Here is a 72,089-nt window from a genome sequence, read left to right on the forward strand (position 1 = left end):
AGCATCAATTTGTCTCTTCTACTCAAGCATGAACAAGTCTCTTCCATTCAAGCATCAATTTGTCTCTTCTACTCAAGCATGAATAAGTCTCTTCCATTCAAGCATTAATATGTCTGTTCTAATCAAGCATCAACAAGTCTCTTCTCTCTTCCAAGTCTCTTTCATTCAAGCATCAATAAGTCTGTTCTACTCAAGCATCAATAGGTCTCTTCTACTCAATCATCAATAAGTTTTTCTTCTCAAGCATGAACACGTATCTGCTACCCAAGCATCCCGATAGACGATAGAACTATAATTGAAACAAATAAACAAAATATGTAGTTAATCATAATTTAATCTAGGTATGTTGATGAGCAGAAAATAACATATCATTGGCAAGTCCTCTAAGACTGATATCTATCATTAACATTTCACCTATTTATTTACAGCCAAACCGCAGAAATCATTTTGTTTCGGTTTATTTGCATATATATGTCGCTGTGTTGGTATATTCTTATATTCTCATTTACAGGAAAAATACAAAAGCTGAAGTTTATACACCGACAGATCCACCTGGCCAAACTACGTTATAGAACTATTGTACAGCTGCACGGATCACCATCACGTCACACAGGAAAGACCATTTGCTTTACACGATCCAGAATATCCTACCGATAAAGCATGGTCTAGACCTTCACGAAACATTTGGAAACAGCTAGCTTCACAATAACTGTCAGCACTTTTATGAGTTTGTGTCTGATATTGGGATCAGAAAACGTTTTGTGAATGTTGACATCTTTGGATTAACACTTGCATGGAATGGCAAGTTAAAATAGTAGATCTTTGCGCACAAAAACTTAAAAGCTCAAACGATCCCTTTCTTCATAAACTTGTTGAGCAAAATGTTCTCGATACCCAAAACAGCTAGCAATGCAGTGTCATCTATTGATAACAAATATGTGAAACAAAAATGCATGAACATTTCTGGATATTTGTGAAGCATTGATCGCCTTTTTGTCGCTCATATCGGGAAACGTTGTTGTGTTGACAGAAAAAAAAATATATTACTGAGCGAGACTTTCAGCTATCATCCCAAGTCATTTAGTTTCTCGTAAAGTCTACAGTGATGCTATCTATCGCCTTCGCTATCCCACCAATTTATTTCCGTTGTTCCAAAGCAGTGAATCAACATTATTCATGCGTTCGTGGTACGATAATGCGATAAAGGGCAAAGCGAAGGTAAAGTTCATTGTTCTCTGGGAGATTTCGGAGTGATTTATTCAGTAATGTTAAGAGATCAAGTGATTGTAGTTCACCTCCGAAGCTCTACGTTTGCTCATGCAACTATTATCTTTGTTCCTTCATCACTGTCTGGTTAACGCTTAATTTGCTCCGGCGGTCTTACATGCCTGGTAAACGTTTGACAGATCTATCTTAACCCCGCTTTTATCTCTGTCATGTAAAAGCTCTATTGATCTCTATTAAGACGGTCCGTGATTGACTGTTTAAGAAAACAAATCGGTATTTAATCGGTGTTTTTCAGTAGGATAACGTTCACGGTATGCTACGGCCGAGAGTAACTTAAAAAGGAATTTGATGACAACCAAGTACAAAATGTAAGATATTACTTTCAATTTCCGTGCTTTGTTTTGTTTTTACCTCAGCAATGACGACATGTAGGTATCATTTATCCCCAACATTCGGAGAGGTTTCCGTGTGAGTGATAAAACTTTTTTTTCGTAAAAACGATCAAGCCTTAAAAGTCCATTTCCTTTTTCTGTACCGTAGCACGGCCTTTACATTGTTTTTGTGGTCAGAAAGTCATCCGTTGGCCATGCAAGCTTACGCGTCACGCACACCTTTGCAAAACGCGATTAGTTGGGAATACTTGTTAAAGGTCAAAACATTTTGATTTTATATTAAATAGAAATATTATTTTCCGTTGAATATCTCATATTGTAGACGACAAATCTGCTTTCGTGGATTTTCTCATATAAATCCAAGAGAAAGGTAAAATTTTCTATCAAGAAACACATGACATACGCAGTCAGTGCTAGCAATCATTGTCATTCAAAAGTTTAGTTTATACTCAGAACAATATAGAATGTTTGGTCTAACACTTGTGGAAAGAAATGCAATAACCGTAACCTGGTGTCTTATTCATTTGAGAAATACAATATCAATGAAATACAATGTATTGAAATAAATATTGTGTTCTACAGTGTCTGTATAGCCTGGCATTGACATACCCATGCTTATCTACATATAGATCAATTTGATTAAAATACATATTATTATTATCAATCATCAAATCGTTCCATTGAGGATGGGGTGAGAATAAGGATATATATGTTAATCAGATTGGACATAGTTTTATATGACGAGTGTCATCGATGGAACAGACACCGCTTATTCATTTGGGACTCATGGTTCTGTTATCGTAGGTTTTATTTGTTGTCTTGAATTATCACTTTCGTTTTCTTTATTATTTGTCTATTCCTTGTGTAATGAGCAATATGTGATGATGGCTCAGGAGAAAAATAACGATTAAGCAGTTACTATTGTTTTACATAAAATAAACAAAGTAACAAATGTTTATCAAGACCCTCATTTTTTTCGGAACATGTGACGTTTATGAAGACAACATTTTGTTTGATTTGTAAATAATCATTATGAAATTGATACTGTATTGTTGTCTTTTTACGGGGATTCAGTTTTGCTGTATTCGCGGTAAAGTTAGCTTCCGCAAAATTAAATATCTGTGAATAAATCGGTCACAACGACGAGGAAAGATCTGTGAATAAAATGGGAACAATGACAAGTAAATATCTGCTAATAAAAAGGGAACAATGACAAGTAATGATCTGCTAATAAAATGGGAACAATGACAAGTAAATATCTGCTAATAAAAAGGGAACAATGACAAGTAATAATCTGCTGATAAAATGGGAATAATGACATGTAAAGTTCTGTGAATAAAATGGAAACAATGACAAGTAATGATCTGTGAATAAAATGGGAACAATGACAAGTAAAGATCTACTTATAAAATGGGAACAATGACAAAGTAAATTTGGATTTGCTAAAATGGGACAATGATAAATAAAATCTGCTAATAAAACGGAACAATGGCAAGTAAAAATCTGCTAATAAAATGGGAACACTGACAAAAAATGATCTACTAATAAAATGGGAACAATGACAAGTAAATATCTGCTAATAAAATGGGAACAATGACAAGTAAATATCCGCTAATAAAATGGAAACAATGACAAGTAAAGATCTGATAATAAAATGGGAACAATGACATGTAAGATAAAAACAATGACAAGTAAATATCCGCTAATAAAATGGAAACAATGACAAGTAAAGATCTCGATAATAAAATGGGAACAATGACATGTAAGATAACTTGTATAGCGTATTGCTATTAGAAATTGACAAAAACTCGAATATTCCTTCCCGCGAATATGATTCAAACGGGTAATGATGAAACTAGCAGCTGTGCAGTATCATTATTTAACATATAAACTTGCTTGATGAGGACAGCGGATAATCATCGTCGTATCTACGTATATGTTTAGAATCAAGATTATAATTCCCAATTCATACAATATTTGTCGATGTCGAAAACGAGCCTGATTAATTAATGCATTTTGTCGTATCTTTTCTATTTTGTTATGGACAACGTTGATAAAATTATGTTTTAATAAAGCTTTTGAATAACAAAATACAACAGCTTTATTTGTTTTGTGTAATGCGTTCGGTGGGGCAAGTTAGGATCGCAGCCATCAATACTACACAGCAGTGATTAACGATATGAATAATTGATAGTTAATAGGGACAGAACCATAACACAGAGAATTGGTGCTACATCCCTTTTACACTAGGTTAGTGTGTTGTGTTTTGTGAAGAGAACATAAATATTGCGTGGACGCTTTTACAATCCGGCGCCTAGCCTGATGATTGGGTGTGTATAGCAATAAGTCCGCACTGCATCAATAGCCATCGGCAATAACCATAAATAAGAAAACGCTGAAGTACCTTGTTGCACCTCAGCAAATTTCAAAACTACATTGAAATGTTTGATGACTTGACATGACAGCTGCTGACAAATGACAAAAAAAACATATCTATAATAGGGTTATGGATAAAGAGTGATAACATTCCCAGTTTGAGAAGGGGTTTGTCGTAAGCAGCTTCGTCGTATCGGGAAATTCATCTCCGTCTTAAATGAAGTCCATCGTTTTCTTTGTTCGTTGATGTTCTTTGTGGTTTCGTTTCATAGTCATTTACAAGATTAAGTTACTCGAGATGATGCCTAACTGCATTTGACTAGGATTTGTGAGATCGCTGACACAGAGCACCTGGTCCGATACACTTTGTACATACTTTTTTTCTTATTATAAGATTGGTTGTTTCTTTATGGGGTCGATATTATTAATTATTTTCTACTGTTAACTTTAATGTGTCGAAACAACTAAAGGTTCTCTAGATTAAAGTTTTATTTATACATACACTGGTTAATCAGTAGATTATAATTCTTTACACACTATGGGTTACTATCACTACATAGTTATATCAATAACTGGAATACTTCATAGAAAAACTGAAGGCAGATCAGGTTCAGGAGAAAAAAAAACCCTGACCAATAACAGACCTGCAGAGATTTCCTTTGAAGAATGCAGATATAGAATTGCCCGACTTAAAAGCAACACAGTCAACTTCAGTTTACCATTATTCGATCATTTTGATGTAAATCAAAGGATCAGACGAAACGTCTCATCTGGTGTCGCCCCCAGAGTCGCTTCAGTTTAGCTGACATAATCCATGGGCTAATATAACGACAGTGATAGTAACCCCTGGAGTATTGAGGATGTGAAGTATACTTCTGGGATAGATGCTGAGTGTTTTGCACATGTGTAGTCTTAAATTGATAATCATATTAAAACAAGTATTATCTGTATATAATGTAAAGGCTTTATTGAACTATATAGATATCAGCAGTATGAAATCTCTAAGCACCGTTTTCATACACAAGCATCTTATAATACTACTCAAGAACCGGAAACTAATACTGGTTAACATTCCAAAATCAAAACCAGTTCCAGAATTATCGAATTCCCTCCACGCATAACATGCTGTGGCAGGGATTTTCAAAGAGCTGGAACTGTCATTCAGCATTCATTGAAATCAATGTTAGCCAGACAACAAAACGTCTGTTTTAAATTCAAATTAACAAAGCTCCTGGTAATGGTTTCCTGCTAAGCGCTAAACCGTTCTTGAAAGCACATTGTAATACTGCATACAAAATACTAAGCGGTATAGGATAAATAGTAATGCTGATAGTATGTGATACGGAGATCATGAAAGAAAATATGGAATCTCAAATTTTAGTTTTAAAAGACACAATTGGTTAAATACTTTGATGAAATGTGAAAATAACTGAGATTCATAAGTGTCGCTCTTTGCTGGAAACGCATGACCATAAACCAAAATGTGAAACGTCAGTTTTGATTTCAAAGCCGTGATATATACTAGGGTAAATAAATAATATGTGATAAAAACGGCACTCTCAGTGTGCGAAGTGCTAAAATCTAACACCGAACAACTATAAATAGACGTCCACTAATGACACATTTAAGCAAGCATCACAATTGTTAATGTAGCCTGTCCCATGACAAATACCTTATATGGTTGTGCAATCCAGTTACACCGAGTAGACTTATAGACCTATTAACCTAGAAAGGACACAGTCCTGAGTATCCATTTGCTGTTACCTGTGACTAGAGAATTACAAAAACCTTTAGGGACTAATTTAGCAGACTCGCGGATGAATTTCCTGTGACAAGTTTGATTTGATACGGTCACCACAACCACATATCGCGGTTACTTGGTGATTGGATTTGATATGCTGCCAGAGTGTGCATTATGGCTGTTTTTATGCTAACCCATCATGTAAGCTTCTTTCCAAATTATAACAAATCGTAATCTACTAGGCACGTTTTGTCTTTTGCTATGATTTTTCAAGAGGTCTAGCCACACATAAATATTAATTTAAGCTGAATTTTGTTATAGTCGAAAAGCAGACTAGCTCTTTGAAGCAAAAGCAAAATCTATATTATATGGCATGATTTCAATATCTCGAAAAAAAACAGTAAATCGAGACCCAACCGGCTAAGGAAAAAAAATGATCGACCAGCTGCAATACTCGAATTAATATGAAGCATAATCATTTTTCTTGTAATTTACCGTACGTATTGAGGTCCTACATCGCTACCAATCATGCAATCTTTGAACTTTTATAAGTTGTTGTATCAAAAAATTGAGAACTCTCCAAAATTAATGTCGTATTCCTCTCCCTTGATATTTGGGTAATGTCTAGGTTCATTCATATTGCGAAAAGCATTCACGACTCTCTCCCGCTGAACCCTGGCGCTGGACCAGTTTCTACCCCCTGATACCGGGGTCTTAGACGAGGTTGAACTGGAGTCACAGTGAAACGAATTCGCTCGTTGTAGACTTTCCTTGAACAACAAAGACTTAAAATCGTCACATATATGCAAACTCACTTCACTTCGTCCTCTCTCTTCGATTTCGTACTTTTTCTTCTTTGTCACATCACTCATGTGTATCGGTTTGAACAATACCGGTCGCTCTGTCTTACTTGGGTCGTCCATTAATACTTTATCGACTACATCATTAGGAAGGTCCACATCACGTACCTTCACCTTTAACCTCCGCGTTTTCGTATTCTCGTCTGTGACATATATACTAGGCGCATGCTTTCCCGTATAGTACATTGGCGCCGATTTCAGTTTCGGCATTCGCGTGAACGGATCTCTAGGATAATCGTCCTTTAAGTTCTCAATATATGCCTTCTTTGGAACTTTTAGAGGTACTTTCCATTTTTCAGGGTTTACATAAGGTGGCGATTTCATTCTAACCGCCTTTGGCTGGGCATTTTCATTTCGTTCATGAACATTTCCATCGTCGTATTGCGAAAAGGTAGTAGGGCGTCGTTCTACAGGGCTTGGCGTTCTCTGGGTACGGAAGGCCACGTGTACATTGGTTGTTGTAGATGACCCAGGGTGTTTGATAGATGATTTTACTGACTTCCCTGATGAAGCATTATCTGGCCTTTGGACCTTACTGTTGGCTTTGTGGAGGGATTCCCCTACTGGCTTTGTCGGCTTTTCCGTCCTGTCTCGTCCCCTGGGACCTGTGTTTTGTGGTGGAAGTTTCTGTTTGTGTAACCATTCCTGATAAGCCTTCTCCCCATAGAATTCTTGCGCCGCGCGTTTCTCTTCCTCATCTTCCATCTCCTTCATGACCTGTTGCATTTTCAGTTTCTTCAGATAGTCCATTTCCTTAGCGACGTGGTCTTTTCCTTGGTGCCAACTCTCTGCTGCCAATATTCTGTAATTGAATGGAAAATCTAGTAATAAACTCGTTAACAATTACCAACACATTTTGTGAATCCTATATACATAATTTGAATGAAGAAAATAGCTACATAATTCTAAACTTTAATCCCACCACAAACGTTGTAACAGCATATATACCAAAGGTAAACAGTATGACAAAGTTGGCTGAGCCTCAGTTACGATTTTCTACTAACCTTGCACATTTCTTGTGTCCCCAAAGTTTCGCCAGGTCAAGAGGAGTGTGACCTCTGCAGTCCTTCCCTGTAATGGCGGCCCCTATATCAATCAGCTCCTTAAGGCACTGCACGTGACCCTCAGACGCCGCCTGGTGGACAGGTGTAATACCATCATTGTTGGCCCTTCACGTGAGAAAACAAATTATACCTTTATTTAGAGCATGGTGTATCGACGGATTTGGGGAAAATAGTGTTATCGCATTATTGTATCTTATATACCTGCTTATGTATTTTGAGTCAACAGTGATGGCTTTAGCAGGCTTTATCCTCAATGTGTATTAAAAGAAATTTTAATCGTTTTAAGCATTGAACGTGTGTGCATTTGATCCCTGTCACCTAGAAGTGATAAAGCTATGACAACGCATTGTATGGTCCCTTTGAAGAGATCGTTATGCGGAAGAGTTGAAAATTCCAATGGATTCTCAAACATCAATTCTGATAGGGTGTCAAATCATCTGTTTTATTTTAGGCCAATTTCGGATATGTCTAAAGACCAATTAGATAAAGTCTAAAACGGAATGCCCTTCTTAAGCATGTGGTCAATCGGAAAATAGAATTATTTTAAAAACTTGATTAAACTTTAACAACTACTTGAAGAAACGTCAACACGTCAGGGAATTTCTACCATCAACCTAGAATACTATAATAATACATTTAATGCCTTGCTAGGGAGAGTACCATAGTTATTGTATATGCAACCACACTATGTACATATAATTAACCATTAATGAAAATATTACCATACATCGTAACAAGCCACTTTCTTCTTTCATAATGGAGTGGTGATATACTGGTCGGAAAATTAAAACGAATGAATTAAAACTTACACAGAAGCATCCGCCTTCTTGCTTAGGAGATAGGAGAGGCACTGTAGTGCCCTCTTACCCGTCTGGTTACTGATGCAGAGATGAGCAGCCCGCCAGCCCGTCGTACTCGGCATATTTATATCGAATTTATATTTCTCAATAAGTAGTTTGAGGCATTCCAGACGTCCATGAATGGCTGCAAGATGTAGCGACGACAACCCCTGAAATGGATACATCGTATAAAGTAAAATCAATACCGCTAATGTCATAACAAAACAACAAATCAAATGTCTCCGTCTTTTACTGCTACCCGTACATGCAACACCATTCAATACTATTGGTGGTGTCTAAATACAGAGTTTTCTTATAATACATGTAATGATTTGCGGTGAAGGCGGTATATCACTTTTCCATGTGAGTCCGGAGTTCTACATGGATATTATGACTGGGAGTAATTAAATTTAGTCGGTGTGGGACATATTGTTTGTAATTGAACACTTTCTCCATAAAAATGAATATACAGGTCAATTACTGTGAGGGTAAGTATCCCAGTATTTGACGTTTGACATTTGTTTGGCAAACATAACGACATCGTTAACGCCAATTCCTTCTGACATCAACTACAAAGCATTAAGTAATGGTGACAGAAACTGGCATAAGATCAAAAGGAACTGTTACATTTATCTCTCTTTAGTGCATTATGGTCAATTTGAGCACCATTTGTTTGTATTGGCGACTATAAAATAAACTAACTGGAAGAGACATTCTGAAGGTCGCCAGCAATACAGGTTGTCTGTTTGGTTGGTAGGGTTAACATTGTATAAACAAGGACGGCCTCCCATGGGTGTACTGTGTAGCATGTTTTGGCAGACTGCAGTATGTTGTTGTTGCGACCCGTTGTATAATAGAACTCTTGTATATAGGTCAAACTGTATGTTATTATCGTGGTGAAGAGTATTCCTGAATTCAAAATATAGTACAACTGAGGCAATACAAATCCTTGTACACAATCATCAGCTTGCAATATTGTAACTATAAAAAGACTTTTCGACAGATAGCAGCGTAGTAGGCCGGGCACGTATATTCGTTCTATGGCTATACCAACTATATGAACGCTGTGGTTGTTTGCAAATGGCATTAATTCGATTAATTGATAATAATCATCAAGTTGCATCATACAGCTTATATAGTGTTATACCACTACTGTCGACCTAAAATACGTATAAAACTAAATTGAGTTGTTTGAGTCAGATTGTAAACTAAATACAATTTGTACACAGTAAAATTTCCTAACTTGAATATCAGGTCAAGAAATCTTGATTAATTATTGGTCAATTTCAGGCCATAATTTTCTTTACCTGAAATTCAGATCAAATTTCATGTGAAATACGTTTTATTCCATGTTAGTTCATTAACCTTAAATTATATTCTGTTCGTTTCAGGTCAACTTCAGGTAAGCTTTCTAACCAGAAATTCATTCTGGTCAATTTCAGGTTAGGAAATGTTGCTGGTGTACAGTGAGCAGCAACAGTTTTCCACATTAAAGAAATCCACAACATTCACTTACAATCGTCTTCATTGTTTAATCAGCGAGAGAATCAATCTAGTCATCTTGTAAGTGTATTCAGTATTTGTGTTGTGTTTGAAGTATTAAATAGAGTGTATCTCTCCAATCTAAACATCTAATACTGTCTTCTAAGTGTACTCTATCGGTCCTAAGGGGAAGCAATACAATACACTAATACTTTTAAATGGTTATTTTGGGAGATGTGATTTGTCTGTTTACACATACCAGTACATCTAGTCATGATAAGAACAATCCTGAATATATACTGGTACAGTAAAACTAGTAAAGAAAATAGCTAAACTAGACTTAATGTTTCCGCTCAGCTTTTTTTTTCTTCTTCGTAATTATAGTTCCGAATTTGTTTTTGTCGCCTTGTTTCAAGCATATCTTATTACTTTCTTGCTATAGGGAATGTACTCAATGTTTTTTTTTTTAGATTTCTGTCATCATATAAAAATATAAGATGCTCCACCGCTGACAAATGGTATTTTTTTCACTATCAAAACAGGAGCAGACGATTTAGTATTTTTCTTCAGTTACAAAAGTTGCTTACTTTACACCATTACCGCCATTGAAAAGTTTGAGCTTCTAATTTTGCTTCAAGTAAAAAATATGAAAAATAATTAATTGCATCCCGAAAAAATTCCGTGGCGCTATATCCTATATAGAATAAGTACTGATTGCGCATGTGCCAAAGGCAAGACAAATTATTTTATATTATTTTTTGTGTTAATTAGACATATATATACGCGATTAAACACCAATTATTGTTCAAATGATGAATGTCATTTGTGCACTGTCGGCGGTGGAGCATCTTTAACTAACAATAAATAGTGGTCAAACTCAAGATAATAAAATACATTAATTGGCCACCATGTATACATTTACCTCTATACCCAGTATAACAAATAAATCTTGGTTTGGCTTGTGCTAACAGTAAGAGAGTCTTGTTTTAAGCCATATAGTCTATCCAGTACATTAAACATTATATTGTCAAGGGGTTAATTGACTTTGTAACCAATCCTTCCGATCGAACTGAACAAAACCTCCGCGAGTCCATATTAATCTGGAGAGCAGCAGTTATAACACAGGCTTTTGATTCTCTAGTCATATAGACTTCTATATAGCATGTATAATACTGGGTCTTACCAGTATTATACATAAAGTTGTCTGAATATTTATAGAATCAACAGCCTGTCGTTAAAGTAACAGAAAGAATTCTTCCACTCAAAAGAAACCTGGGTTGAGCTGAACCTACAATGTACATAAATCTAAATTAGACCTTATAAAATTTATAGGTATGTCAATTATACAAAACACTTCTTCAATGCATAACGATACTTACGGATGTGTCTAGAAGATTGGGTTCATTTTCATAAATAAACCTATTAAGATTGCCATCTCGTAAAAGTATGTAGTCTTTAATACATAAGTACTCTGGATTTTAAATAAGGCTAAGCCTGTATATCTAAGCGTATGTAATTAGCATCTATACGTATTAAATTATTCCTATATATCCCTAGGGAAAAACACAGCAATTCATTAAATGAATTTAAAAACGTTAATTTGGGGGATAAAAAGTGTTAGCCCGAGATACTCTGCCCTGACACTAGACTTAGACATTATAACAGATAGATGTCTGGCGTAGGGCCAGAGCGCAGTAGTACTCGAAAACCTGGAATAAGCCGACACCGTTTGGTATCGGGCCAGGTCATCTCCGATTGAGACTACTTACAGAATATTACCACCGAGAAGCCCCACTTACCTTGGTCTTTTCAACAAATGAATAATTTATCTACTCATAGTCATCAATTTCATCACACATGCACGTTCTATAGTGTCAACATAGTAGTTTCTTATCCGCAACTTTAAATTTCCCTCGTCGTCGTCGCCATTTTTCTCGTAGTATGCAAATCACCTTTAATCTCGACGGATTGCTATATTTGGGTAGATATAATATTCATTTGTTTAATAGACTAAGGTTAGTGATGCTTCTCGGTGGTCAGTCTGAATCGGAGATGACCTGGCCCGATACCAAACGGTGTCGGCTTATAAAAAGTGTGTACCCATATAGAGCTGTCACCATCGTATTAATTCCGAAGTGTAACTAGATTTTCACGGGATCCTTTGAAACATGTACGGGTGATGGCACATACATGTATAGTACATAAAAACCGATTGTGTACAAAGTCATATTGTATGTGCTATGTTGAATTAATAGAGTAAGCTAACATCGTAACTAAAGTAAATATTCACGATTTATACGTGTACAAAGTAAATAAATTGAATATTCAAATTTGACGTACATGTAAATAAACACAAATCTAAATAATCATAAAATATAAATACATGGTATTCCAGGAAATGTTATAAACTGGAGATTTTTTGTGGATTTTTCACTCGACTCACACCAAATATACAGTACAGAATGTATATATCTTTCTCTTATCGTAGAAAGTATCAGGTATTTGCAATGGCAATTAAAAAGTTCATACTTAACTGTCGCGTTTAATGCTCGACCGCCGACACAGCATAAATGATCTTCATCATTTGAACAATAATTGGTGTTAATCGTGTATATATATGTCAAATTAACACAAAATATAACATAAAATAATTTATATTGCTTTTTGAGCATGCGCAATCAGTACTTCATTCCATGTAGGATACAGTGCCACAGATTTTTTTTGGGATGCAATTAATTATTTTTTTTATATTTTTTACATGAAAAAATGGAAGCTCAAACTTTCCAATGGTGGTAATGGTGTAAGGTAAGTAACTTTTGTAACTGAAGAAAAATATATTTGTCAGCGGTGGAGCATCTTACACTCAGCCATAAAATTATTCCTTTACAATTACCTATAAGATGGTCAATTAGTCCTTATAACCACACATTTGAATATAAAATACACAACTAGAAGATCGTCTAATAAGATATATGTATATGTTTAAGCTTCTCATATTTCAGACAACGGACTGTTTAGATTATAGAGACACACATGTATCCAGTTACATTCCAATAATGTACAGGATTTCCGATACCCAAACAGATGTGGTTTTGAATTTCGATATTTTAATATTACAGGTTTCGAATACGATCTAAATGGAGGTGGTCTGACAGGTGGGTATTGTTTGAGTACATGCACAGGGATCTGAGAATTAGTTACTGATGATATAATCACGGACCCGCCAGAGTGACTATAAGACCATTTTTAGACGTTAAAAATCGATATTCTACATGGTAATATATACTCGTATTTAGTACCATGTAGAATTTGATTTTTATCGTTTTTTGATCTACACCTCTAAAACGTCTAAAAATGGTCTTAGGGCACTCTGGTGGGTCCATGGTTATATCATCTGTAACTAATTCTCAGATCCCTGTGAGTACATGTACAAAGTATGAAGTTTCTTAGTGTTGTCAGATGGTATCCAAAAAAACAATTATAATGTGTTTCTTTGTCAATATCTACATGATAATTTAATTTGGAATAACTTAATTCAGTTTTCTGTTATTGATTTTGAAACAATCAAAAATGCTTTCACTTTCATAGACTTATAGATTACACTGTATATAAACATATTAACAGCAAAACATGAACATTCAGTCCAGCCGAAGTTCATTTGATCACTAAATGTTTTCAGTTTTTGTCTGTGTTGCATTGGTTAATATAGATACATGTTATAATGTACATATAAACACCGACGTTCGTGCTGTTACACCTCGACCGATCATTATCTAGACACTCGAAAGTATTTCCGGTTGAATGACTCTTTCTTTCACATGATAATATCATAGCAACGGCTGTAAACAAATGAACTTCGTTTTAAAATTAAACAAATAAACGAAAGACAGTTTATACATTACAAATATATCTATGAAAATCATATAGACCTACATTTTTGTCGAAGTTGATTTGTCCCCTAGCGTCACGTAGACTTTGTTTTAGCCATTCAACATCTCCTATAGCAGCCGCCATAAATTCGTCGTCGGCGATTTTTTTGTCATTTCCCCCAGCTCTTGGTCTGCGTTTCCTCTGATACCGGTCAGTTTCCGTCCCCGGACTCGCCATAGAGGACTTTCCAACGTCCGGCATCCTGATAGTGGGTTGGATTTTAACCGACAGACCACATGGACCTAATTACCTCCCTAGCTACCGAGTTATAATGGGCACCTGTTAGCGGACTACGCCATGTTGTTGACATAGGCTAATTTATTTTACGGATTTCTCCGGGGATTTAAAACGAAACGACACATGCGCATACGGGGTCCACGTACGGTACTTACAGTCGACTTCACAAAATGTATACAACATTCACAAATGATGCTGTAGATATTAGACCTCTAAAATATGGATAGTTATTATTGTTTATGAAAGACATATATAATTACAAAAATGTACTTTAATAATGCTATATACATGCATACAATACAATGTGTATAAATTATAAAATATAAGTCGCATATAATGTAATATAAATATGTGTTCGCTTTCGTAGGCCTACATTTGTCTTTGTGCATTCAAGAGCCATGTGTAAAAACGATTTAAATAGACATTTAAAAAACAACCAATGCATGACAACTGCCGGACTAAATGAAATGATACAGATATAACTTATTCATTCACGAACTCGTGAACATGATCATGATGTGACTAAACAGGGATTTAAACGCCTATGTTAAACTACATACAATGTATTGTATGACAAGTAATTGAGCGTTTGTAACAGCACGGGTCTTCACAATGTAATACTAGATTATGGTGATTTAATCTTCATTTGTTCTATTTTCTTCAAATGTAATCAAGTTTGTCCTTGCATTTCTATTCCATGTAAAACAAGAACTAAGAAAAAGTCGTTTATACAATTAAACTTCCGTACAGTTATGTACCTTTGTTGGAAAATAATATAAAATATCGATACATATACACATATATATAGACACTATTGGAAACATAATGGCATGGTTAAACGTTACTTAGTGAAAGAAATAAGATCATGAATTGTTGTCTTTTTCCCCGCATGTTTTGCAAAAAAAAAAAAAAAAACCAAAACAAACAACAGCAGACAAATAAACTATTTACACATCTACAGCAAGGCCTTTATAATAAGTTATTAATCGTGATGCATTCTGTATTTGCATATTACAGAGTTATCTGGCCTTGCGGGTAGGTATTAATTGTGACGTCATGTGTTTGCGAGCGTAACGGGGAAAACGACGTGAATTGCGCTCAAAAATAAAGACTAGGCTAACAATCGATACCTATCCGCAAGGAAGGTAACTCTGTAATATGCAAAAACGGAATACACCCGTTCGGTTAACTTAGTTGTGTTCAACGGAACCATAGAAGTAATTCTAAAATATCAGTACATTTTACGGAGGTCAAAACTTCAATAGCAAAATAACGATTCCGAGGGAGGCACACACAGGGATATGAGAATTAGTTACATTTTGTATCAATATGGACCACGCAGTTTAGGGGTCTTGATAAAAAAAGCCTGGTGGGTCCATATATATTGATATATACTGTACATAACTAATTTTCAGGTCCAAATGGAGACACAGGGTAATGGTGAAATCGAGCACCGATGTGTTTTGTTTTCTTTGATTTTGTGAAACCTAGCTACCAGCCAGCAAGTCGAAAAAAACAAGATGTTGACGGAGGACGATAGACACCGTGGCATGACATAGATACAGATGTATAGACTCAACGACTTTAAGAGCCTTAGAATGAAGATATGTATCTCTAGTAACCTTGACTGTAGGCAAAGGCCATTCATTTTAACACAATTGATGCATGTTATAAATCGAATATCAGAAACCTGGACCTCATTCTGATTAAGAAATCATTCAAAAATGTTAGTATATTTGAAATTCAGTGAAGGTCATTATTCCAGCATGCTACAGAACCAAAACAAATAGAAATTGAATTGTCGTAAATAAACTTGAATAGAGGCAAAAGTCATTTGTTGGTAATCCTTATTACTTCTTGATATTTGATACATTATTACAAGGACATACACTTGCAAAAAAAATTGTACTTTTCATCTCAGCTTGTTACAGGTCCAGTAGAAAGTGTCTGCGCCACACGGTTATTAAGAATTTGAAAATTGTTTGTATATGTTTTTGTTTGATTTATTAACGTCCTATTAACACCCAGCGTCACGTAAGGACGGCCACTCATGTATGCGGTGTGTATCAGGTGCAAGGTGCGTGGTTTTGGGAGACTGCGGTATGTTCGTGTTGTGTCTTCTTGTATAGTGGAACTATTGCCCTTTTTATAGTGCTATATCACTGAAGCCTGCTGCCGAAGACACTAAGCAACCCATCCACCCGGTCACATTATACTGACAACGGGAGAACTAGTCGTTCCACTCCCGGTATGCCGCGCGCTAAGCAGGAGCAGAAACTACCATTTTTATACTCTGGTGTGTCACGGCAAGGGGATAGAACCCAGGTCCTACCTCACAGGGGCGTGCGCTCGACAAAAGGCTAAAACTGAGGAGGTGTCAAGGGAGGCATTAGGAAAGATAAAGTCAGTTAGGAAGAAGAGAAAAGATAAGATCCTAAATTAAATCGCCTCTTACGATCATGCAATAGGGGCAGCAGGTACAATTCTAACGCCCTACCTGCATGGTAGCATATTGCACGACACAAACGGACGACTCTGGACAAACGATGATCTAATGTGTCGGTTGAGACTTGGTCTACATTACATTCTCTTTTGTCTGTAGCAATTAAACATTGGGACTACGCAGGGGAACAATTAGTGTTATATTTGTGGACAAAGACTTGTGGAAGGAGTTTAGCGGGATTAGTCTGGTTCAACGGGATTAGTCTGGTTCAACAGTCCTGTCTTTTATTCTGATTTTGAACTTTTCCTTTCATACAGATTAAGATTGTTCAGTTTTGCCTGTCTGCATGTGGTTGAAAAATATCACAATCTGCGCTGTACATGGCATAATTATGAGATGACACAACTCTGGTCTTCTTCGATATTCCAGGGGTTACTAACATTGACATTATGTCCACCCTCTGGACTATCTCAGAGTAAAATTCGTGACTCTGGTATGCAACACACTACTCCACCCATGAGATGGAACAGAGATCGGTGGATGGAACCATCAGAAAGTACAGGAGATACAGTCTGGACAATTTAGAAAGAAAAAAAAATTAAGGTCAAAGGTCAAAATATGGTCAAAACATAGTGACCAGGTTTTGATACACAATATATTTATATCTTCATTGCCAGATGTAACTTTGCTAATAGTAAGATGTAAGACACGATATATTGTTTCAAAATTGTCTGATCATGTTTAACTAACCTCTAACATAATTAGAATATGTCTTGTCTGCATGAACTAACACAACAACTATAAAATTTAAATCATTTGTAATTTTTTTCAATTTTAACAAAATTTTATTTCAATAATAAATTGAAATAGGATTGAACAACAGGCAATGTCTATGTAATCTCTCCTACATATATAGTTATATAGTACAGGGGCTAGAATCTGGACAAAATATTTTGAGGAAGGGCAAACAGACTGACGGACGAATGGACACCACACAAACCTATGGCATGCTTGTTTCCCCAGTAGGGGACTAATAATTAACTCGTTATGACTGACTCATTCTGAGCACACAATCTCTGGTCATCTTTTATTGAAATGTATGAACACAAGAATTAAATAATCAACACCAATTTTAAAAGTATTTAATAAATTAATTAAATTATTGCGTTACATCTTCAACAAAACATTAACAAAGATACTATAAAAATGTATGAATTCTTACGAAAATCAGACTATTGAATTAAAAGACTTGGCAGTTAGCTGAAGTAAACTCTCATTGTTGATTTTGAATAACAAACTGACGGACCATGTTCATTCTTATTTGTATAAAATCAAAGACCTGTTTACAAGCTGATAATTAGAAGTATTTTGCTGATCCTGATCAACCATTTAATTATATCATCTCAAGTGCACTGACGTTTGGTACTTAAACATCCACTATGAACGTTTAATTTTATTTAACTAGGGCCCTATACTGATGTTGAGAAAGATAGGTATTTTGACTGGAATAAAACATACGTTGAAAAATGAAATAAAAAAGCTAGATGATTGCATTAAAAGTACATGTAACAATATTTCAATTAACAATATGGTTTTTAAATTAAGCACAAATAATCTTTACATTACTGTGTATATTTTAAATCCTTATAATTATATTGTTGGATTTATGGTAATTATACGATATTACAAAATCATTTATATAATGTACTAAGACTCATTAGATCCTTGCATGTCTTTATCACTGTTGTCGTCTTTACTTGATGGCTGATCCTCTCTTCCATCTGTAACAGATTTGCCGACAGAGTTGTAAGGCACCAGTTTACACTTTGATAACACTTTATCCAATCTAGATATAAATGTATCTACGTCTTCTTTTGTCATTCCAATGCCAGCTGCTGCAGTTAGGTAGGAGCAGGGGTAAGCATCCGAATGGGCACCAAAGTTCGAGAATTTCTGTCCGTTTATGTCACTTATCTTCCCTGTTGGAGCTATAACCCTGAAGAAGGAGAGAAGCATATCACAGGATGTTAATTTTCTAATTTTGTGTATGAAACCAAATGCTTATCTATTCTATCTTTACATATTATAGTTAGCGCTCTTGAAGGTTGGTAACAATGGTTACCGTATTTCACCGCAAATAAGACCCCTTCCGCAAATAAGACCCCCCCACCTATTTTGACACTTTTCCAGACTTAGGGGGGATGTCTGCAAATAAGACCCCCCCCCCACCTATTTTTCAGTTTACTGGATGATGGATTTGAGCAATGGAGTAATTAAAGATATCACCAAAATGACTTTGTATCGGAACTTCTTTTTGTTTGTTTTTTCGGCATAGAAAAATCACGTAGTAAACAACTGTTTGTGTGTTTGTTATTTTTGTCATTATTTTGCGGGCACAATTCACATTATTTTCCGCAAACAGTATGATGTTACGCTACCAAATACAAGATGTCAGAATCAATACTGACCCGCAAGGGCAGATAACTCTGTAATACGCAAATACAAAATACATATATAAAATTGAAAGTTTGATATGTAAAACATAATGACTCAGCCTTTAGCAACCATCTCTGAATAATGCTAATCACATGTACTGATATTAACACAAATTTCGGAAAAAAAACCATGAATCCATTTTCTGACTAAACATTTTCCTTATAAGACATTAAATTGAGTGAATTTCTCCTTAGAAAAACTTATGATATACTCAAGATTTAACAGGTAAGGTATACTAGCATAAAAGTGTAACTTTCCACATTGATTTCTGTAGAATTCAATAAGTTACCTTGTTCCTGAGACACAGCGTGTAAACAGCTTGGAGCCTATATCAGTAGCACTGGTTCCTTCTACCATTAGAGTCATGGCTGTAAACAAGACAGGGGAACATCACACATATCATATAACCTTATTTTAACATCTTACATACCATATCATACTAAACTTATGTTAAAACAAGACAGGGGAACATCACACATACCATATCATACTAAACTTATGTTAAAACAAGACAGGGAACATCACACATACCATATCATACTAAACTTATGTTAAAACAAGACAGGGGAACATCACACATACCATATCATACTAAACTTATGTTAAAACAAGACAGGGGAACATCACACATACCATATCATACTAAACTTATGTTAAAACAAGACAGGGGAACATCACACATACCATATCATACTAAACTTATGTTAAAACAAGATGGGGAACATCACACATAGTCACATATGAACCTGTGTAAGTTGTATTCAATGTTTGTGATTACATTTCCATCATATACAAATTTAACTCATAGATATTATTATTCACAGGGGATTGATCGATCCATGCAATGATTTTGTTTTTTTGTTAACCATGCTTATTGAGAAATTCCTCTAATTATATATTCAATATGGGGCGCTATGATTGTGAGGTACTAAACCAAAGATATAAGGTTGTGTGGTAATTACACATAGGTAGATGGTTGTGTGGTACTTACCCATAGATATATGGTTGTGGGGTACTTACCCATAGATATATGGTTGTGGGGTACTTACCCATAGATATATGGTTGTGGGGTACTTACCCATAGACATATGGATGTGGGGTACTTACCCATAGATATATGGTTGTGGGGTACTTACCCATAGATATATGGTTGTGGGGTACTTACCCATAGATATATGGTTGTGGGGTACTTACCCATAGATATATGGTTGTGGGGTACTTACCCATAGATATATGGTTGTGGGGTACTTACCCATAGATATATGGTTGTGGGGTACTTACCCATAGATATATGGTTGTGGGGTACTTACCCATAGATATATGGTTTGTGGGGTACTTACCCATAGATATATGGTTGTGGGGTACTTACCCATAGACATATGGATGTGGGGTACTTACCCATAGATATATGGTTGTGGGGTTCTTACCCATAGATATATGGTTGTGGGGTACTTACCCATAGATATATGGTTGTGGGGTACTTACCCATAGATATATGGATGTGGGGTACTTACCCATAGATATATGGTTGTGGGGTACTTACCCATAGATATATGGTTGTAGGGTACTTACCCATAGATATATGGTTGTGGGGTACTTACCCATAGACATATGGATGTGGGGTTCTTACCCATAGATATATGGTTGTGGGGTACTTACCCATAGATATATGGTTGTGGGGTACTTACCCATAGATATATGGTTGTGGGGTACTTACCCATAGATATATGGTTGTGGGGTACTTACCCATAGATATATGGTTGTGGGGTACTTACCCATAGATATATGGTTGTGGGGTACTTACCCATAGATATATGGTTGTGGGGTACTTACCCATAGATATATGGTTGTGGGGTTCTTACCCATAGATATATGGTTGTGGGGTACTTACCCATAGATATATGGTTGTGGGGTACTTACCCATAGATATATGGATGTGGGGTACTTACCCATAGATATATGGTTGTGGGGTACTTACCCATAGATATATGGTTGTGGGGTACTTACCCATAGATATATGGTTGTGGGGTACTTACCCATAGATATATGGTTGTGGGGTACTTACCCATAGATATATGGTTGTGGGGTACTTACCCATAGATATATGGTTGTGGGGTACTTACCCATAGATATATGGTTGTGGGGTACTTACCAATAGATATATGGATGTGGGGTACTTACCCATAGATATATGGTTGTGGGGTACTTACCCATAGATATATGGATGTGGGGTACTTACCCATAGATATATGGTTGTGGGGTACTTACCAATAGATATATGGTTGTGGGGTACTTACCCATAGATATATGGTTGTGGGGTACTTACCCATAGATATATGGTTGTGGGGTACTTACCCATAGATATATGGATGTGGGGTACTTACCCATATACATATGGATGTGGGGTACTTACCCATAGATATATGGTTGTGGGGTACTTACCCATAGATATATGGTTGTGGGGTACTTACCCATAGATATATGGTTGTGGGGTACTTACCCATAGATATATGGTTATGGAGTACTTACCCATAGATATATGGTTGTGGGGTACTTACCCATAGATATATGGATGTGGGGTACTTACCCATAGATATATGGTTGTGGGGTACTTACCCATAGATATATGGTTGTGGGGTACTTACCCATAGATATATGGTTGTGGGGTACTTACCAATAGATATATGGTTGTGTGGAACTTACCAATAGATATATGGTTGTGGGGTACTTACCTATAGATATAAGGTTGTGGGGTACTTACCCATAGATATATGGTTGTGGGGTACTTACCCATAGATATATGGTTGTGGGGTACTTACCCATAGATATATGGTTGTGGGATACTTTACCCATAGATATATGGTTATGGAGTACTTACCCATAGATATGTGAATGCACAGTACTTACCAATAGATATATGGATGTGGGGTACTTACCCATAGACATATGGTTATGGAGTACTTACCCTGAGATATATGGTTGTGGGTTACTTACCCATAGATATGTGAATGCACAGTACTTACCAAAAGATATATGGGTGTGGGGTACTTACCCATAGATATATGGTTGTGGGGTACTTACCCATAGATATATGGTTGTGGGACACTTTACCCATAGATATATGGTTATGGAGTACTTACCTATAGATATATGGATGTGTGGTACTTACCCATAGATATATGGTTGTGGGGTACTTACCCATAGATATATGGTTGTGGGGTACTTACCCATAGATATATGGTTGTGGAGAACTTATCCTTAGATATGTGGACATAGGGTACTTACCCACAGATATATGGTTGTGGGGTACTAATACCCATAAATATGGATGTGTGGTACTTACCCATAGATATATGGTTGTGGTTTATATTGAGGAGTTTCTGCCCGTGTTTGGCTGCACACTTTGATAGAGATGTGTGTAGATAGCTATACATCTCCTTCCTCTGTTTAACCAGAGCCTTGTAGCCTTGAGACCCCATACTGAGTAAGGTAATAAACAGGTCCATGGTCGGTGACATTGACGCTCGCCCTGTCAAAATACATATTAACCAATCTCAAGTGATGAATGTTTTTGCTTATTTGCCACCAAAATGAGAGAAAGCAATGCACATTCCATCACATCATCTACTTTCTTCATAAATCAAAACTTTTCTGGAGATATATTTTTCTTCCCTTTCCACCAACCCCTCCTCCATCTTTTTTTAAAGCTGATCAGTTTAAGTAATGCATATTAACAAGAATACCACACAAGTGGATGTTTCGCCTGTACAGTAGTTAAAACCATTACAACAAATAGTTATTGTACATAATTTGGTTGAAATCAGATAATAAATACTAAAGTTATTGAGCAGAAACCAAGAAATTGTCTGTTTTGACAAGTTTAAAGTGCCATAACTCTTACAAATATTGACGGATTTTGACAGTATCAATCACATCCTAGATCTCATTGCAATAAAGAAATATACAATATTTGGTTAAAATCAGATAATAAATATTAAACATATCACACGGACACCAAGAAATTGTCTGTTTTGACAAGTTTAAAGTGCCATAACTCTTACAAATATTGACGAATTTTGACTAGTATCAAACCAATCCGATCATCTTATTAATATAAAGCGATATAACAAATTTGGTTAAAATTGGACAAAGAAACCTTTTCTCGGATGCCGCCAACGCTGACACCGATGCCAACATATAGTGATACCTATATGTCGCCTTTGGGTTGCATTACAGGTGACACAAAAATACCTGGGTTAATGTATATAGAGGTTACACAACGAGTGGCTGTTGGATATGGAATTTATTCCACATGAGCGAGTTATTTTTTAAAAGTTACAAAAGACACTAGCTTTAGCGAGTGTCTTTTAAAAAATAACTTACTAGTGTGGAATAAATTCCATATCCAACAACCACGAGTCGTGTGACCTGTTTCTACCACAATTACATCCGCTTTTAGCCGATAGATATACGGCGAGGATAAGTACGCTATCCAACAGCAGTTTTGGCGTCAAGCGGCAATCACAGCATAGCGTGACGTCACTCGATTATTGATGACGTTGACAAATGATGACACGACACTCAGAAAGACGTAGTTCGGTCAAAGTTCATCGTGTCAGCCAATCAGAATGCGTACAGAGTTTATACCACGTGTGGTATAAACAAATTGTTAATCAACAGCTGCATCGTTTATTTGATACCCTGAGAGTTGAATAACACTGACTATTGTGGTAGAAAACAGAATAAGACATATTCAACGGAGAGAAATTGGCCAAATAGTATAACGCTACTGTTTGACTAATGTGCAGCTGCAAATTAAACTTATCTAAATTAAAGTAAACTTATCTAAATTAAAAGTCTATGTGTTTGATAAAGAAATAACTGCTTCATAATACAATAATTGTAATCAAACATACATTATATCCTTGTGTATTTTTCGTTAAAACTTGAATATAATAATACAGCAAGCATATTATAAATACAGGATATGGATTACTTTATACACCATACATACCAGGGTAGGTTTTGCTGATCTGTTCCAGTAGTTTAACATCAAGTCCAGCTATAATGGAGCCTCCGACAGGTACCATAAAGTTTTTGTCTGTACTCTGGACAAAAACATCTACTCTCCCTGTCCTAGCAGCCTATCAGTAGAGAAAATAACCGTCAACAAAACTTTACTTCAAGCCATCTACCATAAATTGTACAAACACAATTATTTGTAAATTATCTCCCCTTATACTCTTAATGTCAAAGTTTTATTTGTAGTTTTTCTCAATCTAAAAATAGTCTTTGTAAGTTCATGAACTTCATGGTATATGTTGATTTGAAAGACATGTCCTATTACTTTATTGTTTGACAAAGGATTATCTCCCATTAGTTCTATGTTAATTTCCCCCCAAATTATTTAGATTATGTAATATCTAACTCATATTCGAATGTTGGTGGAGTTATCTCCCTTATAGTTCTGATTTTTGTGGTTACCCCATCTAGTAAACACTGAGCACTAAATAGCTATATTAGCTCCTCTAGCATTTAAGTTTAAATGATGAGTTATCTCCCTCTACCTCTACTTACCTGCTGTATAAGGTGCGTACACTTGGTACATTGCAGACCATAGGCGTTGTTTATAAGATGTGGAATGTCGTTAACTTTACATATCTGTCCTATCTCCTCTAGTCTACAACACAAATATATTGTGATATGATTAATTGATTTAAAATAAGATCTGTTGGTCTTTACATTGGCTTTAGTTGTAACATGTACATGTGTGTACTACACTGCTTTGCTAGACAGCTATGATTTTTAACGACTCTGACCACAGCCAACTATACATGTATACGATAGTCTTTCATCTAGTAGTAATTCCCTCACTAATGTCATAATCCAAATTTTAAATGATGACGGTAGAATCTATTAAGATATTATAATAATACCATTCTCTATAATATTGTAAACCCAGTGTACATGAATAATTACATACCAAGATGATATATGGCTACTCATTTCTGTTAGAATTACTTTTTATGAAGTACCGTAAGTGATCTCAGGTAAGAATAAGGTTGTAAGGATGTAACCATCCACAGGTAGGCAGTACACACACACCTGTCTGGGGCTCGAGGTGCGAAGCAACTGGTAGTGGTAAAGATACAGAGGATATTAGAGGCCCCCAGCTCAGTCACCTTATCACGGACCGCCTGTACATCTGTCCTCAACTCGTCTCCTTCTAGTGTGTTCTCTATCACTACTGGGGTAAGTCCTGTAATGATATCAGTATTTATTGTTCTCTATCACTACCAGGGTAAGTCCTGTAACGATATCAGTATTTATTGTTCTCTATCACTACCAGGGTAAGTCCTGTAATGATATCAGTATTTATTGTTCTCTATCACTACCGAGGTAAGTCCTGTAATGATATCAGTATTTATTGTTCTCTATCACTACCGGGGTAAGTCCTGTAATGATATCAGTATTTATTGTTCTCTATCACTACCGGGGTAAGTCCTGTAATGGTATCAGTATTTATTGTTCTCTATCACTACCGGGGTAAGTCCTGTAATGATATCAGTATTTATTGTTCTCTATCACTACCGGGGTAAGTCCTGTAATGGTATCAGTATTTATTGTTCTCTATCACTACCGGGGTAAGTCCTGTAATGGTACCAGTATTTATTGTTCTCTATCACTACCAGGGTAAGTCCTGTAACGATATCAGTATTTATTGTTCTCTATCAGGGGTAAGTCCTGTAACAATATCAGTATTTATTGTTCTCTATCAGGGGTAAGTCCTGTAATGGTACCAGTATTTATTGTTCTCTATCACTACCGGGGTAAGTCCTGTAATGATATCAGTATTTATTGTTCTCTATCACTACCGGGGTAAGTCCTGTAATGATATCAGTATTTATTGTTCTCTATCACTACCGGAGTCAGTCCTGTAATGATATCAGTATTTATTGTTCTCTATCACTACCGGAGTAAGTCCTGTAATGATATCAGTATTTATTGTTCTCTATCACTACCGGGGTAAGTCCTGTAATGGTACCAGTATTTATTGTTCTCTATCATTACCGGAGTCAGTCCTGTAATGGTATCAGAATTTACTGAAGTCTATTTTCGTAAAAATGAAATACTTGAAAACTTTTAAATCATGAAGATGAAGAAAATTATTTTCAAACAGCACTCAAGAAATTACGTTCTTACTCAGCTACATATTCACAAGTAGAACTGTTAAATTGTGGAATAGTCTACCTTAAGACTGATGTAATATCAGTATCGAACATTACAATACAACTGTTTCAAAAATAGACTTGGTAAAACTTGGAAAAATCAATATATAATGTAACAATAATGCAGCAATAACCAGAATATGAACTCTTGATCTATTGGCTAATTGATAACATATTCACCCCTGAAGACATATATAGACCCTTCTAGTTCAAGGGCTGGAATAGTTCATTTTGCAATTTCAGGGTGAATGAGGGACTTTAACTGGTATTAATGCCAGTACTGGAAATTATCTTTTTCTATAGTTATATCTGTATCTATGTGAGGATTTGATGCAAAAAAAAATATTGATCAATCAACATCCAGGATGTACACAAACCTGCAGTAATAATGGACTTAATACAGGATTTCTGGTCAATACGTGGCCATATGACATACTTGGCGTTTGGTCGACTTTGTCTGAAGGTCAGCATAGAGAGCACCATACTCATACCCGTTGCCATGGGCACCACAAAACAACTCTTCACGGAGGAAACACCTGTTATTTCGAAATATTAGAAGTATAAGGTGAACTAAACTGTTCATTTTAGCATCAAACTACTTTTATGGCAAATTAAACATGAAGCGCTAGAGCACTTCATTAAATTTGCCACTGTACAGTTGACATTCATACTCCCATAATTGCCAACTCAATGCTTACATTTACATTTGAAAACAATTTTATGATGAGATCTGAAGAAATTTTGCATCTTTTATGAATAAAGAATTCAGTATTGTAAAAGCTGGAATAGCCATTTGAACAGCCATTTTCTAAGATCGCTTGCATGACAATTGTGACGGCAATGATAAGTTGATAATGAAGTCATCATAAGAGGATGGCAGTTTATGGACTGATGAATGCCAACTGCACTTGGTAAGATTACATAGTGGGGCTGCAGTGAAAATGTACCGTACACATGTATATATCAATCACTGCCCTGCACCCTAATTGGATGACAGAGCAATAACACAGAGCAGGAATGATACAAATCATCCTTAAAATATAATGAATTCTTCATAGGAGAACAAAATGTACAACACAAAACTCAATCTGATTAAAATACAATAATTCATTTAATTCATTAACACGTGCAAGTACATAAAATGTTCATACCTGAGAGTTTGATGAGGTCGAGAGCCAAACTGTTTGTTAATTTCATTATCAGACTGGACCCCGCAGCCTTTGGTTGTATGGCAGTAATTTCTCCTGATCGACCAATTCCATGACCAAAACTGAAATTTATAACTACATATGCTTTAACACAAATTATTCTACTTAAAGTATGTTTCATAAAAGCATTTTAAAAGCATTTCTATTTATAAATTTATAGCAAATATTTTGAAATATGTAAAAATTCATTTTTTATATTTTTTAAATTACAAATCAATCTGCACTAGATCACTTTTTGTATTTAATGTATTACAACTCTTACTTGTAATGTCGTTTTAGCACTAAAGGGGAGAAAACTCTTGCTTCCCTCTCCCCAACTCCGCAATTTCCAGGAAAATTGTTGCTATCCATCACTGAAAACTCTTGGAGGAGAATTTCAATAGTAAGGTCACTCCATCCTTCCTCTGGCAACTTTTTCTGTTAAATAAAATAAAAAATTGATGATTGTGGTATTATTCCGAATTTGCATATTACAGAGTTATCTTCTGCACTTGTGAGTAGGTATTGATTGTGACGTCATGTGTTTGCGAGTGTAACGTCATACTTTTCGGAGATAACACACGTGAACTGCGCTCACAAAACAATGACGTAACAATATATACCTACTCGCAAGGGAGCTAACTCTGTAATATGCGAAGACAGACTATATTTCAAAATATTTCATTAAATCAAAAACATTGATGTTAATCTGATAAGCAATATAAAAGATACACATGTAACAAAGTTAGGTATGACTATATATATCTTGGTACCCAGGTGGTGTTTTTCTTGACTTGAGAAATAAATAAATTTCAAATAGCTGTATAAATATTCCTATGTCCATTATACATATACCTGTTCTAGAAGATGTCTGATCTTGTTTTGGTGGACATGTTTGGCCTGTTGTCCCTGCTGGACATATGTATCTGGTATCAACTTCTCACAAAGTTTGTAACAGTCACTGTCCATCCTACAACATAATTTTTTTTTTTATTTTATGTATGTGTGTATATAGGTTTGTACAATCTATATATCATTACAGAGAATATATCACTTGATAGAACCAGATATTCAATTATCAGTTATAAATTATAATCCCAACATACATGCAAAAATAGTTTTGAATAGATGATCATAAATTCTACATTATATATTGTCCAGTAGAAGTGACATTGTACAAAGTGCCCAATATCTAAATCTTTATGGAGATATATATGATTGCATGTCAGTGGAATGTTCACTTGTTTCGCATACTGTACATTATATTTGTATTGATATCAGTGATGCATCAATCAATATCTGCAAATACATTTTGTATGTGAAAAGTTCATAACCATATAGTTCATACTCTCTAGCATGTACTACAATGTACATGACAATATAGATCTAAAATAATCTGTAAATTATTTTCCTTTTTCTTTTATCTTTAAGCTAGTGTTTGTTAACATCTGACATGCTATATGTACATGTACATTTTGTTTATCCTGCAACTGCCCCACACACTGCCGGATAACTACTGCCGGATAAATTTGTGCTTTATCCGTCAATACAAAATGCTTTATCCGTCAACACAAGCACATGAATTTGTTCCATATTTGATGGAACGTTTTCTAACTTAACCCAGAACTTTAACCTTCCGGTGAATGAAATGTCATTCAATCCTGCTAAAAATTGATGTCACATTCATCTGAATGACGTTATTTTTACGATATCGAAAATCTTGTGTGGTGGTGTCATTTTTTTCTTGGCTCAAAGCATTGTACCCATAATGTAATTCTTTGATGTTTTAGTAGCATTTTTATATTGTTTAAATGATATTACACACTGAATAGAACCACAGGTACTGTTTCCAAAAGGGCTTATATATTTCCCACGGAAGTGAAAAGGAGTACACTCTCATTCGGTTTAGTGAATGAATCTTTCCCTCCACATCAAATAAGCGTCTCTCTTTGAGCGAAACCAAGTAAATAAATGGCAAGTTACTTTCGTTATGAATGTCATAATGGCTGCAGAATAAACAGAATACACGGTTATTATCTTACAATACAAGGTTTATTTTGGTGCTTGACACGGAAAGCCGAGACGACTCAGTATAGCATCGTCCTCTCGGCTTTCCTAAGTCTCGCACCAAAATAAACCTTGTATTGTAAGATTATAACCATGTATTCTATCTGTCATTTTTAAGATGCTCCAACGCCTACAGAGCATAAATGATATTCATTTTTTAACTATAATTGGTGTTTAATCGTGTATTTATATGTCTAATTAACACAAAAAATAATATAAATAATTTATTTTGACTTTGGTGCATGCACAATCAGTACTTCATTCCATATAGGATATAGTGACACGGAATTTTTTTCTAGATGCAATTAATAATTTTCATATTTTTAACTTGAAGTAAAATTAGAAGCTAAAACTTTCAAATGGTGGTAATGGTGTAAAGTAAGTAACTTTTGTTACTGAAGAAAAATACTAAATTGTCTGCTCCTGTTTGTGGTAGTGAAAAAATACCATTTGTCAGCAGTGGAGCATCTTTAATGCAAGAGTGTTATATATCTGTAAAAGGGCAGTGAATTTTTTGAGTGCATTTGGGGCAAAAATTCAGCCCCTTCCCCTACAAAAATTGAGCTGTATTTTCCCAATTTTATGTAAATATTTTCCCAAATAAAGAAAAACCTCTGCTAAATATATGCATTTAAAGGAAGGAAAAATGTAGTATTTCCCCAAATTAAAAGGCACAGGCCCCTGAAATGTTCATATACAAAAATCACTGAAGGGATAGGTAACAGAATCTAACATTGAAATTTTGTCCTTAATCTTAAATTTCAAAAGCTGTTTTATTTGATACTATCACTTTAAAATGTCCGCCTGGCAAAGGGGAATAATGTTAACGTTGTGTATATTTTGTAGCCACAGTCACATAGTTTTGCATGAAGTGAAAGTAGATATGTTCAATGCTTCATACATATACATTATTTGTAATGTTTTCAACGCCAGGAATTTACTAAGGCTATGATATATAAAACTTGTTTTTGGTAATTATATATGCTCACAATAAGCAATATAGAAACAATCGATATCCCTTGCATTGTACTGTGCTCTCAAATAGGATTTGCTTAAATTGCATTAATATTTTGATAAATAATAAATTAATGAAAATACCTACAGTATTTTATGGCGGCTTCAATGAACAATTAAAAAATAATGTAAATGGGCTATCGATCTATCAATACAATTTTTAGCAGGTCAGATAATCAGAAACATTAGGAAGAGTTAAAATGTATTAAATACAGATGTTGTAATTTTAGGTTCGTGAGTACAGTGCATTCATCCACGTACCCTGCACCCGTGTACCTACATGTACATTTTTACATAATGTAGTTAAACATGTTAGCCTACTGATAGCTGTAGCTGGCGATGCATCCAACAGGTGGGAATAGTATGTCTTAAATTGAAGCATAGCAAATCTCATGCGACATACATTTTGTATTCTTAGGTAAGTAAATGATTAGACGAAATGTGTTTTAAGGTCACAGTACCCAAATCGGATCACCAAAACAACATTTTCTTCTTTCTAAACCAAATTTTGCAACTGACCTTTTACATATCGTGTTTTTTCATAAAAAGGCTATGCCTGACGAAGTTCAGACAGCTCCACACTGTCATAGTCGCGTGCGCGCGTGAATTATGACGTCACAAACATTGACAGATGAACTTCCGGTTTTTACGGTAAAACTTGGTTTTACCAGTATTGGTATCGCAATTCCGGAACTAGCTTTTTACCCCCCCGGCTGGTGTCGTGAAGAATAAACTGAATAACCACACATTTGTGGTATATGTAGTTGTAATTTGCACCCAGATACAATATAAACTAGTTTAGAATCATTCTGTAAACTTATTCAGCAGCATCAATATCATTTTAAGTGGATTGCGAAGAAAATAAGAAAATATAGTGAACTGCATTTCATTAGTAGATTAATAATATTCCCGTGGCAAACAACAGGTACAAGTGGTGTCGTGGTAAGTCCTGAGCTTTCTAAGCTCACGGCCCGGGTTCAACCCTTATCGTCGGCAGGTTAATTTTATTTTTTTTTAATTCATATTTTTATTTGTTGTTAATTCACCATGCTTGAAATTCCTTATTTTGTCTTTATATTTATTTTTGTTTTATTTCATTTTTATTTTCCAAAAGTTTATTCCAAACATAGACATGTATAGCATATACACTAAATTACGAACATCCCACTATTACGGCCACTTATTTTCAGTTCCGAATTTTTTTTCTCTTCAAGAAATACAATCACACCGCTATTCCGTTTTACGACCAATTTTAATTGTCCCCAACGACCACTAAATTAACACTAATTGACCATTTGATTATGACCACAGGCACATGTGACTTCACACCTCGCTGTGCCTCACCTTACCCGCACGCAGCAACCCGTGAACAACTACCCGCAGGTACATCAGTCAGTCTTTTGTTTCCGTCGACCCTAATTATCAGATTATCTACCTGTACTAGGAGAGTGTTAATCGCCATCATTTGCATACTTGTGACTGGCAGTTGACGTGATCGAAACCACAAGTAATGCAAGCGTTTCTTTCGATAGCTCTGGTGGCGAGATCGAACGATTTAGGCAGTTCTTTCTCTATACGTTGTAACGCCCCAATGGAATTAAAATTCTTTAATGTATGAGATATATTGATCTTATTTCAGATATTTATGAAAAGTACCGTACATCAATCATCTCATTTCAATAGATGTGTCAATCTATTTTGTTGCGGTAAAACAATCGGTGGTTTTGGCATTTAGTTAAAAGTACGCTTTGACTATTGCACAGAAGTCTTTCAAACACATTTACCGATTGTGATCGTAAAAGTTATTATTTGACCAATCATTGCACATGGCGGGTAATTAAAATCGATTTACGTAAATATTAATAATAATTTACACAGATCAATACCAATTTTAAAACACATAGATTCTCATTTACCTCAGTGTGATACTATGTGATAATTAAACCCAGAGACAGATAATTTAATTAACTATCTAAATCTCTGATTAAACTAACGATATGTATTTGAATTATAATTAAAACATAATAGAAAGTAATGTCTAGAAAAAGTATTTTCATTTAGATTGTCAACAATTACTTCAGTGAAATTCAGTTTAAGATTTAAGTAAGCACACACCATTAACTTAATTTAATGAAAAAAATATGTCTATGCTCTAGAAATAAATGGTATAGTCATTATATGTCCCCTAATTTATCAATCTTTAAAAATATTTGTAAATTATTGGTTTTGATTAGATACGCATGCATTAAAATATGATATGATTAAGATTCTAATGGCCGACAAAACTAATTGATCAAATATAGTAATTTGCAAATTTATCTTAACCAAAATATATCAAACTGGTTTTTTTCCCCACACGTACATGTACATACTCAGCATGCTATGTTATGTTTCTTATGTTTTTTATATAAATGTAATGTATATGTCATGTCAAGTTTATGTTGATGTCCCATGTATTTGTAAATGTGTTAAATGCAAAAAATTGAAAAAAAAAATAAAAAAAATATATTTATAATATACATTTATATATACATGTATATTGCATTTTTCATAAAATTTCAATTTTTAAACAAAAATACAGTACATATATTATGTACCGGTCAGCTAGGATACAGAGTTTCTGTTCTTGATCGTCATGATCATAGAAGAAACCTGGTCCACCTCAGAATTAAGACCACCTCGCTATTAAGACCACTTTTACTCGGACCACTGGGTGGTTTTAATAGATAGGTTTTAATGTAAATACTGTTATACATATTCTCGACACATGTTATATAATGTTCTGACGTCCCTTGCTCATACACATTTTCATTTACAGCAGTTCGGAGCGGTAGGGAGCTGGGTTTTCGAGAAAAGTATTTCAAAGATTAAAGGATAGATAACCAACCTATATATACATCTCTCGTATCTGTAGCAGTGTGCAGCCAAGCGTGAAGGTGTGATACATTGATCATGACCACATCAAGTTTCTTTATTAGTTCTCTTTGACAAATACATTGTATAGAGAAACATAATATATAAATATCAATTTCAAAAAATTTGACAAGTAGAAAATATATACATATAAAGAAGGACAAATCATAAATTCTTTTGGAAAAATATCAAAACAATAAGCAGTGATCTAGAGTTGGCTGTTCTATTGTTTAGAGGATTAAGTGTCATTTTATAACGAAATCTTATCGTTTGGTTGTTTATGCAAATGAAATGAAAATTCGGAGGTGTTTAAAATATAAATGAAATTTGTAATACATGTACGTACTATTCTGTACTAGGCAAATGTACTTATATAATTTGTAACACAATGTTTTTTCAGAGTAGATTATCATGTCAAAGTAAAATTGCTGAGTGAATCTGCTATAATATATATATTGAAACCACTGAAGCTTATAATTTTCGTTACTGTAAAGGAAATTTTAGAAATATCAACCCATTTCAAATGGTTCGACTGAACTAATTAAGTCTTCCCATCTTCTCCTCCTGGTAGGAGTATGTTATTTTTTCATTACATTGTACAGATCAATATGAAATATTTAATGTAAGTAGGAAACAAATTTGACATATTTCAGAGTCAGCCTAATTCAGGTATTCTCTGATAGCAGAGTACTAAAAACGTGATATTCCACAAAATTAGTACTAATCTGATAGATTTGTATCAATTCATCAAAACAGTAAAAAGTAAGCGTGTCACTATCCTTCATTAATTTCATATACTACAATTATGTTTTTCTTGAACCAAGCCTTATAAGAAACAGTTTTTCTACCAATATTCATATTTCAAAGTAAATTATCATGTTTCAAGCCTTATGAAAACAGTTTTGGAACCAATAGTCAAATTTCAAAGTAAATTATCATGTCAAAGTAAAATTTCTGAGTGAATTTGCGAGATCGAATTTTGGACCTTATCCTTGAGTCTATATCTCCGGGCATAATCCCATAAATATGTTAACACACAACCTGCCAGAATATTCTATTATTTTTTTTTAATCCAGATTACGAAAAAATCCCACACAATGAATATGAAGAGAATTTAATCCTCTATTGATGGATGCAGAATTAAACACATCCACAGAATTTCTGTATATATCCCAGATAGAGTTTTCCTCCTTATTATGAATTCACCTTGCTGTTTTTGCACACCACATTTGATTTTAAATTTCCGAATCATCTACACAGTAGTTTTACACTTATTTTGGTGTTGTTTCAACAATATTTCAGAATTTCAGCTAAATCCCATTGGCTTATTGAATGAAATTGCACATGGTATAAATAAATCCAAAATTGTCCCCAGAGAAGTTGTAATTTTAAATTCTCTGAATTCAATGAAAGTTCCGGGGGCATCGACTGTTTTGAACTGGCCTAAAAATCACTGTTATATGCGATCATTTTAGCAAGATGCTTTCAAACAAACGCCTAAATTGCAAGTCTAGTTTCATATGTCATTTCTTTACCACATCAGACATTGGAAAGACATGTTCTTTTCATGTAATACCCATGGGCCTTAACGGTCATCTGACTATTGGCACAAAACAACATAGTCGTTTAAAGATTTTAGCCTATTTGACCCCTGTGAATGAAGATCAGTGTCATTAAAAAAAAACCAACAAACAAATATTGTAGCTTTTCATCCCAGCATGTCACATGCCCAATATCAGGTCTCTAGGCCTTATCATTCTCAAAAAGTTATTTCAAGATTTTAGCCTATTTGACCCCTGTGACCTTGAATGAAGGTCAAGGTCATTCATTCTTTTAAACAAACTTGGTAGCTCTCCATCCAAGCATGTCACAGGCCAAATATCGGGTTTCTAGGCCTCCTAGTTATTCTCAAGAAGTCGTTTAAGGATTTTTTATCTATTTGAAACCTGTGACCATGAATGACAGTCATTAATTCAAACAAACTTGGTAGTCTTTCATCAAAGCATGCTGCAAGCCCACTATGAGTATCCTTGGCCTTTCAGACTTCCGAAGAAGTCGTTAAAAGGTTTTAGCCTATTTGACCCTTGTGACCTTGAATGAAGGTCAATGTCATTCATTTGAACAAACTTGGTAGCCCTGCATCCAAGCATGCTACAGGATAAATATCAGTACCCTTGGCCTTTTAGATATTGAGAAGAAGTCGTTAGAATGAAAATTTTACGCACGGCGCACGGTGCTATATCATGGAGCATGCCGCGAAGACACAAGCAACACACCCCACCCGGTCACATTATACTGACAACGGGCGAACCAGTCGTCCCACTCCCTTTTTGCTGAGCGCTAACAGGGCAGAAACTACCACTTTTATAGACTTTGGTGTGTCTCGGCCAGGGGACAGAACCAGAGCGACGGACGGTGAATGATGACAAAAGGTCATCCTGACCCTTCTATCTATATATATCGTTTAAATTGAGAAAGAAATATCCCTCACATATACAAAATGTAACACAGGCAAAGGTAATTCTATGTTGCCATTGTCTATATCGGATTTGTTTTGGTTGAATGCACATTCGAGCTCATAGACAAAAGCAAAAAAAAAACCTTGCTTTTATTAGAAATAAAAGTTTACTTTATTAACACAAAGACTTATGTCGGAAGCCGAAAACTGTACAATATGTGGGAGAGAGAACAGATCTCGGACCTGACAGGCCTCGATACAGTTCTCTCTCCCATATATTGTACAGTTTTCGGCTTATGTCCACAACATATAAAATAACTGAATTCGTTATTGATTAACACTTAAATGGAGTGCGGCGGCTGTTTTGCTTTTGACAGAATAATGCGACTATATCATGCTGGGATGAAGGGTTACCAATTATGTTCAAATAATTGACTTTGAAGGCCAACGGGGTCAAATTGATTAATAACCTTGAAACAACTTTTTATAAATAAGTAAGAAGCACAGAGATTCGAAATTGGAGCTGTAACACGCTGGTATCAAGGGTTACCTACCTTGTTCATATGAATGTCGACCTTGACCTTCATTCAAGGTCATATGGATCAAATAGGATCAACTTTTAACGATAACTGTGTACTTCAGTATACTGTATGTCTTTCTGTAGTGATAGTCAGTTGATAATTAAAGCCCATTGGGCTTCGTGTTTAGATTTAATTTAGAATGTAAAGAACTTATACAGTAAATAAGGTTTCGGTGCTTATATCTTACCAGCTGTATCTTTATGATTGATCAAAGTAGAGATGATAAAATACGATTTGTGTCTTTCAGTTTGTATAATGCCAGACCGTCGTCCGAGTCGTCTAAGCGTGGCAGATAAAGGAAGGTCCTGGGTTGTGATGGCCGCGTCGTTTGGTTCGCATGCGATTACTGCCTCTTTTCAGTATTCTGTTGGTGTTATCCACAACGCCCTGTTAGAGCGCTTTGACGAGGACATAGAGAAAACATCATGGGCTTCAAGTATATACCTAGGCATGCTGTCGATCACAGGTACAAAATAGAAGACAAACAACAAACTCATCCGATCACTTTATAGAAAAAGTATACTAATTCCATGGGACCCTGGCCATGCAGGTAGGGCGTTAGAATTGTACCTGCTGCCCCTATTGCATGATCGTAAAAGGCGACTAAATTTAGGATCTCATCTTTTCTCTTGTTCCTAATCAACTTTATCTTTCCTAATGCCTCCCTTGGCACCGCCTCACTATTGGCCTTGAGTTGAGCGTTCGCCTCTTGAGGAAGGCCCTGGGTTCTGTCCCCTGGCCGAGACACACCAAAGTCCATAAAAGTAGTAGTTTCTGCTCCTGCTTAGCGCTCTGCACACAAGGAGTGGAACGACTGGTCCGCCCGTTGTCAGTATAATGTGACCGGGTGGGGTGTGTTGCTTGGTGTCTTCGGCGGCATGCTTCAGTGATTTAGCACTATAAAAAGGGCACGGTTACACTATACAAGAAGACATAACATGAATATACCGCAGTCTCTCAAAACACGCATCTCGCACACACGCTACACACTGCATACATGGGAGGCCAACCTTACATGACCCTGGCTGTTAATAGGACGTTACAATCATCAAACAAACAACCATGCTAATGGTTGATGATATTTTCCGACGTATCACAGTCCAAAGCTAGAAATTTCGACAAATGCATCCATGACATCGGAACAGGTCGGAAGGAAATATAGTTGGTTTGGAGATAAATGTGCATTAAAATGATGACGTTACAAGATATATGGCCTGTCCGGTAATCATTTTCTCTTCCATCGATTGCGATTATACCTCCGCAACTAAGTTAAGGTGGTATATTTGAATTTGGTTTTCCGTCTGTCTGTCTGTCTGTCTGTAGACACAACTTCGTTCGGCGAACTCTTTTTCAACTACTTGACAGACTTTTGTAAAATTTGGTACACAGAGCCCTGGCATAAAGGGGCTGAGTAAACTATATAGAGTTCTGCAATGTCCCCTATAAATGGAGTTAAAACTGAATTTGTGCAGCGGTGGTATTAGTCGTCCACTCTGTCGACAGTTCTAGTTACAAATCTTATTCGAGATAAAATGATTTGCCTATTATCCACGGGATGTGAAGTCTGCCGGATAATTTTATCCAACAAAAATCATAATGTGATGTTAAATCTTAACGCGCTGCTTACGTTGCTTTGCCAAGTTATTGGCTTATTAACTTAAAATATATTTTTATATACGTATTATTTGTTGTTTTGTTTGTCATACACAGGGGTACTAGCCAGTGTCCTGATCAACAAGTTCAGTTGTCGTGTGGTTATGATTGTCGGAGATGTAATGACGGCAGCCTCATTCGTCAGCTGTGCTTTCCTCCCCTCCCTAGAGCTGGTATTTGTATTCTTTGGAGGAATCGCAGGTGAGGAAAAAATCATTTAAATATCAATGAAAAGATTTATGTAAGTAACGATTTGTCAAAATCTTATTAAATACGTCCAAACTTGCTGTATGCCATGAAATTGCTTCAAATGTCAATCATAACCTTATTTTAGGGTTGATACCATGTGTTCTAATCCAAATACTTTAATTTGGATCAGAGACCCTTAATGAAACTTAAAAAAACAAAAAAATATCTGACCATGTTTTCGAGTACATTGTAAATTAAAACATGTTCTGATAATAGTCCCCTCCCCTTTTTCTCATCCCTCTATCTATATCTTTCCATTTGTAGGTGTGAGGGCATATGTGAAGGTGTATCATGTGTGTAATGGTGTGTGTGTAAAGCAATGCGATTATGTGCGATACAAATATTTGGTTGTAACTATATATATATGTTTGTTTCATGTTGAGTAAAGCATCTAGTAACCTATATGTAATCCTCTTTAAATAAATAAAGAATTAATTTGTTTGACTTAATTAGATAACGTTACTAGTGACTAGTAATAAAAACACGGTACGCGATGTGAAAACGACATTATATAACTACAAGATTGCAATTGGCCTTAACGGTCATCTGGCATTAAGCACAAATTAGTTACATTTATGTCATTTATTAAAGATGCTCCACCGCCGACAGAACATAAATCACACTGACCATTTGAACAGTAATTGGTGTCAAATTGTGTGTATATATGTCTAATTAACACAAAAAAACATTTTGCTTTAGATGCATGCGCAATCAGTATTTCATTCCATATAGGACATAGCACAATGAAATTTTTTTCGGGATGCAATTAATTATTTTTAATATGTTATCTTGACATAAAATTAGAAGCTCAAATTTTTCATTGCTAGTAATGGTATAAAGTAAGTAACTTTTGTAACCGAAAAAAAAATACTCAATCGTCTACTGCTGTTTTTGATAGAGGAAAAATACCATTTGTCAGCGGTGGAGCATCTTTATCCAACTGATGTCTTTCACACGAAATAGGAAACTATTTTATGTGAACTTTCGGGTTTATTAGTTAACCTTACCATTAACAGTTTCAATAATGAATAAGACAATAACTATGTAATTTACAATCAAATCAAGCCAATTTTCAAGCTGGCCCAAGATTTCGTAATTTAGGACAAGAGTTCCAATATACAAGAAGACAAAACACGAATATACCTCAGTTTTCCAAAGCACGCATCAGCACTTCATACATGCAACACACCGCATACATTCGAGGCCTTCCTTACATAACCTTGGCTGTTAATAGGATGTTAATTGAACCAAACAAACAAATAACTCCCATCAATTACGATGAAATAAGAACATTTTTGTACTTATTTTTCTTATATTAGTCAGCTTACAATGTTGGTGAATATTTATATTTGTTTGATTATTTTAACGTCCTATTAACAGCTATGGTCATGTTAGGACGGCCTCCTATTTATGCAGTGTGTAAGGTGCGAGATGCGTGTTTTGGGAGACTGCGGTACGCTCGTGTTGTGTCTTGTATAGTGGAACTGTTGTTCTTTTTATAGTGCTATATCAATGAACTATGCTACCGAAGACACCCAGCAACACACCCCACCCGGTCACATTACACTGACACATTTCCTAGATGTTACAGTGAAATATCGATTATTTACCGCCATATTTATTCTTTTAGGGATAGGATCAGGGTTGATTTACACAGCGTCCGTGGTAGTTCTCGGGTTCAACTTTCATTTCAAAAGAAATATGGCGACTGGTATTGCAGTGTCCGGTTGTGGAGTTGGTACATTCGTCTTCGTCCCAGTTATAGAAGCCGCCCGAGAAGAATACGGCAACAACGGATTCTTTTTCATAGTAGCTGCAATCGCGTTACAAGGGGCAGTTTTTGCTTGCTTGCTTTTCCCCTCGGAATTAGAATCGGAACACCAGCAGATGAAGTACACTAAGTCAAAGCAAGAACAAAGATGTGATATTTTAAAAAGTGCATTACCTTCATTCAGCCTCCTGAAGAATATTCCATTTCTATGTTTATGTGTGAGTATGTTTTTGGCTTGTGCCGGGGTTTATCTTGTCTATGTACATTTACCCAGATATGCTATAGAGATGGGAGCGTCCCCTTTAAGTGCATCTTTCCTGATTTCGGTAAGTGGGATATGTGACTGTGCATCGCGAATTTTAACGGGAATGGCCGCTCAGGATGAAGGTATAGATGAAATTGTGATATATTTTGGAACTTTTGGCCTGCTCGGTTTATCAACTCTTCTCGTCCCATTATACGCTACGACCTATACAGGACAACTCGTGTATGCAGTTTTGCTTGGAATGTACTTCGGGTGTTGTTATTCCGTAATGAACACAATCATTATAGACCTTGTCGGTGTGTCTGAACTGGCCAATGGTGTTGGGATATACCTGTTCTTCTGTGGAGTTGGTTCACTCATCGGACCGCCAATCGCAGGTAACACATTTTGTTCCCCATAAAGTGCGTTAGAAACCACTGCATGATCAGTAAGTGCCCCGTGGATGCAATGTTTGTATTTGTTGATTGAATCACAGGTTTACGACGAAAGCAAGATGATACAAGCTCTCTGATTGGTCCACTCGCACCACGGAGTCAATCAGATAGCTTGTACCAAAACGGCAACGACAGACAAACAAGAGGGCCATAGGCCTTACGTAACGGTCAGCGGATATTTGATACAAAAAGTTATGTGTTTGTTTGTTTGATTATTCTAACGTCCCACTAACAGTCAGATTCATGCAATGACATTTTTTGGGAGACTGCGATATGTTCGTGATGAGTCTTCTTGTAATGTGTTAGTCTTGCCCTTTTTATAGTGCTATATCAATAAAGCAGGTTGCAGAAGAAGACACCCCATCCGGTCACATTATATTGACAACGGGCAAACCAGTCGTCCCACTACCGTTATTCTGAGCGCTAAGTAGGAGCATAAACTACCACTTTTATAGACTTCGGTGTGTCTCGACCAGGGGACAGAACTCAGAGCTTCCCTCACAAGGGCGAACTACGTAAATCTAATACCGTTGAATCATTGTGATTTTCAAACTCGTCCGAGATCTTTCCAACGTTAGTCTACACACAAAGTTCCATTAAGCTCGGTTTATTTTTACTAAAGTTATCGCGTTCACAAGGTCCAATAATAATTATTTGTGCAAAGGTCAATAACTCCGTAAATTACTGTCGAATCAGGCTAATTTTCGAAACCGTCCGAGATCTTTCCAATGTTAGTCTACAAAGTTTCGTTAAGCTCGGTTTATATTTATCCAAATTATCGCGTTCACAAGGAAATGTTAACAGACAACGGACGACGAAAGACAAAAGACTATCGCAATAGACCACCATGACCTATGGTCAGATGACCAAAAAATGGCCGAGATATGTGAACATCTGTTTGCATGACAATAAATGGGACATAGGGATCGCTAAGGGATACAAATATGCAATTTTTATAAGTAAGTGAGTTTATATTGATGATTTGCGCTTCAAGGATGCATTCGTTAAATGGATGGTAATTTTATTAGGTCTGTGCTCATTGGAGAATCGTGACCTGGGGATGTAGCGTGTACTTTTCCGACTAACGATTTTCACACGAATCCTCGTAATTCAACTTTTGGATAGGAAATAAATTACGCCCATAATCCCATCATATCATATATCATAGTGACCAGTAAGGAATTGTCTTCAATGTGAGCTAAAATATTGAGATCGAATGATTTTTTGTTGGGTGTTCACAGCATTTTATAGATACTTATCCTATTTTCTGGAAATGGGATACAAGGCTAAGTAAACAACCTTTCAGCATTTTTAGTATTGTGTTTTGGGCGTCGTAAACCTGTAATTGAAATTGATTTTTGCAGACTATGGTATGTAAATGTTATTTCGGCTTGAAATAGCGACAAATTCTGCCTGTTTCGCTATCTCGCTGACTAATACTGTCAACGGTACTCGATCCCAACCGAATCTTAAAGGAGCTTAATTATTTGAGAATACACGACCAAATTTAACCTAATGATTATTTCCTTTTAAGCCTCTAATTTTCTGGATTGCTTCCTTACCTGTTAAACGTATGCCCGTATTAACGATGAATATGTGTTTGTTTGTTTGATTGATTAACGTCCTATTAACAGCTATGGTCATGCAAGGACGGCCTCCCATGTATGCGGTGTGTTGCGTGTATATTGTGCGGGGTGCGTGTTGTGGGAGGCTGCGGTATATTCATGTTGTGTCTTCTTGTATAGTGGAACTGTTGCCCTTTTTTATAGTGCTATATCACTGAAGCATGCCGCCGAAGACACCAAGCAACACACCCCACCCGGTCACATTACATGTGACACTGACTAAAGTTAACTTTAGGTATGTCTTACACTGACAATGTCTTTTTAAATACAACACAAGACAAATTGGGGGATAAAAATGGCTGTCATTTGTATTATAAATTTGTGCTACCAACAGAACTATGACGTAGATTGACACGCTTGTTATACTGACAATGGGCGAACCAGTCGTCCCACTCCCTTTATCAGACCTGCAGGTAGGGCGTTATTGTATCTGCTGCCCCTATTGCATGATCGTAAAAGGCGACTTATTAGCTTTTCTCTTTTTTCTAACGTCTCCCTTGACACTGCCTCACTTTTTGCCTTCTGTAGAGCGTTCTCTCCTGTGCGATAGGCTCTGGTTCTGTTCCCTGGTAGAGACTCAATAAAGTCTACACTGGTTTTAAGTATAATGTGACCTGTTGGGATGTGTTGTTTGGTGTTTTCGGCAGCATGCTTCATAACTCTGTAAAAAAGGTTACAGTATATAATAATACACAACACGAATGTACTGCAGTCTTCCAAAACACACACCACCTTTTTTAAACACACTACTCACCGCTTACACGGGAGGCCGTTCTTACAAGACCCTGGCTGTTAATAGGACGTTAATTGACTCAAGAAAACAAACAAAACTCCCTTTATGCCGATCGCAAAAGAGAAGCAAAATGGATTACTTTTATAGACTATGATGTGTCTCGGCCAGGGGTAAGAAAACTTATTGTATAATATTTATCACATGATATTGAACATGTAATAAATAGGATATGACACATGAAATAGCATCACTGATGCCAAGGTTAAGAAATGTTCATGCTGTTATTTCAATAACAACCATTCATGTTTTTCTTTCTTTTTAAGGTGTAGTGATTGATCATACTGGATCCTATGAAAAGTCTTTCCTACTTGCAGGTCAGGATTATTTGTCTCTTATACAATATGTCTTGTTTCTGATTTTTTTTAAAGTAAATCAAAATTATGTATTTTTGCACACGAACCTGGTTTCTGATTTTTATTTAGTACTTCTAAAGTCAGTGAGTCTTTATTTATATCTTCTCTCTTTTCCAGGTTTTTGTATCACTATGGCAGCTGTTTTAGGAATGGCCATCGTTTATTTCAAGAAAACAAAGGGAAAAGTTTTTACCACAGAAGATATAGACATTCCTAATGTGAGCAGGTCTATAGGAAGGGAAGGTCAAAAAAAGACTGCCTCAACTAAAACAATTATAAATGGTCAATACTAAGAAGATTATGGGTGGTATTTTTTCTCTCCTGCACATCACCGGTAGTAGTTATTGGGTTAAATGTAAATAGAAAAAGAAAAAAAAACCAAAACAGATACCAGATACTGTAACTACAAATGTAGTATATCTGAAATAACAGAGAAAATATTTTTAATGAAATTGAACAATTTGCTAAATTCGGAAAGATAACAAGAAAACTCTTCTCAACCTCAAAATTGAATTGAAGATTGATTTACACAGAGAGTTACATGAATTGAAAAGGGGTTTTATATCTCTAGATCAAAAATGAATTTCCTGGAACAATAGGTATCTAAAATTGGCAATGAACCTAGAGTGGTTAGCAATTTCTCAAATGAAGAATATATTTCCTTCTCATTTAAATGATGACCAGAATTTAGGTATTCCTCACTATTATTCAAGGGAGATGAAATCCATTAAAATAAAACCGCCAATCTATGATGGAGATGATGATTTTGAAGATTACCTTTCCCAATTCGAAACAATATCACAGATAAATAATTGGGACAATCAGTCTAAAGCTCTATACCAGGCGAGTAGGTATAGTCTAAAAGGTTCAGCCAAAATTATCCTCACAGAACTAAACACTACACAAAAACATGACTTCAAAGCATTAAATGTAAAGTTTAGTTATGAGGAAAGAGCAGAAATGTTGAGAGCAAAATTACAAACAATTACACGAAGTAAAATTGAGTCACTAGCTGAACTGGCACAAGACATAAGAAATTGACAAGGCGAGCATAACCAACAGCTTCTGATCCAAATTTGTTTAATGTGTTTGCACTGGACCATTTTATTGACTCTATTCCAGAGTTTGAAACCAGAATGAAGTTAAGAGAACTTAACCTTAAAGACACATAAAATGTGGCTTAAATGCATGCTATCCGTCTTGAAGCCAATAAACAAGCAGACAGACAGCGTTGTAGGTTATGAGGAAAGAGCAGAAATGTTGAGAGCAAAATTACAAACAATTACACGAAGTAAAATTGAGTCACTAGCTGAACTGGCACAAGACATAAGAAATTGACAAGGCGAGCATAACCAACAGCTTCTGATCCAAATTTGTTTAATGTGTTTGCACTGGACCATTTTATTGACTCTATTCCAGAGTTTGAAACCAGAATGAAGTTAAGAGAACTTAACCTTAAAGTCATAAAATGTGGCTTAAATGCATGCTATCCGTCTTGAAGCCAATAAACAAGCAGACAGACAGCGTTGTAGGTTAGTTCATGTGTTAGACACAGAATCCAATGTAACAGTCAATAACATAGTAACACAAAAACCTAACACAGAACATCAGGCATTGACATTCAAACCTTAAACAAATATATAGGAACTTTGAACCAGTCCACACAGCAACTTGTTAACACTATCGGGGATAGTAGAAACCAAAGCCCAAGTACAAAAGAGAAATTCCGATCACAGTACAAAAAGAGAAATTAACTGGAACACCAGAACTCACACAGGGGAAATAACTGGGTCCACAATCAGAACCAATCTAATGGATGTAACTGGAGTCATAACCAGAATCAATCCAGGGGAGGTAACTGAGCCAATAACCAGAGTTTTCCAAGCAATCCATGGGGTAAACATAATCAGACTTCACAGAACCATAGCAATTAGATCTCGGAGGAGAACAAACACGAACAAATAAACCACCTATGTCACTCGAATTCGAGAAATTTCTCAATGCTGGGTTTGAGGGTCAAAAGTCAGCAGGAAATCAGGAAGGGACCCATGATATAACAGTCAGTAGTATCATTGACTAGGAACAAGGATTGTTGGTATGTACCAAGATTTGTAATCAGTATAAAGGAGTATACTGATTACAAATCTTGGTACATACCAACAATCCTTGTTCCTAGTAATCCAATGATACTATATAATTACTGATTGATACTGGAGCCAGAATCAGTATTCTTAGTCAAGCATTCATCAAAAAATGAAGGTATTCACTAATCTACAGATTGAACCAGCTAAATTGGTTACAGCAACTGTATGCTAGAAATTACTTTTGGAAAGACTACAATAACCCATGAGTTTATTGTCGCTTATATAGGCCAACAAGGTATAATTGGTCTAGATTTCATGACTGAGCATATAACAGCTCTGTCATTGAAAGAGAATTATCTCCATATTAGAGAGTGTTTTAGATTTCAGAATGGAATCGCACCTACTTGTTGTAGAGTATCGCTGTCTGAAGAGGTAAAAATGCCCTCCAAAAGTGAAATTATTGTTCCTGGAAGAATTATGGATCCAATATTTAGGGAGACAACTGCTCTAGTAGAAGCTGCACCAACATTCATGGAAAAACATGAAGTGTTAGTGGCTAAGAGTCTTGTCAATCCAACAAAATGAGCTATTCCTTTGTGTTTACCTAATTTAACTGATCAAGATTGTGTTTTACACAGTGGATTAGTGGTTGCTGGTATTCAAGTAGTTAAAATATGTATTGAAAATCCCCAGGAAAATGTTAGTGAATATCAGGTGAGATCAGATGACTCGTTCTCTCCAATTGAACTACCAGAACATTTGGTATCCCTCTACGAATAATCTAAATGAGAAGGAATATAACCCTTTGTGTATGACGATAGATTATATACGGTGACTCCCTTAGAAATTACATAAGATTGCTACACGTACAAGCCAAGATTTCGTGATTACAGAAGTTAACTGGAATAATTTTCAAGATTAAACCTTATGTTGAAATATTTCTTTGTTGCTGAATTTTTTTTAAATGTTTTACATGCGTACGACATAATACACATTCCTAGAGATACACATGTATGATAGGGATATTTTATTTCCTTTTGCTTTCACAACTACATTTTAAATGGAGGTGTCAATAAAAAAACCTAGCATAACACAGATGTATGGGCTTTCCATTATTCAAATAACGATCCATTGAACGGGTGTCCTAAAAAATAGCAAATACCCGCTATAGTCCATTAAATAGCAAATTGCCCACGGCTAGATAATTACAGGTGAGTTTGATGAATGAGTTTGCGTACAGGTAAATAACATCTTGTTCGAGGTATTACGTAACCATCAAAACGTGATTGTATCTTTATATTATAAACCTTTAAACGACAAATTTACCGGTCCACAATTTTTCTGAAATTTTCCACAATATTTACTTCAGGTAATGAGCCAACTTTTTAGAAAATATTTTTGTGCACTCAAACTGGAAGTGGGTGAATCACCATTGTTAATAATTGACATGGCCGAAAATAAACACCCAAAATTTCGATATTTTCTGTCTTTAAAATGTAGCCAAAATTTTTATTTGTCACATTTTGCCTACATATTTGTGATGTATTTTATACTCTTCAGGAAATAATACTTTGTTTGTTTGTTTGTTTGTTTTGATTAATTAACGTCCTATTAACAGCTAATGGTCATGTAAGGACGGCCTCCCATGTATGCGCTGTGTTGCGTGTATGTTGTGCGAGGTGCGGTGTTTCGGGAGACTGCGGTAATATTCATGTTGTGTCTTCTTGTACTTGTGGAACTTTTGCCCTTTTTATAGTGCTATATCACTGGAGCATGCCGCCAAAGACACCAAGCAACACACCCCACCCGGTCACATTATACTGACAATCCGCAGCCGCGAACCAGTCGTCCCACTCCCTTTTTGCTGAGCGCTAAAGCAGGAGCAGAAACTACCACTATAGACTTGGTGGTGTGTCTCGGCCAGGGGACACAACCCAGAGCCTTCCTCACAGAGGCGAACGCTCAACTCAAGGCCAAAAGTGAGGCGGGTGGTGCCAAGGGAGGCATTAGGAAGGATAAAGTCAGTTAGGAAGAATAGAAAAGATAAGATCCTAAATTTAGTCGCCTTTTACGATCATGCAATATGGGCAGCAGGTACAATTCTTACGCCCTACCTGCAGGGCCAAGGAAATAATAGTTTTATGTACATAAAACATTATTTTGATACCTTTTTGGATCAAAAAGGGAACCCTGTCATACACCTCTACTGGGCAACATTAATTTGGCCATAGCACAGGCCCCTGGGACCTTTTGAATTTTTTAAACGTATTTCAAGGGTTTGCACTAATGTTGCTACATGTAACATTTAGTTTTAATAAAATGGGTTCGTGGGCAAATTTCCATTGTTCGTGAAAGAGGTCCTTTCAACTATTAAATCATAAGATAATGACACAGAAAATGTGTTTATTGTTACCAGGTCTTGTGAATCAAACAAGGATGAACTTGTGGTAGACTATGGGAATGGACTGGACAAAACACATCAGGAAGCCAATGGGGTACATGTAATAGAAAACAATAGCGATGTAGATACACAACAAACAAACGTTAGAAATTCTCAAATTCTGTATGTTTGTTTGTTTGATTAATTAACGTCATATTAACAGCTATGGTCATGTAAGGACGGCCTCCCATGTATGCGGTGTGTTGCGTGTATGTTGTGCGAGGTGCGTGGTTTGGGAGACTGCGGTATATTCATGATGTGTCTTCTTGTATAGTGGAACTCTTGCCCATTTCATAGTGCTATATCACTGAAGAATGCCGCCGAAGACACCAAGCAACACACTCCACCCGGTCACATTATACTGACAACGGGCGAACCAGTCGTCCCTGACCATAGCTGTTAATAGGACGTTAATTAATCAATCAAACAAACAAACAAACAAACAAACCAGTCGTCCCACTTCCTGTATGCTGAGTGCTTAGCAGGAGCAGAAACTACCACTTTTACAGACTTTGGTGTGTCTCGGCCAGGGGACAGAAACCCAGAGCCTTCTTCACAGGGGCGAACGCTCAACTCAAGGCCAAAAGTGAGGCGGTGCCAAGGAGGCATTAGGAAAGATAAAAGTCAGTTAGAAAGAAGAGAAAAGATAATATCTTAAATGTAGTCGCCTTTTACGATCATTCAATAGGGGCAGCAGGTACAATTCTAACGCCCTACCTACAGGTCTCTTATTTCTAGGGACTAAAAGAAATGGGCTGCTAGGTTTATCTCCATATAGTGAATTCGTATAATCATTTTCTGCTATCATTTTTCCATTATTTGGCTGTGTAAGTTATAAATTTTAAAAATTGTGCCCCTCTTTTTTACAGTTATTTGTTTAAAAAAGCAGAGTAAAATGACATTTCGGGGAGGAAAAAACTCAGCAACAACAGACAGGCAGCGACCAATAAACAATGAACCATCTGTTCCTCTAATTGATCAGTTTCTTGCAGTGATGATCAGACTTATCAGAGGCTTAGGGTGGTGGAATTTCTGACAGGGCAAATTGTTATTGAAAGTTGACTTCTTGATTTGTTAGAACCAGGTGACAATGTTATGGGCTCCAGACAAAGGATTTACAATTGCAGATTTGCTCAAAGAAAGGCTTTGCACTTTAAACATATACCACATTTTAAAGGAAAAAGTAATCAATTTACAATTAAGGAAGTGTTTGAAACCCAAAAACCAAAGAAATTGCTCAAGTTAGAAAATACGTGAGAAGAGAAGCATTGGTAGAGTAAAGAATTTTCATTTGTTTTTGATGGTGTATTTCCACTTTCTCTTTGCAACCAATTGAAACCAAGTGCTTCCAGGTTGATTGCTGGCTTACAAATTTTAATGTTCCTCCTGTTACCCGACTAACAAATAATTTTTCTGTTGTTTTGAACTGAAAATGGCATTGCTTTAATTAGATCAATAATTTTCATATTGTCAGCAGATAAAATTGTAGAATCCTACATATGCCATTGAGTTAGGTAATTGGTGTTTTTACGTCCCATTAAAAAATGATCATTTAAACATATTCAGCCCCATGTCATTGATAGGAAGGGAGACAACTCTGATTTTTGATTCACATCATGTTGTAGAAAAACATGAATGGGATTTTCTTAGTGATTATATTGACAAATAAATAATTCAATGTTTAACAGTTCAAATTATTGATATTTATAAACAAATCAGAGCATTTAATATTTACATATTATAAATCATAATTAGTTAATCACACTATCCTGGCCAAGATGAGAACAGAATATGTGTATAAATAGTGAGCCCAATATCATTGAGAGGAAGGGAGCCAACTGTCTGATTTCGTTTCATAGCATGTTATATAAAAACATGAAATGTCATTTTTTTACAGTCAGAGTGATTATATTGAAAAATAAATAATGCAATGTTATCATATTTTACACCATGAAACCTTCGCATGATGCTAGCTTTTGATGTACATATAACTTCCAAAAATGTCATTCATTTACGCCATAACATTTTTTCATTTATAGGAAAATGGGTGATCAATAGCACAATAGCTGCACTATTTGTCATGTACATTTATTTATTTGTTTGCTGTTTGATTTATTAATGTCTTATTAACAGCCTTAGTCATGCAAGGACGGCCTTTGATGTATGCAATGTGTTGTGTGTATGCTGTGGGAGGTGCGTTTTTTGGGAGACTGCGGTATATATTCATGTCTTGTCCTCTTCAATAGTGCAACTCTTGGCCTTTTTATAGTGCTATATAACACTGAAGCATGCCGCTGAAGACACCAAGCAACACATCCCACCGTATACAGTAGTATTAAAAACGTCAATAAATGACATTGCAGTGAACATAACACTGATGTATGAAGTTTTAATTTTTACATAAAAACTTAAAGTAAAAAGTTTTGAAGCTTAGGACAGCATATTAAAAACATAATTCTGGATCAAACTGAATCCTCTGTGAACAGATGTTGTTTTTACCTGCACTGGTTCAAAACTACAAAGTCACACCATGGCAATCCATTCACTGCCATTTCTCCTTGTACTTGTGTATTGTTTTCGTGAGTTGATCTGCTGTTCATAATCGTAGAATTGTAGATACTCTCCTATTATTTTGCAGTATTTTAAGGTATTCTGTCTGGCTTTCATTATTTCAAATTCCATCACAGGTTTATAAATGAATAAAATATTATCAAACACAGAAATACATATTATTGGACACAATGTTTTTTACTTAATCGTAATTTGAAGTTATAGGATGATCAGTTAAAATTGTATAGTCACTTGCATTGTTTTGAAACTGCGATATATAGTTGCTTGCGAGGACAATTGTATAGTCGCTTGTTATAAAGAGGAAATATATTCAGTGATAAAAGGCTCTGAAGCTAACAAATTAAACAAATAAGTCTAACAGATTTATCAAATACACTATCAATTTAACCAATTTGTCAACTTTGTTGCACAGGTCATATATAGTCACTTACAATTCAGATGGAGTAAATGCAACAAAAATGCAATATAATTCACTTAGAAAGTTATTTTCGTGTCTTAAGTTATTCCACAGGGGATTCAATTTCGCGATTTAAACTTTTGTTTTTAATGTAATGCTATTGTTGCGGTGATTGATTTCAGACATGGGGTAATCGTAAAATATTTCTTATCACCAGCGAAATAAGTACATGTAAAATCTTATCGCAAGCGTAAATATATGTTGGTTTCAAAAATACCTCATACCCATTAGTATGGACAAAAATAATGTCAAATTTTCGAGGCGATCTGTCCCATTATCAAGACACAAAAAGAACAAACAAAATTTCCTGTTCATGACGACGTGGTCAAAATGCATACAAACTCACATATTAAATAAAGTTGCTCCACCGCTGACAAATGGTACTTTTCACTATCAAAAGCAGGAGCAGACGATTAAGTATTTTTTAAGTTAAAAATTACTTACTTTACACCGTTACCATCACTGTAAAGTTTGAGCTTTTAATTTGACTTAAAGTTAAAAATATGACAAATAATTAATTGCACCCCGAAAAAAATCCATGGCACTTTATCCTATATAGAATGAAGTACTGATTGCGCATGCACCAAAGGCGAAATAATTTTATATCCTTTTTTGTGTTACATAAACATATATACACGATTAAACATCAATTATTGTTCAAATGATGAATATCATTTATGCTCTGTCGGCGATGGAGCATCTTTAATATATAGGGATGATAATGATGAGCAACTTATTCACCCTTGTGTGTCTGTATCGATTGGTATGTACATATTTGATATCGTAGGATATTAGTATTCGAATCGATAATTCAGTCATCAAAAATTATCTGGGACTTGCTGGTCAATGTTATTGTCTATTTCAAAAATATGAGTTCATGAAATATTTTCAAACTGGAAAAAAGACTTGATAGCCACATTATTTTATTATACATGTACATACCGATAGTATTTCGTCAAAATATAATGGCATTTGTTAATACGAACATATTCGGTAAACGTTTGATAGGGGCTATATTTTAAGATTTTCGCATGTATGCGGTGTGTTGCATGTATGTTGTGCGAGGTGCGTTTTTAGGAAGACTGCGGTATATTCATGTAGTGTCTTCTTGTATAGTGGGACTGTTGCCTTTTTTATAGTGCTATATCACTGAAGCCACACACCCCACCTGGTCACATTAAACTGACAACAGGCGAACCCGCCGTCCCACTCCCTGTATGCTGAGCGCTAAGCAGGAGCAGAAACTACCACTTTTATAGACTTTGGTGCGACTTTGCCAGGGGACAGAACCCAGAGCCTTCCTCACAGGGGCGAACGCTCAACTCAAGACCAAAAGGAAGACAAAGTCAGTTAGGAAGAAGAGAAAAGATAAGATCCTAAATTTAGTCGCCTTTTACAATTCTAACGCCCTACCTACAGGTCTCTTATTTCTAGTAGGACTAAAAGAAATGGGCTGCTAGGTTTATCTCCATATAGTGAATTTACATCATATATATCATTTTCTGCATTCATTTTTCCATTATTTGGCTGTATAAGTTATAAATTTTAAAAATTGTGCCCTCTTTTTTACAGTTATTTGTTAAAAAAAGCAGAGAAAATGACATTTCGGGGAGGAAAAAACTCAGCAACAACAGACAGGCAGCGACCAATGAACAATTAACATCTGTTCCTCGAATTGATCAGTTTCTTGCAGTGATGATCAGACTTATCAGAGGCTTGGGGTGGTGGAATTTCTGACAGGCAAATTGTTATTGAAAGTTGACTTCTTGATTTGTTAGAACCAGGTGACAATGTTATGGCAGACAAAGGATTTACAATTGCAGATTTGCTCAAAGAAAGGCTTTGCGCTTTAAACATACCACCTTTTAAAGGAAAAAGTAATCAATTTACAATTAAGGAAGTGTTTGAAACCCAAAAACCAAAGAAATTGCTCAAGTTAGAAAACACGTTGAAAGAAGCATTGGTAGAGTCAAGAATTTTCATTTGTTTGATGGTATATTACCACTTTCTCTTACACCAATTGAAACCAAGTGCTTCCAGGTTGATTGCTGGCTTACAAATTTTAATGTTCCTCCTGTTACCGACAACAAATAATTTTTCTGTTGTTTTGAACTGAAAATGGCATTGCTTTAATTAGATCAAATATTTTCATATTGTCAGCAGATAAAATTGTAGAATCCTAAATATGCCATTGAATTAGGTAATTGGTGTTTTACGTCCCATTAAAAGATAATCATTTAAACATATTCAGCCCCATGTCATTGATAGGAAGGGAGACAACTCTGATTTTGATACACATCATGTTGTAGAAAAACATGAATGGAATTTTCTTAGTGATTATATTGACAAATAAATAATTCAATGTTTAACAGTTCAAATATTGATATTTATAAACAAATCAGAGCATTTAATATTTACATGTATATTATAAATCATAATTAATAAATCACACTATCCTGGCCAAGATGAGAACAGAATATGTGTATAAATAGTGAGCCCAATATCATTGAGAGGAAGGGAGCCAACTGTCTGATTTTGTTTCATAGCATGGTATATAAAAACATGAATGTCATTTTTTTACAGTCAGAGTGATTATATTGACAAATAAATAATGCAATATTATCATATTTTACACCATGAAACCTTCGCATGATGCTAGCTTTTGATGTACATATAACTTCCAAAAATGTCATTCATTTACGCCTTAACATTTTTTCATTTATAGGAAATGGGTGATCAATAGCACAATAGCTGCACTATATGTCATGTACATTTATTTATTTGTTTGTTTGATTTATTAATGTCTTATTAACAGCCTTAGTCATGCACGGACGGCCTTTGATGTATGCAATGTGTTGTGTGTATGTTGTGGGAGGTGCGTTTTTTGGGAGACTGCGGTATATTCATGTCGTGTCCTCTTCAATAGTGCAACTATTGGCCTTTTTATAGTGCTATAACACTGAAGCATGCCGCTGAAGACACCAAGCAACACATCCCACCCGTATACAGTAGTATAAAAAACGTCAATAAATGATATTGCAGTGAACATAACACTCTAATTCTTTATTTCTTTAACGAGGATTGCACACAGCCCTAGGGCTACTAGATGCTCTCCTCGACACATATGACAATACAATATATACATGACAATACATTAGAATAACGCACACACTCTCACTCACACAAACATTCCATGACAAAAAAAAATGAGAAAGGGAAGAGGGAGAAAGAAATCGAGAGAGAAGAGAGTGAGACTTAGAGAGAGACAGGTGAAGGAGGGGGAGAGAGCGATGCAGATGCAGATGGAAGGGGAAATGAAGTGTAAAGAAATAATTATTTAGAATCTTTTGGAGTCGATAATGTATTCGAAAACGGAATCAAAAATAATTTTGTTTGATGAATCGGTATTATCTTCAGAGCCATGTAATAAAATTTTGACAAAGATATCAGGTATGAGATTGATGATAAGGTCAGGATTGACATTTGGAGCCAGCTCTTTACAAGTATTTTGAATTAGTTTTGAACATAACACTGATGTATGAAGTTTTAATTTTTACATAAAAACTTACAGTAAAAGTTTTGAAGCTTAGGAAGCATATTGAAACATATTCTGGATCAAACTGAATCCTCTGTGAACAGATGTTGTTTTTCCCTGCACTGGTCCAAACTACAAAGTCACACCATGGCAATCCATTCACTGCCATTTCTCCTTGTACTTGTGAGACTTATCCAGTTTTGGGTCTTCGTCAGTTGTTTTCATGTAAAATGATGGAAATTTCTCTAAAATATCAAGAACCACCATTTCACAGATTTTTTGTCCATTTATTCTGAAAGGACACTTAATCTCCAATACTCCTTCTTGACATTCACTTGGCATGGAGGGGTCGATAACTTTTTCGTCACAACTTGCTCCTAAAACGCAGCATATTGGAGAAGAAACAGACCATTATTCTCTATCTGTATGGGAGTACCAAATGATTCCATTACTGACATGTAGTCAACCTTCGCTCTCTGCTCCATATCTATTTCTCATTGGACAGAAGGTGGTAATGTACTGTACCTGTAGATTGTAATAGAAATAATTCTAAATCCATTATTAATAAAAAGTGAAAAAGTGCAAAGTAATAAAAGATACATTATGCCACTTTTCTTCAATACATAAGTTTGAATTAGATTGTGAGATTTCAATTATTTCATAAATAATAGAAAAACAGCAGTTCTAATTACATTAGACATTACATAAAATGTAATATGTACATGTATACCTTTTAAGCTTTACATGTGTATCTGGTTCTCTAATACACAAAAAAGCTTAAACATTGTATGTAAGTGAATATCTTGGATAATAAACACAAAACACTTGACTTTACTAAAAAATCTTAGGTAGCAAAATTTTAAGAAATATATTTCAGAAATTACTTTATGTAATATAATTACGTGTTCAAAGATGACCCATTTAACAACTCCTTAATGATAGGCCATGGGCTAGGAGGGTCCCACATGCACCCCCCCCCCAAACCTCCGAACCAATATTTTTCTTACCCCTTATGACCCACTGATCACAAATCAAAATGTTAACATTGCATAAGTTGGGATGAACTTCCGGTTATGACGTCATCAAGATGGCCGCCATCTCAAATTTCACTAAAAAATGAAAAATAGTCATTACATTGACATTTTTCAACCGAAGTAGACAAATGAGGTATCAAAATGACCACAATAGAACACGAAAAACACATCAGGACCAAATAACCAAATATATGTAGTGATTTTTACGCAGCAGGAAGGATTTTAAGCTCAAAAATGGTAATTTTTTAGTAAATTTTTCATATTTTGCTTGACGCAACAAAAACGTTTTCCAACCGCAAACTATTATTTCTAATTAGTTTTTTGTCCACTTATAAATCAGTTTAAACAAAAACAAGAAAAAAAAACAATGTTAACATTGTATAAGTTCCGGTTATGACGTCATCAAGATGGCCGCCATCACGAATTTCACTAAAAAATGAAAAATATTCATAACATTGACATTTTTCAACTGAAGTAGACAAATGAGGTATCAAAATGACCACAATAGAACAACAAATACATATCAGTACCTAATCATCCAATATATGTAGCGATTTGTACGTAGGAAATGAATAAATAAGATTTTAAGCTCAAAAATGGTAATTTTTCAGCAAATTTTTCATATTTGTCTTCATGAAGCAAAAATGTTTTCCAACAATTATTATTGATCGTAATCAGTTATTTGATCTCTTGTCAATGAGTAAAAACAACAACAAAATATATAGAAATGCAAAAAAGAATTATTGTTATACCATCATTTGGTTTACAAAGCATCACCGTTTGCGTATACAGGTCATATGATAGTGTATTTTTCCCAAACCGCCGAGACTACAGTTTCCTGGTGTCTTAGAATTTCCTGAATATAAAAGTGGCTACTGAAAATTTAAATCTTAACAAAGAATTTTAGGTTGGCTGAATATCTAAGTGGGACTTCAAAATAATTCAATAGCGATGAGCTGATGAGCTGATGTGACATTACATTACCGGGTTGTCATCGTGGTTGTAGCTTGTAAACCGTCCATGGCCAGAGTTAACATCAGTGTCATGTAGGAGCTCTTCCTGTTTCCAACCTAGTGATTCAAATATCGTATATGATGTTCCAGACTATCAGATCCACATTCTGCGAAGGTTTGAGCTGGTTCTCCTTATTTCGTATGAAGCACAATTCCTCATTCTTGTGAACCTTCAGTGACCATAGATGGCACAGGTGGATTCTTTGAGGTCATAAATGAGGTCTGCAGTGAAGTTCCACTATTTTAGTCATTAATGAATGGTACTTCATACAAATTATGGAGCTATGTGCTAAGGAGAACCAATTCCACCATTCGAATAATGTGGATCTGGTGTAGTTTCCATTATGCCGAAGAAGTCTGGAAAAGTATATACGATATGTTAGAATCTGAGGGAGATCCCACATCTCCGAACCTATTGTTCCTGATATGAACTCTGGCCAAGGATGGGTTATGAAAGATGACAGGCTAGAACAACACTGGTAATGTACTGTCACATCAGCTCATCGACAGTGAAGACAACGCTATGGCTTTCGACGAATTTGATACTGATATCTCGATTATTCTGATAATTTGGACTACCAGCTACCAGACATGCCGAGTCTCTTCAGTGGATGGAGCAGTGAGGCGAGATAGCACGTACAATGATAATGGTTATCATTAAGAACCAGTGAAAGAAATATGTGACACTGTAGTAACCATCTAACATTTTGCCTATGGGATGCATAGGAAATAAACAATGAATTTTCTCATTTTCAAAGACACAAACGTTCTGGACAATGATATAAACAGAAACACAGGCTAATATAGGTTACATTTGTTACTTTATCAGTAGGTGTTGTGCTGTAATAATTATTTTTGAGACGCTGGTCAGCGTCAGTGGTTTCGAGTTCGAAAAATAGCATATGCCCATTATACGCACCTGGTGATGTTTTGTAAACCTAATGGGGATATAACAATAATTATTTCTATATATTTTAATTTTTGTTGGTGTTTTCATTGATTTATTGATTGATAAGAGATCAGATAACTGATTACGAATAATGATTTGTTGTTGGGAAACATTTTCGCTGCATGAAGATAAATATGAAAAATTTGTTGAAAAATTACCATTTTTGAGTTAAAAATCTTATTTTTTCATTTCCTACGTACAAATTGCTACATATATTGGATGTTTTGGTCCTGATATGTACTTGTTCTATTGTGGTCATTTTGATACCTCATTTGTCTACTTCAGTTGAAAAATGTCAATGTTATGAATATTTTTCATTTTTAGTGAAATTCATGATGGCGGCCATTTGATGACGTCATAACCGGAACTTATACAATGTTAACATTGTTTTTTTTTCTTGTTTTTGTTTAAACTGATTTAGAAGTGGACAAAAAACTAATTAGAAATAATAGTTTGCGGTTGGAAAACGGTTTTGTTGCGTCAAGCAAAATATGAAAAATTTACTAAAAAATTACCATTTTTGAGCTTAAAATCCTATTTTTTTTACTTCCTGCGTAAAAATCACTACATATATTTGGTTATTTGGTCCTCATATGTTTTTAGTGTTCTATTGTGGTCATTTTGATACCTCATTTGTCTACTTCGGTTGAAAAATGTCAATGTTATGACTATTTTTCATTTTTTAGTGAAATTTGAGATGGCGGCCATCTTGATGACGTCATAACCGGAAGTTCATCCCAACTTATGCAATGTTAACATTTTGATTTGTGATCAGTGGGTCATAAGGGTTAAGAAAAATATTGGTTCGGAGGTTTGGGGGGGGGTGCATGTGGTACCCTCCTAGCCCATGGCCTATGAGGCCGTTAGGTGATGGTCCTGATGCCACAACATCTCCAAAGCGGGAACTTGTGATTCCTCCCTTGTGGAGATCCAGCCAAAGTTCACTCTCTTTTTGCTGTCGAGTATTTTTTCTACAAACTCCTGAAGTTCATTATCAATGGTTGTAGGAATTGCTGTAAAAATAAAAAATACAAATCTCTTTGTTTTAATTAGTATTACTTAATCTTGTTAAATAGTATACTGCCGCGTTTTACACACACCTGTACAAAGACCACTCATAGAACAAGAAAATATCACTTACATAGACAGGAAATTCTTAAAAGAGACCTATATTTAAAATGAATTAAGCTTGATTAAGAACAATATCAAGTGGTCTTTATAAACAGGTATCTGTATAATACAAGAACAAAAAATGCCAAGTTATTTGCAAAACCCCTTAACGTAACAAGATGTTATTTCATTAAATAAGATAAAGGCACCTGGTCACAAATACCAACCAGGGCACTCTTTCATTTGTATATATTTTTTAAATATGCATTCAATTTTATCTTTAAGAATATGATAAGACATTAAGTTTTTTCATGTTATAATACATGCATTTCAAACTAAAATATTACTTTGCAAGTGTACAAATTTCTGACCTTTTTTTTACTTTTCTGCATAATATTTCTGCTAAATCATCATTAAGCATACTTGGATGAGACATATTAGAGCTTACATGTATTAGCTGTGTATATAAGCTGTTTAAGCCTGTCTTCCATTTCATGTTTTGTGGTAGTCACTTCTTCCTCCTCCAGAAAGTCTGGGGCACTATCTGGTATGATAGCAAGGACAATTTTGATGTACAAGATAAAGTGCTTTGTTGGTACAAACAAATGTACACTATGCTTTTTCATGGAAGCTAATACTGATGCTGTGCAATAGGTGACATCTGTATCAATCTGTGAACAAAAGAACAATAAATTTAATGAATTAAAAGGAATGCATCACAGCTTGGCAAGAAAAAAAATCAGGGTTACTGTATAGAATATAGAATACGTGTAATAGATTCAGGTGAGCAAAGTTTGCAATTTTACAGCACATGTTCTGTTAACAAACCTCACAAAATAGGTTAATATTTAAAATTCATCCACTTTGATAGCTAATATGTTATGGGTAATGCAATTATGATGAGGGGATATAAGCCTACGGTCTACTCTTGCATGTCTAATGTACAGTACTGTGCTGTTGATGTTAACCTGGTTATAATTTAAGTTAATGATTTCGTGAGCAACAAAAAATAACCAGAACACTACCAACCTGTGCCAGTTTTATATCTTGCACATCTCCTGACTGAAAATGGGATACCGCCCTATCCATGGTGCGAAAAGAATTCACGCTTCGTTCATCCTGTTCTTCTCTCAGTGTAGGTCTCCTTCGTTCAATTGTGAACTGATAAATATCATTAAATTGGATGTCAGGATGTGTTAATGATTAAACAGAACAGTTAATGTTCGCATACGGTGGTAAATTATGGTTTTCCATCACGGGACGATGTGTCGGTATCACATCTAGCGATAGTGGTGGTACTTTTGAAGGTTTGCGCGCCGCCATCTTGGTTACTATCAACAAACCTTTTACCACCCCTGGTGGGTTATGCGCATGTGCGAGGTTTATCCCGGAAGGGTCTATAGGGGGAGCAGGTATAAATGTAACGCCCTACCAGCAGGGTCAAACTTACTGAATAACTTTTTGGTTATAGAGTACTTGAACAATGCACTAAACTAAACTGTTATTTTCATTTCAGCAACTCCAAATACAATCTTAATACCTTATGTTATGATTGCCTCTGCAGGATCATATATTTCTGTAATATTCAAACTGTCTTAAAATTATAACCCATAACTACTTTCACTGTACGTAACTGTTTACCGCATCTGTTTCAGTGCCACATGATTCCAATAATTTGTGGTAATTATAAGTCTCGGTTAAATTTTAAATTCGTTTGCACCGATTTGTCAAATCGCAAACATTTTTTACAGAATTTGTTTGTTTGATTATTTTAACGTCCTATTAACAGCCAGGGTCATGTAAAGACGGCCTCCCATGCATGGCAGTGTGTAGCGTGTGTGAAGTGCCAGGTGCGTGTTTTGGGAGACTGTAGTATGTTTGTGTTGTGTGTTCTAGTCAAAATAAGTATACAACACTATCTGGAAAAGCTGAACCAATATGTATCCTTACGTATTCTACGAATACAAATTCATTACTAAATTGTAATTTACTCCGTTTCATTAGATAACAAATACTTTGATTCTTTATAATATTTACATTCGTTTGGTTTGGTTTATAATTTAAATGTCATATTAAGAATCATAGTCATGTAAGGACGGCCTTCCATGTGTGCTGCGTGTATGAAATGCAGGTTTTTATTTTGTGGGACTGCGGTATGTTCGTTATACGTGTCTTCATGCATAGTGGAACTCTTGCCTTTTTAGGTCACCTGAGACGAAGTGGGAATTTTATGACACTGGGGTCTCACTTTCCCCTTGGGGAGGGGATCAAGATTTGGTCATTTGAAATAGGAAATAAGTCAAAAGTTGTCAGAATTATCAGTACGAGATGGCCATTGAATCCTATTAACAATATTTAAACGACTGACTACCAGGGGTCTGAGGGGTGGGACCAAAAAGGGTCAAATAGGCTAAAACTTCAAAAATTTTCTTCTGGAATTCCAGAAATGGCAGAATCAAATACTCTTCATAGATTGAAAGGTCTTGAGGTCCTTTACAAAAATAGTACATTGTAAATTATATGACCCTGGGGTCTCATATTCCCCCTGGGGAGGGGGTTAAGTTTACTATAGTTTATATAGGGAAAACATATTTTAGGTCACCTGAGACTTAGGTGACCTTTTCTAATCGCCTAATGTTCGTCGTCGTCCATCGTGCCTTGTGCGTCATGTGTCCGTAAACAATTTCCATTTTCGACTTCTTCCCCAAAACCGCTGAACCAATTTCAATGAAATTTTGCACAATCTTTTACAAAAATTTTGAATTATATGACCCTGCAGGTCTCAAAGTTTAGAGAAAATTACTCTCATATGCGAGTAAATATTCCCAAAGGCGAGTTAAAATTAACCATGTATCGCCATCTGTCGGGTAAAAATTTTTTTTTTGCTATGTGTCAGGACTTTGGTGTCTGAAAAACGCTTCAACGCATTATCGCCCCTGCTGTAAAGCGTCTTGATGACCCTACCTCGTGTATCATATAGCAACTCATAGCAATATGGCGGCAAAGAGACCGGGGCAAACATCCCTCACTTGTTTTGGATTAACAACATCAAAACAGACATTTTGTTTCGGCATGGCTGAAGGAATTTTCGTGGCTAAGGTATGACAATGATGCAATATTTTGTAAAATGTGTGAAGAAAATGCATCGATGGCCGGCTAAACTGACATCGTGTCGGGAAACAGATCTTTTAAGAGAGAAGCCCTTGTGTGGCATGGAAAAACGAAACGAAAACTTAAATACAGAGGCTGGCCAAACCAAATCCAGTGGGATGTTGAATAAAAAGATAAAACCAACACAAAACTATTGTTTTTCTATGATTTTAATACTTGTGCAAGCATATCTGCATGCTTAACACAGATATAATCAATACAATGTAACTCTCAAATCAATCTGATAAAAATACAGATCCTCATAACCACTCTGTTAAATAGAGGATCTGAGAACATCCCATATAGGCCATGGGCTAGGAGGGTCCCACATGCACCCCCCCCAAACGATGTTAACATTGGTATTTGTTGTTTTTGTTGCTTAAACTGATTGATAAGTGGTCAAAAAACTTCTTAGAAATAATAGTTTGCTGTTGGGAAACATTTTTGCTGCGTCAAGCTAAATATGAAAAAAAATTGCTGAAAAATCTCCATTTTTGAGGTTAAAATCAGATTTTTTTTCATTTCCTGGGTAGAAATCACTATATATATTGGATTGTTTTGTCCTGATATGTATTTGCTGTTCTATTGTGGTCATTTTGATACCTCATTTGTCTACTTCGGTTGAAAAATGTCAATGTTGTGACTATTTTTTCAATTTTTAGTCAAATTCGAGATGACGGCCATCTTGATGACGTCATAACCGGAAGTTCATCCCAACTTATGCAATGTTAACATTTTGATTTGTGATCAGTGGGTCACAAGGGTTCAGAAAAATATTGGTTCGGAGGTTTGGGTGGGGGCCCTGCAGGTAGGGCGTTAGAATGGTACCTGCTGCTACTGCATGATCGTAAAAGGCGACTAAATTTAGGATCTTATCTTTTCTCTTCTTCCTAACTGACTTTATCTTTCCTAATGCATCCCTTGGCACCGCCTCACTTTTGGCCTTGAATTGAGCGTTCGCCCCTGTGAGGAAGGCTCTGGGTTCTGTCCCCTGGCCGAGACACACCAAAGTCTATAAAAGTGGTAGTTTCTACTCCTGCTTAGCGTTCAGCATACAGGGAGTGGGACGACTGGTTCGCCCGTTGTCAGTATAATGTGACCGGGTGGGGTGTGTTGCTTGGTGTCTTCGGCGGCATGCTTCAGTGATATAGCACTATAAAAAGAGCAACAGTTCCACTATACAAGAAGACACAACATGAACATACCGCAGTCTCCCAGTACACTCACCTCGCACAACATACACGCAACACACCGCATACATGGGAGGCCGTCCTTACATGACCATAGCTGTTAATAGGACGTTAATAAATCAAACAAACAAACAAACAAGTGGGGGGGTGCATGTGGGACCCTCCTAGCCCATGGTCTAATAGAGGGTCATGTTCGGATGACCTTTCTACCATGTGTACTTCAGATCACATTCATTTTCTACACATTGCTACGTCAATTGATAACGCCATTTCGTCCCAATATACATATTCTTTTAGCTTTGTTGTGATCTTTGAGCGAGATGACTACATACACGAGGATAATTCGGACAGCTTTTTCAAACTTTCGTCTCCAGTCAAGATATTCTGGCAGTGCCAATTTGATTGGCCATTTCAAAAGGTCATCTTGACGTGACCCCTAATGGGATGCTGTCAGATCCTCTTATCAAACGTAGTGATAATAAAGATCTGTATTTTAATCCGATTGCTCTCAAATTTATAAATTTCTGTTGACAACATCTGGCGACTAAAATCCAGAGGCCACTCGCCTCTTGGCAAGTCATTCTCGTGTGCTACTTTGAGGCCTGCCCTGGGGTCTCGTGCTTCCCCCTGGGGAGGGGGTCACTATAGTTTATATAGGAAAAACACATTTATCAACATTATTTGTTTTTTTTTCATAGGGAATTAGTGAAACTGGGTTAGAATTATTAGCCTGAAATAGCATTTTAACACCATATCCATATTGGTCCTGGCTGACCCCAAGGGACCAGAGGAGCAGGGCCAAAATGGTTAAAATTTCAAAAATCTTCTGAATTCACAGGTTTGAATGAACTAAATAATCTTAATAGATTAAAAAGTGAAATGTATAAAATCACTGACACTGACTGACTTCTAGTTTGGTTTTGTTGTTTAACGTTGGCAAAGCAAATTGGAGTTTTAAGCATAAGGTTTGTTAACATTTGTTTGTTTGATTTCTTTTTTTATTAGTTTGTTTGATTAGTTTACGTCCTATTAACAGCTATGGTCAAGGACGGCCTCCCATGTATGCGGTGTGTTGCGTGTATGCTGTGCGAGGTGCATGTTTTGGGAGACTGCGGTATATTCATGTTGTGTCTTCTTGTATAGTGGAACTGTTGACCTTTTTATAGTGCTATATTACTGAAGCATGCCGCCGAAGACACCAAGCAACATACCCCGTCCTATTAACAACTATGGTCATGTAAGGACGGCCTCCCATGTATGCGGTGTGTTGCGTGTACACGTATGTTGTGCGAGGTGCAGGTTTTAGGAGACTGCGGTATATTCATGTTGTGTCTTCTTGTATAGTGGAACTGTTGCCCTTTTTATAGTGCTATATCACTGAAGCATGCCGCAGAAGACACCAAGTAACACCCCACCCGCTCACATTATACTGACAACGGGCGAACCAGTCGTCCAACTCCCTGTATGCTGAGAGCTAAGCAGGAGCAGAAACTACCACTTTTATAGACTTTGGTGTGTCTCGGCCAGGGGACAGAACCCAGAGTCTTCCTCAAAGGGGCGAACGCTCAACTCAAGGCCAAAAGTGAGGCAATGCCAAGGGAAGGCATTAGGAAAGATTAAGTTAGTTAGGAAGAAGAGAAAAGATATACAAGATATAAAGTTAATTAATCAAACAAACAAACACACGATCATGCAATAAGGGCAGCAGGTACAATTCTAACGCCTTACCTACAGGGCCATTGGTAACATAATACATTAACAATCAAAATGAAAAACAAAAAAAAAAATAAAAATTTTATACGAAGGTTCAATTTAAGTTTATTCTAATTTGAAATACTTTTTACAGATTTGAACCAATTTTGCAATACTCTTTCTATATCAGCACTCAGGTGACCGTCAAGGCCTCTTGGACCTCTTATTAATTGTGTTATATCACTGAAGCATGCCGCCAAAGACAACAAGCAACACACCCAACCTGGTCACATTATACTGACAACGGGCGAACTAGTCTTCCCACTCACTTTATGCCGAGTGCTAGGTAGGGCGATAGAATTTTACCTGCTGCCCCTATTACACTGTATCGTACAAGTTGACTAAATGTAGGATCTTATGTTTTCTCTTCATCCTTACGTCTCCCTTGACACAATCTGATTGAAATTCGATCCTTATTATCACTACGTTTGAACGGAGTGAATATAAGGATCTGTATTTTAATCAGATTGGTACTTGATAACGCCTTACTTTTGGTCCTATTACTGTTCAGAGTTTTAATAGTACGTATATATAAAATGGGTTTGGTTTTGTGACTGTAAAGGATTGAATGCCAGTTTTATTATTTACCCACATAAATAACCTTCTTTTGTTAAATAAGACATAATATGGGGTGCTTTATCTAAACGAAATTTGCATTTTTAACAGATAAAAGATGGCGCAATTTGGTATCCTTTGCTTTGTCATTGATGTATCTGTGGTAGGGAAGGCTCGAGGATCATTAAACCTTCATTGTTCCTTCTTTTTGACATCGAAAAGAAATAAAATAGATGGTGTTAGGTGCAAGTCATATGTACGTTTCTTTGCACAATGTAGGTCATCCATGATAAATACTTAGATACTAGTTACGTGTACACTATATAAGAATGAAAAAATAAGCGCCAGTTCATGTTCCGTAGAGATTAGTGTTTGGATTAAGAGTACAGAAAGGATAACGTTTATTCTCCACCATTACTAAAAGGTATACATCAACAGTAAGGATTTGTAAACTTAAAGCGTCGAAAATGAAAAAAAAAAATATATTAAAAAAATGGCGATTTGCACGGTACGCCTTGCCGGAAATACTACTTAAGCGAGGCAATAGTGGAGGATTATTTCAAGAAACTATTTTCAAACATATTTGGAAGCACAAATTGTCTTTTCTGGAAACACTTACGCATGTGGGTTAATGATTCTCATTAGCACATTCTGATAAGTTAAACGTTATTATACAATGTGTTTGTTTGATTAATCAACGTCCTATTAACAGCCAGGGTCTTGTCAGGATGGCTTCCCATGTATGCAGTATGTAGTGTATATGGCGTGCATGGTGTGAAGTGCGTGTTTGTGGGAGACTGCGGTATATTCGTGTTTTGTCTCCTTGAGTATAGTGGAACTCTTGCCCTTTTTACAGTGATATATCACTGAAATATGCCGCCGAAGAAACCGCGAAACACACTCCAGCCGGATTATACTGACAATCACTCCCTTAATGCTGAACGCTAAGCAGGAGCAGATAGACTTTGGTGTGTCTCGCTTCGGGACAGAACCAAGATCCTACCTCACAGGGCGAGCGCTCAACAGAAGGCCGAATGTGAGGCGGTGTCAAGGGAAGACATTAGGAAGAAGAAAGTTACTTACGAAGAAGAGAAAAGATAAGATTCTAAAATTTAGTCGCCTTTTACGATGCAATAGATACAATTCTAACACCCTATCTGCATGGTCAAAGTGTTTATGTGACGCATTTTGTTTTCTGCGCTGACACGAAGACGATTATTTATATTTAGGTCATGACCTATAGCCATCATGCTTCGTCCGTCGTCGTGCGCCATCCGTAAACTTTTCACATTTCAATCTTCTTCTCAAGTTTGACCAGTGGAATTGAGCTGAAACTTACCTCAAATGATCCTGAGATGGTCCTGACCAAGTGTTGTTATTTTTCGGGTCGGTCCGAAATCCAACATGGCCGCCATCTTGAAAAAAACTATTTTAAACTTCTTCTCCAGTTCCACTGGTGGCAATGAGCTGGCAATTGGTAGGAATGTTAAGGAAGGGCAGCCCGTGAAGTGTTGTTATTTTTCGGCTTCGAAAAATCTTTGACATGGGAGCTATGGCGGCCATTTTGTAAGGTGATTGCGCAATCACTGTTTCCCTAAACAATAACTATTTCAATCTTCTTCTCAAGTTTGACCTGTGGAATTAAGCTGAAACCTACCTGAATTGATCCTGAGATGGTCCTTACCAAGTGTTGTTATTTTTCGGGTCGGTCCAAAATACAAGATGGCCAACATGGTAGCCATCTTGAAAAACCTATTTTAAACTTCTTCTCCAGTTCCACTGGTGCCAATGAGCTGGCAATTGGTAGGAATGTTAAGGAAGGGCAGCCCGTGAAGTGTTGTGATTTTTTGGCTTCGAAAAATCTTTGACATGGGTGTTTACGCGGCCATTTTGTAAGGTGATTGCGCAATCACTGTTTTCCTAAACAATAACTATTTCAAACCTCTTCTCAAGTTTGACCAGTGGAATTGAGCTTTAGGTCATCTGACCCGAAGGGTCAGGATGACATGACCTATAGTCGTCATTTTCGTCCGTCGTCGTGCGCCGTGCGTTAACTTTTCACATTTTGAACTTCTTCTCAAGTTCTACTTGTGCGATTTGGCTGAAATTTGCATGAAATGATCCTTACATAGTCCCAACAAAGTGTTGTTATTTTTCGGGTTGATCCGAAATCCAAGATGGTAGCCACAGTCGCAATCTTAAAAGACATTTTGAACTACTTCTCAAGTTCTACCGGTGCGATTTGGCTGAAACTTGCATGAAATGATCCTGACATGGTCCCGACAAAGTGTTGTTATTTTTCGGGTCGATCCGAAATCCAAGCTGGCCGCCACAGCCGCCATCTTGAAAACACATTTTGAACTTCTTCTCAAGTTCTACCAGTGCGATTTGGCTGAAACTTGCATGAAATGATCCTGACATGGTCCCGACAAAATGTTGTTATTTTTCGGGTTGATCTGAAATCCAAGATGGCCTTCACAGCCGCCATCTTGAAAACACATTTTGAACTTCTTCTCAAGTTCTACCGGTGCGATTTGGCTGGAACTTGCGTGAAATGATCCTGACATGGTCCCGACAAAGTGTTGTTATTATATAAACCCCACCTCCCAGATGAAAAGGGCAACAGTTCCACAATACAAGAAGACACAACATTAATATATCAGTCTCCTAAAACACGCACCTTGCACAACATACAGGCAACACACCGCATAGAAATAGAAATTGATAGCATCATAAGACTTTTTAAGTCTCATGATGACCTATTCTAATCGCCTTTTGTCCGTCGTCGTCCGTCGATAAATAATTTTCATTTTCGACTTCTTCTCCAAAACTGCTGAAGTAATTTCAATGAAATTTTGCACAAACCTTTTAAAGGATAAGGCCAATCAAATTTGTGAATTATTATATGAACCCCCCCCCTCCCAGATGTGGTAGAATCAAATACTCTTCATAGCTAGGAAGGTCTTAAGGTCCTTAACAAAGAATGTGAATTATATGGCCCTGGGGCCGAAGTTTCCCCCTGGGGAGGAGGTCAAGTTTACTATAGTTTATGTAGGGAAAACACATTTATGAGCATTTTTGCTCAATTTTCATAGGAAATGAGTCAATATTAACCTGAGATAGTATTTTAACATCATATCCATATTGGTCCTGGCCGACCCCTTGGGGGGCAGAGGGCAGGGCCAAAAAGGGGTCAAATAGGCTAAAACTTCAAAAATCACCTAAAATTCTGGAAATAGTAAAATCAAATACTTTTTTTAGATGGAAAGGTCATAAGGTGTTTTATTAAAAGTGTGAATTACATGACCCTGGGGTCTCACATATCTCCCTGGGGAGGGGGTCAAGTTAACTTTCATAGGAAATGGGTCAAACTTGATTAGAATTATTAGCCTAAGATATAGTATTTTAACATCCATATCCGTCCTCAATGACCCCCTGGGGGACCAGATGGGCAGGACCAAACATGGTCAAAATGATTAAAATTTCAAAAAATACCTCAGGTTCACAGGTTTGATGGAAACAAATACTCTTCAAATACTCTTCATAGTCTAAAAAGTGAAATTTATAAATCACTGACCAACTTCAAGGCCCAGCATATAGTGTTTATATGTCTTTAATTTGTTTCATTATTTGTTTCATTATATATTCTAACTCAGGTGACCGTTAAGGCCCATGGGCCTCTTGTTTTTGCCAATGTAACCCTAAATTCGCATATTTTTTGACCGAAGTTTAAGCGTCCTAAACATTTGTTCCTCAGAACCAATGCAATTTGACGCTCAACGAGTCCGAAGACAGTCAGAGGTAGTTTTACCGATCAGTTGTTACATTAGAATTATGGAATTCGTCCGCTTATTTTTTTTTTAATTTGCGCATATGTTTGATAGTGCTATCTACTGCTATCACAATTTAGGTCCTCCATACTAAATTTTTATAAATATACTTGGCACATGTACGCTGTATAAGTATACAACGTTTAGTACCATAACATGTTCCGTAGAGACTACTCAGACTAGCGTTCGGATTTAGATTACGGAAAGGAAAGGGTCTACATATACGTCCATTGACAGCTGATATTTACACGTGTACGATCTACCATTGCTATAAGGTATGCGTTAAGGTTAGATAGTCATTAGATTAATAGTAAGGATATGTAAACAGTGTAAGTGGGGAAAAAAGGTAAAACTTTTTTCGGTGATTTCCGCGGCACAGCATGCCGGAAATATTAGTTACATGTATACGAGGCAGTAGCGGACGATTCCTCAATTTAAACACATTTAGAAGCACATTTTACCTTTTCCGAAAATACTTGTATGTGTAACGGCTAAGTATTTAAATATCTTCGTTAATGATCAGTAGCTCAGTTCGAACAATTTTTTCCTCAAATGAAAAATATTTACAATTTAAGTAATTTGGAGGCACATTTGGTCTTTCCGAAATACTTATATAATACTTAAATTTATTAAACTAAAACCTAAACAATAATGAAATTCGTTACAGCAAAGTATCAAAATACTGTAGTAAATGATCAGTAGTTTATTACGATCATTCATTAACCAAACGTCTCCATGTCTGTCTTTACAAGAACAACACTGTCTACATACATTGTGCCAAGGCTATGCAGAAGCATCGTCTAACCGCTGCTGACCTTGGCTGGGCTTGGGTCGTACTTGCTGGCTCATTTGGCGTACAAATGATCACTGGCGGTTTGTTTTACATCATTGGCGTTATACACAACTCTCTTTTGGAAAGATTCAAAGAGGACGTCGGGATTACGTCATGGGCTTCTTCTTTGTATCAAGGATGTTTTGCACTCACAGGTAAATAATTTAAAACGTTTAATATTTGAAGTATTTAAAGGATTTTTGAAATATCTATACTAATTCTAAATGTTTTAAAACTTAATGTGAAGCAGAAGATGTTCCATCGTTAACAAATGGTATTTCTTCTCTATCAAAAACAGGAGCAGACGAATTAGTACTTTTCTTCATTTACAAAAGTTACTTGATTTACACCATTACCACCATTGAAAAGTTAGAGCGTCTTAGTACAAAGATAAAAAATATATTAAAACAATAAAATAATATAATTGCGTCCCGAAAAAAATACGCGACACTATGTCCTATATGGAATGAAGAACTATTGCGAATGCACCTTAAACAAAAATAATTAATTTATATTAGTTTTTTGTGTTAATTAGACATACATTTACACGAGATAACACCAATTATTGTTAAAATGATGAGTATTGTTTATGCCCAGCCTCTGTTGGCGGTGGAGCATCTTTCAGGCCCAAGATAGTATTATAAATGGAAAGTTGAAAACGTTAACATTTTTAGGTCATCTGACCCGAAGGGTCAGGATGACCTATAGTCGTCATGTTTCGTCCGTCGTCGTCCGCCGTGCGCCGTGCGCCGTGCGCCGTGCGTTAACTTTTCACATTTTGAACTTCTTCTCAAGTTCTACTGGTGCGATTTGGCTGAAACTTGCATGAAATGATCCTGACATGGTCCCGACAAAGTGTTGTTATTTTTTGGGTCGATCCGAAATCCAAGATGGCCGCCACAGCCGCCATCTTGAAAACACATTTTGAACTTCTTCTCAAGTTCTACCGGTGCGATTTGGCTGAAACTTGCATGAAATGATCCTGACATGGTCCCGACAAAGTGTTGTTACTTTTCGGGTCGATCCGAAATCCAAGATGGCCGCCACAGCCGCCATCTTGAAAACACATTTTGAACTTCTTCTCAAGTTCTACCGGTGCGATTTGGCTGAAACTTGCATGAAATGATCCTGACATGGTCCCGACAAAGTGTTGTTATTTTTCGGGTCGATCCGAAATCCAAGATGGCCGCCACAGCCGCCATCTTGAAAGCACATTTTGAACTTCTTCTCAAGTTCTACTGGTGCGATTTGGCTGAAACTTGCATGAAATGATCCTGACATGGTCCCGACAAAGTGTTGTTACTTTTCGGGTCGATCCGAAATCCAAGATGGCCGCCACAGCCGCCATCTTGAAAACACATTTTGAACTTCTTCTCAAGTTCTACCGGTGCGATTTGGCTGAAACTTGCATGAAATGATCCTGACATGGTCCCGACAAAGTGTTGTTATTTTTCGGGTCTATCCGAAATCCAAGATGGCCGCCACAGCCGCCATCTTGAAAACACATTTTGAACTTCTTCTCAAGTTCTACCGGTGCGATTTGGCTGAAACTTGCATGAAATGATCCTGACATGGTCCCGACAAAGTGTTGTTACTTTTCGGGTCGATCCGAAATCCAAGATGGCCGCCACAGCCGCCATCTTGAAAACACATTTTGAACTTCTTCTCAAGTTCTACCGGTGCGATTTGGCTGAAACTTGCATGAAATGATCCTGACATGGTCCCGACAAAGTGTTGTTACTTTTCGGGTCGATCCGAAATCCAAGATGGCCGCCACAGCCGCCATCTTGAAAACACATTTTGAACTTCTTCTCAAGTTCTACTGGTGCGATTTGGCTGAAACTTGCATGAAATGATCCTGACATGGTCCCGACAAAGTGTTGTTACTTTTCGGGTCGATCCAAAATC

At 36.2% G+C, this 72,089-nt stretch overlaps 3 protein-coding genes across 3 annotated transcripts; 1 reads left to right on the plus strand and 2 right to left on the minus strand.

Annotated features, from left to right (window-relative positions):
* Positions 1–4,936: 4,936 nt before the first annotated feature.
* Positions 4,937–14,241, minus strand: LOC138335304 (ankyrin repeat domain-containing protein 53-like). The gene is made up of 4 exons (XM_069284326.1): positions 13,915–14,241; positions 8,470–8,669; positions 7,601–7,765; positions 4,937–7,398 (listed from the first exon to the last, which is right to left on the minus strand). Exons 1-4 carry the CDS (start codon positions 14,110–14,112, stop codon positions 6,297–6,299), a joined length of 1,665 nt encoding a protein of 554 aa, XP_069140427.1. The 5' UTR covers positions 14,113–14,241; the 3' UTR covers positions 4,937–6,296.
* Positions 14,242–17,703: 3,462 nt separating this feature from the next.
* LOC138335305 (O-phosphoseryl-tRNA(Sec) selenium transferase-like) lies at positions 17,704–28,476 on the minus strand. Its single transcript, XM_069284327.1, has 10 exons — positions 28,359–28,476; positions 27,787–27,941; positions 27,468–27,586; positions 26,694–26,852; positions 25,193–25,346; positions 24,665–24,767; positions 24,102–24,231; positions 22,431–22,616; positions 19,377–19,455; positions 17,704–18,587 (listed from the first exon to the last, which is right to left on the minus strand). Exons 1-10 carry the CDS (start codon positions 28,470–28,472, stop codon positions 18,299–18,301), a joined length of 1,488 nt encoding a protein of 495 aa, XP_069140428.1. The 5' UTR covers positions 28,473–28,476; the 3' UTR covers positions 17,704–18,298.
* Positions 28,477–37,627: 9,151 nt separating this feature from the next.
* On the plus strand, positions 37,628–44,771 carry LOC138335799 (monocarboxylate transporter 12-like). The gene is made up of 4 exons (XM_069284961.1): positions 37,628–38,390; positions 40,069–40,851; positions 43,590–43,640; positions 43,797–44,771. The coding sequence occupies exons 1-4, from the start codon at positions 38,294–38,296 to the stop codon at positions 43,970–43,972; spliced, it is 1,107 nt and encodes a 368-aa protein (XP_069141062.1). The 5' UTR covers positions 37,628–38,293; the 3' UTR covers positions 43,973–44,771.
* The last annotated feature ends 27,318 nt before the right edge of the window (positions 44,772–72,089 follow it).

The sequence above is a fragment of the Argopecten irradians genome, chromosome 11 (genome assembly GCF_041381155.1).
Source record: "Argopecten irradians isolate NY chromosome 11, Ai_NY, whole genome shotgun sequence".
Classification (NCBI taxonomy): Eukaryota; Metazoa; Mollusca; class Bivalvia; order Pectinida; family Pectinidae; genus Argopecten; species Argopecten irradians.

Excerpts from the sequence above, each read along its gene's own strand:
- LOC138335304 (XM_069284326.1), bottom strand. The coding sequence starts at position 14,112 with ATGCCGGACGTTGGAAAGTCCTCTATGGCGAGTCCGGGGACGGAAACT. Across the intron at positions 7,766-8,469 it reads AAGAAGGCGGATGCTTCTGT|GGCCAACAATGATGGTATTA; the intron begins GTAAGTTTTAAT and ends TCTCACGTGAAG. Across the intron at positions 7,399-7,600 it reads GGACACAAGAAATGTGCAAG|AATATTGGCAGCAGAGAGTT; the intron begins GTTAGTAGAAAA and ends ATTCAATTACAG.
- LOC138335305 (XM_069284327.1), bottom strand. The coding sequence starts at position 28,472 with ATGGACAGTGACTGTTACAAACTTTGTGAGAAGTTGATACCAGATACA. Across the intron at positions 27,587-27,786 it reads GTGCTAAAACGACATTACAA|TTTTGGTCATGGAATTGGTC; the intron begins GTAAGAGTTGTA and ends TATAAATTTCAG. Across the intron at positions 18,588-19,376 it reads CGCTGTGTCTCAGGAACAAG|GGTTATAGCTCCAACAGGGA; the intron begins GTAACTTATTGA and ends CTCCTTCTTCAG.
- LOC138335799 (XM_069284961.1), top strand. The coding sequence starts at position 38,294 with ATGATTGTCGGAGATGTAATGACGGCAGCCTCATTCGTCAGCTGTGCT. Across the intron at positions 38,391-40,068 it reads ATTCTTTGGAGGAATCGCAG|GGATAGGATCAGGGTTGATT; the intron begins GTGAGGAAAAAA and ends TTATTCTTTTAG. Across the intron at positions 43,641-43,796 it reads AAAGTCTTTCCTACTTGCAG|GTTTTTGTATCACTATGGCA; the intron begins GTCAGGATTATT and ends TCTCTTTTCCAG.